Source organism: Brachycentrus maculatus, unplaced genomic scaffold, assembly GCF_059751285.1.
Source record: "Brachycentrus maculatus isolate JH-2025_06_01 unplaced genomic scaffold, ASM5975128v1 h1tg000387l, whole genome shotgun sequence".
Lineage (NCBI taxonomy): Eukaryota > Metazoa > Arthropoda > Insecta > Trichoptera > Brachycentridae > Brachycentrus > Brachycentrus maculatus.
In genome coordinates, this window is record NW_028281136.1 from 723,646 (window position 1) to 790,000 (window position 66,355).

The 66,355-nt window shown below is 40.7% G+C and overlaps 2 protein-coding genes across 4 annotated transcripts; both read right to left on the bottom strand.

Moving 5' to 3' along the window:
* Window positions 1-449: 449 nt before the first annotated feature.
* Window positions 450-37,491, bottom strand: so (SIX homeobox 1 protein sine oculis). Of its 3 annotated transcripts, none has more exons than XM_088270492.1 (7): window positions 37,394-37,491; window positions 35,885-36,252; window positions 23,515-23,725; window positions 22,398-22,525; window positions 21,873-21,977; window positions 16,184-16,242; window positions 450-3,427 (listed from the first exon to the last, which is right to left on the bottom strand). In XM_088270492.1, the coding sequence occupies exons 2-7, from the start codon at window positions 36,035-36,037 to the stop codon at window positions 3,226-3,228; spliced, it is 858 nt and encodes a 285-aa protein (XP_088126618.1). In that variant the 5' UTR covers window positions 36,038-36,252; window positions 37,394-37,491; the 3' UTR covers window positions 450-3,225. The 3 variants fall into 3 exon arrangements, with proteins under 3 accessions (XP_088126618.1, XP_088126619.1, XP_088126620.1); XM_088270493.1 differs by lacking the exon at window positions 37,394-37,491 and adding an exon at window positions 37,271-37,388; XM_088270494.1 differs by lacking the exon at window positions 450-3,427 and having other exon boundaries at window positions 16,180-16,242.
* A 24,607-nt stretch (window positions 37,492-62,098) lies between these two features.
* LOC148303099 (uncharacterized) lies at window positions 62,099-64,974 on the bottom strand. The gene is made up of 2 exons (XM_088270524.1): window positions 64,031-64,974; window positions 62,099-63,752 (listed from the first exon to the last, which is right to left on the bottom strand). The coding sequence occupies exon 2, from the start codon at window positions 62,968-62,970 to the stop codon at window positions 62,419-62,421; it is 552 nt and encodes a 183-aa protein (XP_088126650.1). The 5' UTR covers window positions 62,971-63,752; window positions 64,031-64,974; the 3' UTR covers window positions 62,099-62,418.
* Between the last annotated feature and the right edge of the window lie 1,381 nt (window positions 64,975-66,355).

Below are 66,355 nucleotides of genomic sequence, written 5' to 3' on the forward strand. Positions count from 1 at the left end.
ACATGTGATAAGCGATCGAGTTACACCACGTCGATTGAATGTGGTGCCCTATGCACAATATGGGTGCGGATAAGGGTTAAGGAAATATTATTTTAGTAAGTTAGGGTGATTGGACATATAGTTATTAGGGCAGAAAATGATCAAGAATGATATAAAACTGGTAAAACTGTATACGTAGATATCATGTCTGCAAAGTAGCCACAATTCACAGTGAACACGGAAAATAAAATAATATGAAAATAACTCCTGTAATTGGAGAAAATCCAGATTTTGTGAACAAGTATTTGGACACACTCAAAATGTTGGGAAATAAACATACATTCTTGTATGGCTATTTCGAACACATTTACGTTTTATCTTAATATGTGAATATGCAGATACTTGTACTTCTGTTGTAGATATTACAGATTTAGGGAAACAGTTTGTTCGTAATTAAGAAATAAAGACAGTTTTATTAATAATGATTTATTACATAAGTACTTAATTGAATAGAAATATACACCAGTAGATACAGCAGTATAGAACATGTTAGCTACAATTACGAGTATTAAACCAGAAGCGGTCTCCTTCGTCTTCTACTTCCCCATCTCTCCCCACACCCTTCCTTTCACCATAATATCATATCGCTCACTCCTTTCAAGAACGTCATAAATCAAAAATCGTCGATTTTAAGTTGTGTATGTTTTCGGAATGCCCAGAAAATGAACTATATCCCAGCAAAAGTGGCATATTTTTAACTTAATATTTACCCGCTACAGGGCAGAAAGTGTTGTTTTTGCATTTTGAAGAAAAGGTATTGTTTAATTATTTTTTTAAATATAGTAAATATTTTTCAAATGGAGAAAAAACCTTAAGGTTTTACCTAAAAAGATCTGTTGCGCAGTAAAAAGTTCAATAAGTGGCTTGATATTTTTTTCTAATACATTGTATTATATTTTTAAACTTTAAAAACGTTCTCCTGAAAAATCAAGTATTTTGATTTATGACGTTCTTGAAAGGAGTGAGCGATATGTCATACAGAGAGATCCCACTGAACGTGATTTCTGTTAATCCGAGTTGCCAGTTATTTCGGCAGGACTGCAAGTTCCCAGATCAGAACCGAGCCATATTTTTCGTAACTTTTGTTGCGTGAATTAAGTTTGTCGTTGATCCAAGTAAATATACTAGTTACAAGTTAATCTTACCTTAAATCACAATGAACACAAAAACAAACTTGTTTGTTAAATCACTTCTTACTTATGCAAATCCCTTTCTATTAACCCTCTATTATCTCTCGCCGTGCAAAATCCTGATTTAAAATTTACTATTATGAATTAACATTAATTTGCTCACAAACCCATCTAAATTTTCTTCATTGATCTCCATTTACTCGCATATTATATTTCGACCAAGGGACTGAAATGCGTATAATTTATATGCAGCTAATTCATTGAGTTTTTATTTGATTGATTTTGCCAACATTTTACAATAATAAATCACTCTTTGGATTGCAGAACTGTCCTGCCGAGTCGACCCTGGCTCCGCGAGCACTGAGGAGCCGTCACAACGCCCTTTCGACGCAGGGTGACCGAATGAAAGTAAAAAAGGTACAAACGTAATGTATACAAATTTATTGAATAATATCAAAATATTGTCCTATTAAATAATAAAGTACATTCTTAAATATGTATATCCTCAATATAATATCGATATTTCAATTAACTTAAGTACGCGCCAGTCAAATCCATTTTTTGTAGTTGATAAATCTATTATTCTGTAAATTGAACTGTATTATTGCTATACGAAAGCATTTATTTTACGCTATCTGTGTTTGTCAGATTGTGGGATTTAGCTCATTTTCATTGAAATTTTTATAATCCTATTTTGATGTTCGTCACACCCTGAAATAATCGAGTAACTTTACGAGTATATCGATTTTATCTGTACCATGTGGTCGATTACAACGGAAAGACAACGCGTTAACTACGCAGTGTAGATAAATTTGACTTCATTTTAATTAATTAATTAATTAATACAAGGCATCAGGTTCGCGCCGCCCAGGACGACCACTGCTGACAATTTGTCGGCAGTTCTCGTCAGAACTTCGCGACGCGGATCTGACTTGGGAGGATGCAAGGGAGCTGGCAGCCGACAGAAAAGCCTGGAGACAGTTTGTGGACTCCATATGCTCCACCTAGGGAGCGGATATGGTTATATATAATTTTAATTCGGTAATAAGCCAACATGTCTTTTCATTGTTGTTCTCAACCCGTATGGATCGCGAATCAGTTTTAAAGTGCCAAAGTCGTTAGGAATAAAAGTTCAAAAGGGATGTTGAGGTTATCTACACTATGTAGTGAATGCGTTTTCTCTCTTTTGGAATATACCATTCGATGAGTATCTCTCTTTACCTGGACTAGATCATAAAGCAAATTGTTTTAGAGTTAGAGTATTCATTTCATTGTCTTGTGAAGAAATTTACATATTTACAAGTTTGTACATCGTTTACGAGCATATTCAAAATTCACCATAAAGTCAGGCCACTGTCACAAGCTGCATTAAGTTTATTCGTTCATTAACTTTCCACTAACGTTGCTGACTGCAGCACCTACACTAGGTTATTTGTTTTTTGTTCAATATCACCATAAATGTTCACTTTAGAATAAAATATTAAGTGTCAATTGTTGTTTTTTTCTTCTTAGTGGTTTTTTTTTTCGAGAAAACGAACTGTGGAAACACTTCTCTATACACGATTCAAAGTAATTAGTAACGTGAATTCTTCGAACTGAAGAGGACGTCGACTAGACAGATGGAAGATGAAGAAGTTATGATTGTATCCCGGAGAACAGTTCGCGGCGTTTCATTCTCGGTTTCCCGTTGCGAATGTGGTATTATTGTATTATATCAGTAAACTCTTCTTCGGGTCATAAAACACCTTCGATTTCGTTATTTGTTCCTGAAACATTGGCAAATATACTGCAGGAACGACGAAGAATTCACATTTTTGTTTAACTACACTTCACTAAGTTTCAGTTGTTTATGTTTACTTCACTGTTAATACATTTCGCGAATTTTTAGACACATTTAACGACGTTAGGTTCAGTTTTTAAGCATGATTTAAAAAACGTTATTCCACTTTTTCGTCTACAAACATATCGAATGTCCGTGCAGTTCACGCTGCACGCCTTTTGCGTCTCCATCAGCGACACGGGGGTTCTCCTAGAAGCTGTCTTGGCTCGGCCAGCATCATAAGTGGTGGTAGCCCCTGTCGTCGTACAGGGGCGGCAGCGCGTGGTGCAGCTGGTGGTAGGGCTGCGCCCCCGCGGGCCCGGCGCCCCCCCCGGCCGCGTACACGGGCGGGGGGCCCCGGCCCGCGGGCGCAGCGCCCAGCGAGTCGCCCTCGCTGTCGCTCGACGTGTCCAGGTGGGTCTTGTCGGAACCCGGAACGCTGCAAGAGAGAACGCCAATGAAACAGATTGTTGAATTATTATGTCGAAGAATATATAGTTTATCTACACCCTGTAGCGAGCGGGGAGCGGGGAGCAGGGAGCAGGGAGCAGGGAGCAGGGAGTAGGTACAGCCGTAACGGCCGCAGCGGGTGTAACTCGACACCGCACCAACACCAACTAACAACCCGACCGCTCACTCATTTGTTTACCGTGCCATACTCCATACTCCATACTCCACATATAGACTATATGTACCATCGGCTCCTAAACTTTACAAAAACCACATTACATAGGCCCTTTCCAATCCACGATAATAATCTCTCGGATAATCTTGTGTCGATTTTGATCGCCATTAATGATTATTAATACAGAAATACCTTGACAATAAATTACATGTAAGCGAAGAATCATACGATCAAATGCTTCAGGGTATAAAATATCACAGAAAAAAACACTTTCAATATCAATTTACGCAATTTAACCAGCGAGAATCGAATTCATGAACATGAGCATCACACGGGCTACCCGCTATGTATGCTCTTTTCTCATCCTGGAGTAAAACGGCTAGGGTAAGAAGAAGATAAAAATAAGAATGTTGTCTTTTTCCCAAAGTTTTCATTTTGTGCGCGTACCACATATTGTGGATCAGTTTTACTTGCCACTTCCACACGTGTGTGTGTTACGTCCGTACCGTGTCACACACACATACGGACGTACGTATTATTATATCCACAGTTTCTGTTTTTAGATTATGGATTTCTGGATTGTTCACTCTTCTGTGCACCATGCGCTGACGTTATGTTCGTTGGCCATTTCTGTTTGCCTCAACTAAACGGGTAATAAAGACGATAGCAGCGTGCCAACTTGGCAGGAAAAAACGAATTTTAGCCACGCGGTGGTAATGATGGCGATGACACAGGAAGGAGGATGCGTTTAACATTTCTTTGTATGTAGACTTCATTATATGTACTTACACCATGGTACGCACAGAGGCAATGATCGTGAGGAATTGAAAATATACGAATACAGTTTGGAGTTATGGTAGCGGGTTTCGGGGTACCGCAAGGCACTTGGCTCGAGCCTCTAGTTATCTAATCTGCCAGCGACTGAAGCGACTGAAGCGAGTTGCTGGCAGCCAGTGGCTGGCAGCCAGCAGCCACCGTTGGACAGGAGACACACGACACCGGAGATAGCGCAGCCGCAAGAGACGGAGACGGGAGACGGGAGACCACCCGACGGATCTCGGTTCATTCATCCGGCCGAGGGATTCATTCGTTTGGAAGACTGAATTTATGTGTGCGCTCGTGAGATCGTCGCGGATCAATTGTAACCAGAGAGAGCGATCACTGACAACTGATCAACAGATCAAATCTAAAGATATGTCGTCTCGGAAAATAATAAGTCGCATAATTTGAATATGTAAACGAGACAAAACTTTTAAGGATGTCTGGGGTGACGTTTATTTTGGTGCCACATAAAGCTATAAGTCAAGCCACACATTGCTTACATTTTATGATTTTATTTTCTATAGTCGATATTTATAAATGAAATAATAGTACAAATATCTTTATGGACAGTTGCAAATTCGTGGGTCTAGCCAGTAGAGAGGATAACACTACACGCAGTACGTGTGTGCGCGTAGAAATTATTTAGTAATTAGGTCGCGTCAGCTGATGAGCTAATTTACATACAGGCGTCATAATTCGTACCATCACATCTGGAGAGTGGAATATATCGCATGTCACATGCTTATCACTATCCACTTTGTTAGCAAAATTATAAACGTTCGATAAAAAATGTACCCGAGCTGTCTAGGCCGTTTCGACTATACACAATATTTAATAATGTGTCTTCATTGTCCGCCTCCGTAGTGTAATGGTCAGCACGCTCGGCTACCGTTCTGGAGGTCCCGGGTTCGATTCTCAAGGGGGGTAAAATAAATATAAGTGATTTTTTCGCTGTAATATTCATTCAATACTACCATTGTACCTGAAGCGGAGGGCTGATCGCCTTTCCTTCATTTGTAAACGATCAAGATAACACTGCGTTTATATGACACAGTGCCCTATGCACCATTGGGGTGCGGATAAGGGTTTTATTATTATTATTATATCTTCGTATAAAAAATATATATAAAAGGTTGAGTAAATAAGTAATATAATTTTCGATAACTTTTCAAACGTTCGCTAGCTAAGCCCCAAATATTTATATTTGGTCTTAAAAAGAATTTCTTCCGAGACAATCGCGACACGAGCTATTTTTTAAGACATGAATTTTTTTAGGAGTGCATCGAGAGACGAAAATTATTTTCATTATTTAATACACAGTTTAATTATTCTTAAAGAATATCTCCGATATAGTATGATTTTAAATAAATATCCATATACTGGTTCTTCACCGATTTCCAAACGATGACGGTAACGTTGCGTTAATGTAAGTTTGCGGTTTGCCGTTTCCCCGCATGGAACTATTGAATCCGACTCTATGTAAGCTGTTCTCGTTTATTTAATATTAATTGAAAAAAAAATAGAATCTACGAAGGGTACAATGAAGTGGGTAAAAATGGCGATTATTTTTGGACGATAGGTCGATACCCCATAACCTAACTTAATAAAGCGAGGAAATTACTTGTTTTTTAAGATTTGGGTTGTACAAAATGACACTACTACATTCACAAACTTTCTCTGCTTTACAAATCGAATAAACACAAGGAAAACGCACAAAAGATGACAGAAATTCGTATGAGATCGTTTTTTTCCACATTATACCAGCAAATGTATTAAGTAACGATATCCTTGTTAAAATACAAAGTACCTACACGCATTAAAAAAGTAGAAACAACAACATCAAAAACTGACAAGACGTTCCGGAAGTTGTAGCCCCATTTCATCCCTTGGCGGGATTCCTTCCTGACTTAACCCAAACTGGCGGAGGGAAGCCCCGCGGGCCCCCCCGGCTGGGGGAGGGGGGCTCGGGCCCCCGGGACCGGTAACCGACACCTCGGATCACTTCTAACTACAGCTAACCGCCCCCAGAAGGGAATAGTAATGTACCGTAATTATATTACGACTTTACACACCTAAATCAATTAAACTGGTACTATAAACTGCCTATCTTTGTATTTTGCAGATGGTCTGTTTAGAGGAGTCGGAAGAAGAGGAAGAGCGAGTAGAAATCTTGCGAAGGAGTGAAGACACAAGGTAGACCGAGAACTCGACAGCCTACTCACTACCTGCACGCATCGGTGAGTCTGAAAGCAACTATCTATAATTTGGAGTAGCAACTCATTTCTAGTACCTACTTTGTTGAACCTTTTATATCTTATCTGAACGAGACAAATTTGTGAATGCGATACGCGAAATTTAAAGTGACCATGAGCTCGCGGGTAAGTGCCAAGTTAGGTACAAGTTCGTCACAACCTATTCAATAGAACAATAGTCAAAAACGGATATTCGTGAAAATAATAGGGAATTCCCGGCATCAATTACAATACTTATTTCTTCATTTCATATTTGTAAAAATCTCAACTCAATCCTTAGACTACTTTTCTAATTTTGCGGACACAACATACGGAGCTGAATTTTTACCTATAAAATAAAGTTTTTATTTAAATTTGACGAGCATAAGTGAAAATGCCATAATGATTCAACACCACCCTTATGTATTTCATAGATTTCAATAATAAAAATATCGATCGTCTTACATTAATTTATTTGGTTATAAACAATATTTTAAAGTGACCTCTCCTCACCACCCCTATTCCCTCCACAACATTCCCTCCCACCCCCTACCACTACCCTGAATACCAGAAAAAATGATATTCGATACTCGGTTGTTTTACTGTGAAGTAAAGGGAGGTCTGCTATAGACAATAGTTATGTTAGAGCCTAAACATCATTAATTTGTTAATTCCATAACAACTTCCATCACGATAAGTTTATTGTGGTCAAAATACATCCTTGATTATATCAGTTAACTTAAATAAACCCTCCCCCCCGTCGATATATCAGGTACAGAATGTTCGGCAAAGGAACTGTATGGTATCTAAAATAGGTACACCACTGAAGGAGTAACCATTCGTATATCATATGTCGGACATGTTGCCGTTATAGACAGCGGTGTCCTGACATCCTAGAAAGAGATCCAATATTCGAAGCATTTCAAGGTCCCGAAAGTTTCAGAGAATCAGAAAAGTTCTTGTTATCACCATCTCCTTAAACTCCACACGACCCTGGACCAGCCTGATGAGGGTTGCTGCCTCCGGTATTCCAAGATTTTTGAGCTATGATGTTCTTTTACGTCCAAAGCCCCGTCTGCCCTCTACCTTTCCCTCTACTAAAAGCTGTAGAAGGGCATATTTTCTCCACGGAATGTGTGGCCTAAGTATGTGGCTTTTCGTCTTTTGACAATGGTTAGAAGTTTTCTATCTATTTTAAAAACCCTTTCTTTAGGCGTTAGGAAAACAGAGAAGCGTCAATTCATCCCGTCGCGCGTCTACGAGGATTTAAGGAGGCTAGAAAATTCTAAAAATTGAAAAAAGATTCACATATCCATCCCTCCCAACCCGGGCGACGAGAGAATTGTTGCGAAAGCCTGATAATACAATTTTGGGAGCCGACGACCTTTCCCGACGGGATCTGGGGAACCCCTTGCCCGGGGATTAGATACCTAACGTCTGTTGGAATATCTCACGGCTACAGTTTAGGGACACTTCCCCTCGCGGCGGACGCGAGGGGCGCGGGGAGCGCGGGGGGCGGGGAGGGGGCACGAGGTAACCCGATACCCGCGCCGGGGGCGGAGGGGGGCGGGGGGGGACAGCCCCACAGAAATGGATTTTATTTATTTCATCTCTTTAATACACGGTAAAATACTTGATACCCAAATGTATGTACACGGGTTGAAGGGTAAATAACACAAATTATACAACTTTGATTTGTAATTGTCGATCATTCTAGAATATAGTTTTACAAAAAAGAGAATCATCGTAATTATACCCCACCACGTTTTGACAGAGGCTAAAAACGAATGCGAAAATTTTATACATAAATATAACTTTTTCAAACCTAAAATTAAAAATTAGTTTTATGTCTTTTCGCGTACCGGCAGCGGCGATGAGGATTATACTCGTAATACAGTATCGCATCCATTTAGACAAAAATCACTTTGTACAAATCATTTTCAGAGCACTAAAACACGCGTTTTTATTCTACTTTTGAAATAAGTGATTTAAACAGTTTATTTTAAGATTCGCCCTGTCAGGCTCGGGGTGCTACGCGACCAAGTCAAACCATTAATTATTTATCAATTGAACCTTTAAAAATGTAAAAAAAAATACTTACACTTGTTGTTTTATTATACTTAATATGTGATTAAAATGTAAAACTGATTTAATAATTACGAATATTTTGAATAATTTATGTAGCGATATTACCGCTAAATGTTATTTTCGTAGTTTTTTCCTTGAGTATGTTTTTCCGCAGAAAGATAGATTTCGCTTTTCGGCCCTCATAAAATATTTTTGAATAAAGAGTCGAGAACTTTGGGACTTGGTGGCGCGAGGGTGTGACGTGTGCGCGGCCGCGGGGCACCATCCACCCTGAACAACGCTTCTCCGAGACTTATGTAGCCTTTATACTACAAACTATAAGATAACAATATTAATACTCCAGCATCCTTTAACGCAACTTATATATTACTTGTCACGTTATAAAGTGGAGTTTTTACGGAATTCATTGCGAATATTGTAACGCGATTCTTGTCGGCAAAATGGTGCCCTTTTTATTTAATATTGTCCATTTTTACTTCAATCCTCGGCAAAATATGTACTATTGAACAATAGTACATATTTTGCCGAGTACATATTTATTCTATTATATCAAATAGTACATAGTTATTATATCACGACAAAGAGTAAATTTAGTCAAAGGGCTCTTTTGATTTAATGACGAGATTAACCCGACTACACACAAGCATAATGTTCTGTAATAATAACTTCAATCTGAAACTTCGGCAAATAGTGAATACAGAGTTAAATCGTGGACCCTCGAGATCAGCTCTATGAACCGGCTACAGGCATTCCAAATGTGGTTGCAGCGTAGAATGCTACTCATTCCGTGGACCGATATGGTATATGTGCCCCAAAGAGCAAGAGTAGGAAGAAAGTTGCAGACTGGTATCTAAGTCGGGAAGTTGTCTGCTTAGTATTACGATATATAGCATCTAATCATAAAAGGCAAAGTTGACGAAATGTGGACAACATACTCTCTTGGCTCCTTGGCTTTTGTACAATGCAATTATTTTGCAACTAGCCCAAAATAAATAGTTAATTTATTTAAAGTTTATGTAATACAACAATTAATAATAATAGAAAAATGGACAAGTGGTAAAAAATTACAAAGATACTTCATAAAAATGAAGTGAGTCTGCATTAAATTGAATTTTAAAAAAACACAACGAGCCTTTATTTATTTAAATTGATAAAAAGAAAAAGTGAGGTGTGGGTCTCGCTTGTTAGGACAGGGGACACGGGTCGCCGTTAGTGTCACGGACGACAAAACGGTCTGACGCGGGACTATATTAATGGGCCGTGTATTGAGATTTAGGATCTGTTATCGGTCGTAATAAACGCTCCGGTCCCGGCGGGTATGGCTGTATGGCTGTATGGCTGTATGGCTATATGGCTGTACGGCCACCTCGCGTTTATTATCCACACCATCTCGTCATATGGGATGCGGAGATGATTTAGGTGAAACATCGACGTACCCACTTTCATATCTGATGAAATACCAAAACTATTTGGTGGTTTATGATGGTGAGACAACGGACTAAACAAGGCCAAAATATGTTAATTTGGCTTTACCGGGACCAATACACCAACGTCATCAGCAACACGATATATTTCGCAGTAAAATGATATACATCACGTTTTACGTAGTCAAATTGTATCGAAAACAATATGAAAAATATGCTGCGAAATCAGTTCGGGATTTTGCTCGGTTCGTCAGTTTCTGAATTACGTAAAATCTTTCGTAAACGATTTTTTGTTTGTTAGGTAGAAAAATGAGTAGACAAAGACATTAACCTCGCATGACACATCTATAATAACGAGAATGAGCAGTTTTTTCTTTCATAAAACTCATAAATCGATTCTCTCCGTCGGCAAATAAAAAATAAACAAAAAGCAGTTTGCGTAAGAGAAAAAAAGCGGGAACTATTGTACTTTGGACCCTCGAGGAACGCTAGTGAAGAAGAATCTCGGCTTTGGGTTTGAACCAGAAAACGTAGGTTAACTCTACAGATTTAGTTGAGTGATCGTCAGATTAAATGTAATCGGTAAATGAACTCGAGGATTTTTTTCTGCGGGTTTCGAGATGCAAAAAGTTCTCGACAGGTTTACGGTTGATGAGATTATCCTTAGGTTTGTATAATGCATTAAGTAGGGCTATGAATGGTTCGCTAAATTTTGGACATGCGTCTGAGAGTGTATTATAAATAAATATGTAATTTTTGGACCAGAATAATTCTCTTCTGGTCGGCTGGTCGCAATGTTCTCTTCCATTGTCCGTCTGCCTTCTCGGTCGCCGACAACAATGCCCGCTTGTTTGGAACTCCAAATCAAAAGGGATACGCGTTTATTTTTTGTTGCACGCCCCACATCTCGTACGTAACTTTATCGTTTCAATAATTTGTCTCGGCTGATTATCAGATTTGTGACGGGTATTATTATTAGTCACAATGTAAACACTTCTCGTCTTTACAATGCAGTCGTCAGTTATCTTTATTACTAAACAAGTCTCAACTCTTTATCCACAAATTCTTTCGTCGGGTACATACATATTTTGTGAATCTGCGAAGCGATCATAAAGCAGTCAGAGGTGTTTTATGGGATACAGTATTTCAAACGTTGCAAACTCATGAGGATTTTAGAGTTCAGTTGAAGGTCACTGCTAATTTGAATGCATCTTCTCATCAACGCATGTATTATGACTAGCGGGGAGGACTCGGGGGCTTACTACTTCGCTTACTTTCTTCGGACTCTCCAGCTAAAAATAGTTGACGAATCAAAACATTTGTGTATTTTTACAAATATTTATTTGTGTAAACATATTTGTTTTAGTAAGTAAAGTGCCATCCCCTCTGCAAGAGATAAGTCTCATCGCTTCTCTGTATTCACTCGCCCCTCTCTGGGGAGAGGTAATGACGTAATGACACCGCAGCATCCCCTGCGACTCTCCACTCTCCACTCTCCACTCTCCAAGTGTCCCGCGAGAGTTCCCACATAAGGCTTGCGAAGGGAACAAATCTATTAACTGTTATCATTGTTTTATTTTTATTTTTTAATATATTTATAATCAGTTTAAATCACTGTGCTGGCGTGTCATCGTCAGGGTTATATTTGGTCCGGCCTATACTAACCTGATATTTTACTTACTTTTCGTATGGCTTGTTAAACCCGGACTGGTAATTTGAGTGGATTGTAAATTTCAGTAAATTTCAATGATTTTTCTTCTTCGTAAAAATAATAAAATGTTCATAAATATATGCTTGTAGTTAGAAAAAAAGAGGCGCAATCCACAAGTTGCTGGATTTTTAAAATAACATAATCATCGAAAACTACCATCCGTTTAGTACCCAAAGACCTGTTTAACTACTGTTTATAAATTGTATGTAGAATGTCCCCCTCGAAGGATTTGGTTCGTGAGGGTTACACCCTTTTCCTGAACACAGACGTTATGTATTGTATATAATTTAATGTTTCCGATTACATAATATTAACGCGATTAAGAAATATGCGTTTGAATTCTTAGAAGAAAAGTACGCAAATATTCAGCAGAAATCAGAGTAAGAGCTCGAATAATGACTGCGAAATGAACACACGCTTTGAACGTGCCCCCTCGCCTGCAGCACGCGCCGCCTCCTGCTGCTCCCCGCTCTCCACAGGAACGGGAGGACGGGATTTAATTGATTCTACCGCCACGTTTCTGCTAATGCGATCAAAGAGCGCCACCTCTCTGGATGCTGTACTCCTGGTGAGGTCGGATGTGAGTTGTTCGACGAACGACCGATTTCGCTATGAACCACGTGCCTGATGAGTTGATGCGAATATTGTAGCCTGCTCTCAACCTATTCCTGATATTTTATTTCCTAATCACATCAAAGAATTACGAGGCATCCGGAACTTAACAATTGCATTAAGACATGAATAAAAAAGAAAAGAATAAAGATGTAGTATACCGGATGCAGTATTTGTGCACTTACAAAGATTTGGGCATACGAGTAATAACTCGCTAAGCGTCTATTTTAGATGCTTGTCTGCAGGTATCACAAACACCCGGAACAATTGAAAATCTAATCTAAATATTTCTTGAATTCATTTTTCAATTGGCGGGAATCGATCCCGCGACGCCAGTGTCGCAGTCGAGCGTCTACTCAATTACGGCACGGCGCCTATCAATATGACTTGCAAAGTAATAGTCCTTAAAATGTTTGAATAGTCACATAGGACTTTGATCCATTAGCTATGTCAAAGTAACGATGTGATGATTGGTAGAAGAATTTTGGTATTGTTCGTAAAGTCGTAACGTATAGTCCTTTGCCAATTACGGCACGGCGCCTATCAATATGACTTGCAAAGTAATAGTCCTTAAAATGTTTGAATAGTCACATAGGACTTTGATCCATTAGCTATGTCAAAGTAACGATGTGATGATTGGTAGAAGAATTTTGGTATTGTTCGTAAAGTCGTAACGTATAGTCCTTTGCCAATTACGGCACGGCGCCTATCAATATGACTTGCAAAGTAATAGTCCTTAAAATGTTTGAATAGTCACATAGGACTTTGATCCATTAGCTATGTCAAAGTAACGATGTGATGATTGGTAGAAGAATTTTGGTATTGTTCGTAAAGTCGTAACGTATAGTCCTTTGCCAATTCACGACTACGACTATAATAGTGAATCCGAATTAGTTACGGCAGATGGCTTTGTTGTTTAAATACATATTTTCTCGCTTTACGTTCCTATAACAGGCCATAATTCGTCTAATTTTTGTACACGTACATTAGCGGAGCGAATTTGGTTACGGGGATTGCTATTACCGTAAAACTAAGGCGCCCGACTAACGAACGAGTGTGACCTCGCGTATATGCACGTGGTCCAGATCTCCCCCGAGGAGGGAGGAGTACGTGTAGTTGGTGTGGCGGGCGGAGGAGGGTGTTTCTAATTATAGCACTTCAGGGGGGTCTGCCCAAACAGAGGGCCTACCAAACCTACTCGATTACACCGCGGACGTGGATCAACGTAATTACATGTGTTTTGCATTCATACGGTATTATGTCCATCATCTGTTTCAACGCACTCTATGTGCATTTTAAGTATTTTATTTTAATTAACAAGTTAACCAAAGAAAAAAAAATGGAGGTAAAAAAAAATATGCCATTAATCAAATAATACGATGCAACATTTTGAGATGGTGCAAATCTGGATTATCTGTAATTAGGATTTATTTTTTTAAATGATTTTTGACATCTCAACGTAGATGAAGAAGAATATGTGTCCCTGAGCATTTTCAAACGTTACCTACGACGGTCGTAAGCTCTGTAAATGCCCGTACTTCCATATTCTTTTTCTTCTATGTTAAGAAGTCAAAAATAATAATATGGTTTGAATTTCTTCTAATAATAAATACGTCAGAACGATTTGATGTATAACTAGTGAGCCGACGCGGAAGTGACGATATGGTTCGCTCGCTCGAGTGGAACTTAGGAACAGGTGATCATACGAAGACAGAAAAGTGTCCACGCTTTATCGGTTAGCGCTGTAACCGTTATCTTTCACGAGGGAAACGGTCGTGATCCGCGACCGAGGAGAGATGCGCCTGTCGCTTGTCGCGTCGCGCGTCGCGTCGAGCTGCACTCTGGCACCAGCAGGCGGAGGGAACAGGTTCGTGTGCAGCCAGTCTGACTGACACGGAGATGCAGGAGACGGTCTGGCCTGGTACTGGTACCCGACCGCACCACTGACCGCAGCATTCGGACTGCTCATCATCCAACATCGGTAGGCTAGTGGCTAGGGATCCCGCGGTCTATCAGGATATCAGGAGTAACAGAGATGGATACAATATTGGCATCTATAGCACACGCGGTTTCTCAGTATGTGCATATGTCAGCGCCACTCGTATTCGCACAGTTATATTTACCAATATCTGTGATTTGTGAATTCGTCCGCGGAATAGTGCATTGACGACAAGTGACTTTAAATAGTAAATATATTTAAGTATATTTACTTGCGATGCATTATGGAATTTAATCCAAGAAATATACGATGTTAGCGCTACTAAATGGACAGTACGCCCGCCCACATATCGATGTGATAAGTTAACGCGGCTATCTCGGGCTAAAAATGAGCGGAAATCAAAGTATTGCAGTAAACGTCGATTTAGATGTAAGAGGATATTGAGTGTTTGGGAGATTTTGTTGCTGAAATTGATTCGTCTATAAAGAATCTTCAGAAAGCTACTGTTTTCGAAGGAGAGTCTAAGACAATCTAAAGTGATTTTACATGTTCGTCGGGAGAGATTTTTGTTGTAAAAAGCTGACGCAGAACTATTTTATATAGGCACTGCCATTATTTAAGTCACTGGCTGCCTCTGATCTATATGTATGTTTTCCTCGTTTAATACGGTTAGTATGATATGTTTAGGGGATACTTAATTTGAAACAGAGGTACCTACTTCCGAGGATACACCAGTATTCGCTCACCGAGTTAGCTCGGTAGCTAAATAATAAAACGTTGTAAAGGCGCTTTATCATTGGAGTTATTTATTGATTTTCCTCGAACAAGAATTATTTTTCATTTAAAATTATGGGTTTCTCATTTCTATATTCAGTATTAGGATCGAGAGAGATTATTAAAAACACAATTTGGGATATATAAATCCATTTATGATGAATAACCCACAGAAAACGGTTACGGCACCTTGGTCCATTCCAGCCAATAAAATGGATAAAGAGCGTGGATATTTTCTCACTTATGATGGTAGGAGGGAGGGTAGGGGATGGAGGGCGGAGGGCGGAGGGCGCAGGGCGCGTGCGCGGCGCAGGGCGGGTCCGAGGGCTGGCCCACCGCCCACTGTAGCGTGCTCTACTGTACTGTAGCAGGTTGTACTTCTGTAGTGCTACTGCACTACACGTGGGGATATTCCCTCGGGACTACTGGCATTATGTATGCCTCTCCCTGACTACCTTATATGTGCGCAAGGACGAATCATACTCGGAATGTATGTTACTACATACGAGTACAATATATTGTATATAGTATATTCACTTTGTGGAATAACATAATTTATATATAAAAATAAAGCGCTTATACGAGACCACTTTTTGATTTTATTAATGTTAATTCGGCTAGTTTCGAGAAATACTGATGTTGTCAGGAACAGGTGAAAACACAAAATAGTTTACATTAATAAACTTAAAAATTGGTATTTTACAAATGTTATATAGTATATTTAAACTATCGTGGTATTGACATAGCTATTTTTAAACGCATGAAGATTTCATTCAAATTGTCTATAAAGGGCGACAATTTTATAATAAACAAAACAACTGTTATCTTTTTAAATACAAATTGAAAGTCGATTTTTTTCCGAAACTCGATTTTTACTTCCACAAAGTTAAACACGTGTTTTCTCTATACAAATGAAAATAATTAATGTCAAATGATAGTATAGTGATACGTAGTAAAAAGTAGACTTACCTATCTTTGTGTTCCGCCGCTCGATCTCTCTGTCTCCGGTTCTTGAACCAATTCGATACCTGAAATTAAATCATATTTCTTAATAAATATACAACTCGGTGATATTACACTTGTGGAAAAAGAAGTTACAAATGTGTCGCGAGACGCAACGAAAGTTGACATCGTAACGATAATGGAAGGAATTTTAATCGGGCATTTATCTCGGTACTAATCGGAGGACAGCGATCCTCGTAGGTACGTGTGTGCCGCGTGGATACCTCCGACTCCGGCAGACTTACGGAATGGTGTAGGAATGTTGGAACAAGGGTCCGCGCGATAAAGTATCGGGAGATGCTATCTGCTATCTGGTATCTGCCTACCCAGCCCAGGTGGGAACTCGAGTTGTTCGGGGTGACAAAGCGAGGAACCATCGCGCCGGAGGTGAGAGGAGGGAGAATTAGTCCGGGCTAAACGGGCCCACCCGCGGACTCCACTCGCCGCTATACATGTATGTACGTATGTGATGGACACAGACACTACATACACGAGTAGCGATGTAACTGAGCGCGTTTCCGCATTGTGGGAAGCAATGAGATAAGATGCGAAATTGAATTCTAGACAGATAAAACAACAGTAGTGATCTATTATTATTTACAGAACAGCATCGTTGTGTGCATATGTTTACACCTAGATTGGGTGACCATGTTTGAATACCCGCAAAAAGATGATAACCAGCGAGTATTTCTTTTTTATCCAAAAATGTCGCCTGTAAACTATCGCTTGCTGTAAACGGTATATATACATATTTGTATTTACACTATATACTTATATTTATTTGCTGTATTAGAAATTTTGTTGTTTCCTTATATTATTTTTTTTTTTACAATAAAAGCACTAAAAAAAATGCCGTTCAAAGGCGTGGAGGCATGGTTTTACGAAGATTTTAAAATAAAAGTAGAGCTTTGAAATTGCAGCTCTTTCTTATACAGAACAATGTACAGCATATAATATACTTCTACTACCACCATTACGCCGTTTCCCTGCAGGGGTAGGCAGAGAGGATAGACCGCCACATTCATGTGTCCTGACATACACTCCTCGCTTCCTTCATATCGATACATCTAGTCATACATGCCCTCCGATTACGCAGGCTTTTGACACCACCGGATTTTAGGTTCTGATTGATCTGGTCGTGCCAAATCTTTTACGGGCGTCCTCGTTCTGTTCTGCTCACACTCGCCACATGTACTTTCTAAGTCATTTTCTCGTTATCCATTCGCTCCACGTGTCCATCTTAAAGAACTCTTCTCGATTATCCCTCGTTCAGCCTTACATTCCTTTCAAATATCTTCGTTTTTAATTCTGTCGTACAATGATTTTTCTACACATTCGTCTGAGGGAGCGTATATAATATTCAAACCCTATCAAACCCTAATATCCGCACCCCGATGGTGAATAGGGCACTGCATCATATAAACGCGGTGTTATCTTGATCATTAACACACGAAGGAAAAGTGGGCCTTCGCTTCAGGTACCAGTCCATGGTAATATTGAATAAATATTAGAGTGTAAACATCACTTATATTTATATTCGATTCTATGGGACCTCCAGTACGGTAGCCCAGTGTGATGACCATTACACTGCGCAGGCGGACAATATGGGGATCTGCTTGGCGTATAATATAGAAATGCAATAAACGTGATAATACACACAATACGTAGGTAGAGTTGAGGCCCGTCCTGAGGGAAGTAATTTCTCCGAGCATGCGATAGTTTTGCGTATTAATTAATCTGTAGGAAGCAATGACGCTGGCACTCGGCGTATGTCCAATAACCTCCGGAGGTTGGGTCGGGCACATCTGGAGCGGCTCAGCGAGCTCCCAGTTCCTGGAAGCGGGGACCGGGGCCCGCTGGAACCCGACACCGCGTGTCCTCACCCCTCACCCCTCGCCCCAGGAACCGCCAACACTACACCGCAACGACGTCAATGGATGACGAGACTCTCCCGGTCGGACGTAAGGTGCTAGCGCAGCGGTCGGGGGACCGGGGTAAATTACCCCAAATGGGGTAAAAATGAATTTCTGAGGTAATAAGGAAATATTTCTAGTTTGCTATTTCATAAATTTAAACAATTCAGAAATCGATTAAACGTTGAAGACTTCAAATTGCTCTTACATAAAAAAGTCCCAATTTTTGAGTGATTGTATCAAACCTGAAGCAACATCATTTCTCCAAAAACTGAAAATGAAACCTGAAAACCTGAATTTTCGTTTGATCCAATTTGTTTTATTTTGTTTGTCTATTTTCATGTTTATTACGCTTACTATTTTAATGTATTTTTTGTTACTTTTTCGTGTAAATTAATTCAACAAATAAGTTTTATTTTAATTATACATTGATTGTCTTCTTTTCAAAATGGGAGGTGAGGGTAATATCGACTTACGCAAAAATATTTTGTAGTATTGGTTTAAAAAGTTCCCCGACCGCTGCGCTAGCGTCATGGTGAGTTCCGGGGTTGTTTGTGGAAAAGAGAACATTGCATATTATCAATCGGACCCCAAAAACATATTTCACGTATATTAATTAGCGCGAAACTGAGGAAATAACTAGATATGTTTGTGAATATAAAACGACGCAAACTTTGGAAAGTAGCCTCGAGATGATTTTTCGTAAAAACTAATATTATTACTTTAGAAAGGAGTGTAAGGCTGAACTAGGAATAATTGAAAAATTAAGAAGGTGGTATTGACATTTGGAGCGAATGGACTTGACTGACTATGGAGATTGACTAAGAAAGTATATGTGGCGAATGTGACATTTGTATGACTAGAATCTACATGGATGTGAAGGAAGCGAGGAGCGTATGTCAGGACAGAAGAGTGTGGCGTTCCATCCTCTGCCTACGGCTTGATGGCAGTAGTACCTAGTAGATATAAATATAGCTAAGGTAAAATAAGCTTTTTATTGAGCAGAAATTTCATTAAAATTCTTTCATTTGTATGTGAGGTCTGTATCCTGGATTATAATCACATACATGAGAAACGCCAGAAAATATAATTTTCATTATAATGTATTATTTTAGCTTTTAAAGCTTCTTTCATCTCACCAATACATGTCTCTAGTGAAACTGTAGTGATTCAAGCACTATGTTTTATAAATATAGGTAGCTGATTGATGATATTATTCCGACAGAAATATAGATATAGGTAGGTGATTGATGATATTATTTTGACAGAAAGTGTGGCGTAACATCCTCACTGCCTACCCCTGCGGGGAAACGGCGTGATGGTAGTAGGAGTAATGCTAATGTTATTTTTGTTTTTTCACATTTCTTGTGACATTTTGGGCCTCTACCTGCTCCCCGTATGGTCCCCACTAGCTGATACTAATCCCAAACTCCGCCGATTAGATCGATAACATCTCCCCGCGGAGAGCGGACACCATTCACTCGACAGAGATGGACAAAACTGACAAGAATCTGTACACATCCAAGTACAGTATAACGTTTCCGCCTAATTTATATATCAATTCCTCGAAACACAAGTATACTCTACTCTCTACTCTAATCGTTCCACTCTACACGTACGGTACGAGAGTACTTCACATCGGAATGTACAAATAAATTGAAGTTTTACGGCGGTTCTGTCGATCATGTAATGTAGCCAATGGCATTAACGAGAGACTGAAATAAATACGTTGCAGCGGCGTTTGTATATTTTAAGAATTTCTAAATTTAGTCGCGCCGCCACATGCCGTATTGAGCGTTATTTACATTCTAAGTAATCGGGTCACTGATTAATTTCCATTCTGTAATTCAACCGTCACGCCGCTTCCCCCGTTGGGTTAGGCAGAGAAGAAAGGTTGCCAAACTATTCCGTTTGCACAGACTGTTCTACCTCTTCCTCATGCATGCGCGCTGATCGTTCCGACATTCGATGTATCGATTTTAACGATTCGGTAAAGTGATCACATCACGTTTTGTTAAGACTCGTTTGGCTTCTTCTCCTTCTATCTACATTCTCGTGGAAATCCGTTTCATAGTTCGTTCATCATTCATTTACCCCACTCGCCTAAACCACTAGAATACTCCTTTCTTTAACTTGTCAATAATGCTTAATCTCGGCCTCGCGTTCTTTCCGCATTTCGCCAAGCGGACATCTATCGTACAAAGCTTTGCTGAACATATCGTGTACTGCGAGAAATAATATTTTGATTTGGCAGGCGCCGCGGCGCGCCGTGGCGTAGTTGGGTAGACGCTCGACTGCGAAACTAGCATTGCGGGTTCGATTCCTCCCAATTGCAAAATAAATTCAAGATATGCGGAGACAAGCTTCTAAAATAGAAGCTTTGCGGGTTATTCCTTTTTTAAAAAAATTGCTTTCGTAACTTTTTGTTTAAGTACACCATAAATCCTTAAACTTTTGTTTTTTTTTTTACCTATTTTTTGGTAAAAATTATTCCGCAATGAACATCAAATTGTATTACTTTATTTTTACATTTCCGAGTAGTTAAAGCTGATAAAGCTGAAAATAGCTAATTACAAACGTCAGTTGCCTCTTATATTTAGTTTAGTGCGGGAGAAGGTATGAATACATAGTCATTTGGTGTTCCGCGAGGAACTCGACAAAACCCCGTGTCACCATCTGCGACGTTATTCCGTGTCGCCGTGCACTGTCGGCAGTGGGCACCGAGGCTGCTCGGCGAGGTGCGGTGGGGTGGGCAGGACGGGGAGCGGTGTCGGGTTACCCGGCCGAGGGACGACCACCCTGACCAGAACCATTACAGCGTGTCTCCCGTCCTCCATCCTCCATCTCCCGCGGTGCAAGTGGTCCCGCGGTGGTAGCCACCAGTGACTTGTAAAGTCTATTCGTCTATTTTCGTGATTATAATAGTGTACTATGCGTAATTAATTGCGGGTCCTCCGAAACCTGTTACTCAATGTTACCAAATGATTGAAAGAACAATGGGTGCTGCCAAATTTAGTATGGTTCAAAACTGTCCAAATTTCATTAACGTTCGATCCAACACGATGCGATATACGGTAGAAGGAAAATAATTTTGACATGCGTTAGAATTTGGCAACCTTTGGGTAGGCCTTTCAATATTGATGACAAGTACCCACAGAGAGGCTATGTATTCAATCTCTGATGCGAGTAGATCGATAGTTTTAATTCGCTAATCTTCTCATTTTCGAAAGTTCAGGTAGGCGTCTTTACTCATTCAATTGACCGTTATTTCAATTCCTAGAATAAACTATCGTCTTTAAAGGACTAGGGTGGTATTACTTCAGGCCACTGCTCTACTTGACGTTGTTCGGTCCGTTATCTATCTAGAATAACACTCTTGTTCTGGGGTGGTTCATCTCGGAGAAGAAAATTAAATTTGGACTGATCGAAGCAGGACTAAGCGGGGTATTTGTGTATTTTATTATTCTGCCGTTTGTGTGTGCGCGAGGCGATAATGAAGTGACGGAGATGCACTGCTCCGTACAGTGTACGGAGGTACCTCCCGGAGTAACCCGACACCGGCCCGTGGGGGGCGGACAGGCCGAGTCACGAGCGCACGCACAGCACACCACAGCACAGACTTGCACTCGTTGTTGTAATGGAAGGGGACCCCTTGTAGATGATAAAACTGTGGTAAAGAGGCATTTGATGTTATTACATATCGACTATCTGGCACAAATGGTGGAATGATAGAATGGACTAACTTGAACCGTGGTGAGGCCCGTAGCCTCCGCCAGCTCTCTCTTCTCTCTCGGGGACGGGTAGGGGTTGTGTGTGTACCAGTCCCTCAACACGGATCGGGACTTCTCCTGAAATCAAATATGATAGTATAATTGGTGAATCAACTGAGAAATGATACAAACGAAAAGTAAAAATTGACGCGGTTATCGTTATTTTACATTCGCATTACTCGAAAATCTGACTCATTTTCTCATCGTCGATGATGTTGTTGCATTGGTGAAAAGCACAGATAATTCAAACACCGCAAGGCGGGAAATGATGCGGAATGCATTGAAATAACATAACGGTTTTAACTAAGTAAAATTTACATTAAAAATTGATAGATATTGTCGCAAAATGACTGCCGAATCAATTGATTGAAATGATTTTAGTTATCATGTCGCGTGGCTTCCAGACTTCTGGCGAGTATCGGCTAGTCGAGTGAAGGTAGTCAGAGGGCAGAGGGTAGGCAGTAGGCAGTAGGCAGCAGGCAGTAGGCAGGACCGTACCTTGAAGCAGTAGGAGGTCTCCTCGCCGTCCCAGATGGTGCGCGGGAGGGGGAACTTGCGGCGCACGCGGTACTTGCCCACGGCGCCGAGCGGCCGCCCGCGCAGCTTCTCGGCCTCCACGTAGTGAGCTGGGGACAACGGGAACAACGGGTGAGGACGCGAGTGTTACCTCGATTACACGAAACCACGCTCATCAGTCTTACGTTTCGGGAGTCACCATTCATACGCGCCCATATACGAACACCCGCAATGTCCAGAACTTGACAGATTATAGTTAGCATAGTGAAAATATCACAGCCGGGACTTCACGCATTATCGTCTACCGCAAGTTTAGAATGTTTGGCCATCACCGATCCCTCGTGTGACTCGATGACTGAAATCTACGATACATTCTCTTACCTAATTATAAATAAAATACAAACATTACACCTTTTACCGCAGGGTGAGGCGGGTAGGACAGAACCCCACACTACTCTGTATCAGCAAACATTTTTCGCATTTCTACAAACATGCATCTCTTCATACACAATGACTCTTCGTACAGACCTATCCACAGTTTTTATTACTGGAAATGTCAACCTTGATGGAAACGCTTGTACACCACATACATTACTAATGTATCGTACAAAGAAACTTAAATCATTTTAATGATCATAATATTTTTATTTAAAAAATCACAATACTTGTGATAAGAAAGGCTTATTGTTTAGTCTACCTATAAGTATGTGCATTCTGCAAAATCATCAAATTCCATTTATGAATATTTGAGCCATTGTTTAGTAAAGCCTGCAGTATAGTATGATGCAGTGTTCGTGACGTATGGACGCATTTTGCGATTGTTTTCCACCGCCCGAGTGACTACTCGGGGAGGACTAAGAAGAAGTTCCTAGACAGCGGAGAGATGCTTGACTGTAGGGAAGTCAGTTCAGTCGGGTAGGGCAGGCTGGCGGCTGGCGGCTGGCGGCTGGGGGCTCCCGCAGGGGTGGTGTCGAGTTACCCATTACGATATTATTATTTTAGGATAAAACAAAGCATCCCCCGAGCGGAAGGGGTTCTCTCCTCTGACGTTGCGTCCCTCCCTCTCACCAGGGGGAGTAAAGGGGTGAGGAAGTGTTACCTTTGAGCCAGAGCGCCTGCAGCTTGGCGTGGTTGTGCGGACTGAAGGAGTGCGTCTCGAGCAGGCGGTAGAGCTCCTTGTAGTTGCCGCGGTGGAAGGCCACCGTGGCCTTGGCCTTGAGCACGGACTCGTTGCTGTGCAGCTTCTCGCAGGCGGGCAGCGACCACAGGAAGCGGCCCAGCCGCTCCACGTTCCCGGCCTGCTGCAGGACCTACGGACAGTGGGAACATTATGTCTATCCTATTTCCGGGAAGAGTCGATCCCCGCAGGGGTAGACAGAGAGAATGGAACGCCACACTCTTCTGTCCTGACGTACACTCCTCGCTTCCTTCACATCCATACATCTAGTCATACATGCCCTCCGATTACGCATACTTTCGACACCACCAGATTTTTTTTCGATTGATCTGATCGTGCCAAGCCTTTTTTTTCTGGCCGTCCTCGTTCTGTTCTCCGGCTCATATAAAGGGTCCGCCAAATAACTTTTTTTTTTTGAAAACAGGGCGCAAAACATCGAGTGTAGCTTCGGCTGCGTGGCACGTAGCGCCGTCCTGTTGAAACCAAATGTTGCCAATATCCTCCTCTTCAATTTTTGTGAACAAAAATCCGTTCAACATGGCCCGATAACGATCGCCATTGACTGTAACGGCCACTCCTTGCTCATTTTCAAAGAAAAATGGCCCAATTATGCCTCTGGACCAAAATCCGCACCAAACAGTGACTCGTTTTGGGTGTACCGGCTTTTCAATGTATGCGTGCGGGTTTTCTGTGCCCCAAATACGACAATTTTGCTTGTTTACATACCCGCCAAGATCAAAATGAGCTTCATCCGAAAAGATGATTTTTTTGGCAAAATCGGCATCTTCTGTAAGTCGATCGCAGGCCCACTCAGCGAAGCGAAAACGCATTGGATGGTCAGTTGGCTTCAACTCCTGAACCAATTGGACTTTGTATGGCGTCATACCAAGGTCTTTATGCAAAATTCGTCTCAATGATGTCTCCGAAATGTTCAATTGTTGAGAACGACGGTGAATTGATGTTGATGGCGCTTCACGCACACTTTCTGCCACAACATCGATATTCTCGGGTGTACGCACTGTTTTTGGCTTTTCACGCTTTGGTTTATCGATGAGGATGCCAGTTTCTTTCACTTTTTTCACAAGATAACGAACATACGGAGCTGACGGTGCTTCTCTTCTTCCAAAAACCGTACGCAATTTTCGCACACATTCTGCAACATTACCATGATTTTCAAAGTAATGTCGCAATATTTCCCAGCGTTGTTCAAGCGTATACACAACCATATTCGCTCAGCGGAAGGATAAAACTAATTATCTGTCAAATCAGACATGAGCTAAGTGTTACCATTCACGAAATAAGCACTAGTTGAAAAAAAAAACTTTAGATGGCGGACCCTATAGTTTCTTAGTCATTCTATCGTTATCCATTCGCTCCAAATGGTCATACCACCATAAAGAACTCTTCTTAATCTTTTCAATTATCCCTAGTTGAGCCTTACATTCCTTTCTAATATATTCGTTTTTAATTCTGTCATACATTTTTTATCCACACCCATTCGTCTGAGGGAGCACATTTCAACGTATGTAGTAAAATAGCATTGATATTGTATTGTAAACAAACAATCTCAGCCAAATGCAATAGGCCATATATTATACATAATTCTAAAATGAAGTAAGGTAAGACAAATAGGAAAACATGAAGGTAGAGGAATGCCCCAGTTTATGGCGTGTAGTTAGGGTGTGTGGTGTGTGGTGGTGCGGAGAGCGGAGAGGCGGAAGGAGAGAACAGAAGTGGAACAGAAGATGTAACAAGAGCCAGGATTATTTTCAGCTGTTGCTGCTGTGTGCGTGCGCGTGTTGTGTCCGAATAGTGGCGCCTGCAATAGTGGTGCGGTGCATGGATTCTCAAAGTTTACGGATAACAAATCGGTATAGAACAGTGGGCAGCGTCAACAACCCTCGGATCCTGTTATATTTACCACGAGACAATATTCTAAAAAATTCGTTCGTTAATGTTGATAATACGGATCGGATATGGCCTTTTTTTGAATATTGCGAACCTCTTGTAAGTGTAGTAGTTGTTTTAGTGTGGTGATACACAATACACAGTCGCGTGGTGGTGCGTTCGCTGTGGTCGGAACACAGCGGAGCCGTGTCAGGTTACAGTTACCTCCGGGCCGGGCGTGAAGCGAAGGGCGGAGGTAACTGTAGGACTGATACTGCCACTCCTGCCTACGTAGCTTCCTAGTACCCTTCACTGTGGAAGCCTGCTCTTGATAGCTTTCGGTCAGTGTCTTGTTGCATTCATGTTGCGAGAGTTGTAGTACATCCATCGCTCGCAAACCCGGTATGGGAGCTTGCCAAGGTAAACATGTGTATCTACTGTTTCTCCAATCGGCCTCTCGTGGGTCATGGCAGAGGACCGTGTCCTCCTCTCTCGAGAGCCACCGTCGAAGAGCTCGCTGCGTTCGTAACTCGGTTACCTTCCGGTCATCCGGCCGTTCATATCCCGTTAGTTTATGTCTAGTCACTAGACTCTAGAGTCCGGCATAGCCGTAGATTCGGTAAAGTATTATTAAGTGATGTCAAGGGTGAGGATTAGTAATAAGTTAGTAGGTCACAGAGGACAGCGGGAAGATGGCTACCGATGGGCTCGCCGCCCAGCAGGCCGCAGGAGGATGACGCAACTGGAATTGTCCTAAATTAAACGCACTGCCAAGAATATGCCGAATGCACTAACAGAACTTTGTCCAAACATTCGATGTAAAACTCAATATTCATAGAAACATAAAAAGATCTTTATGATTCAGATCTGGAATTTTGTTGTAATTTAAAATGATGAACAAAGAAAAAATCATTGAATGTAAGATAGGTCTTTTAACGTCATATCTATATTTTATTAAAACAAGGACATCTCGTATCTTAATATAGACTAGACGGGGTGAGCGAGTGATTCAACACACCTTAATATTACTATACAAACACGTGACAGGTGGGCGCTGACGGAGACGGTGCACATCGCCCGAGGATGGAGCTCAGCTAGAAGGAAGCGAGTGCGAGAGATCGCGGTACAATGCGAACAACAGAGATGACACTATGTGCTCGCAAAAGGTGCAAAATACGAGATGTCATAACGCGCCGCGACGAGCGAGATATCTATAGTAACTTAACCCGTCTCGGATATCGCGATGTACCGAACATCGCTGTCGAGGTGTCCGTGCGAGCGGGACAGACGGGGTAACTCTAGCCATCTCTGATATCACGGCGAGTGGGAGCGAGACAAACACATTAAAGACAGGACGGTGAGGTGTCAGTTGGAGCGGGATAGATAGAGTAACCATACCCGTCTCGGGTGTCGCGCGTAGTGACGAGCGGGAGAGCGAGACAAGTAGCGGGCGGTGGTCACGTTGGTGCGAGCGGGACGGACGGAGTAACTGTAGCCGTCTCGAGTATCCTGCGCGCGCTATAGAATTTCCCGCTATTTTTGTCCGCAGTTTATATTTAAATTGGGAACATGGTAGGAAAATGTTGCCAACTTGGCTTTTGGGAACAAAAATGAAACATTTCAAGATGTGGAAAATATTCATTTACAATATATTAGATTATATCATTTTCCACTTATGTATAATTCACTAATTCGCAATGTAGTGAAATATCCATATAAATTTTAAGTTTTCATAGGAGAAATTCAGATTTATTAAAATGTTGCAAAATTGATGAATATTAAATTTATGTAAAGATTTCAGATTTCTCTCTCGATTACACTAATAATTTATATACGAGTACATATTATGAACATGCAAAAAGTTACACACTTCGCAAATATTATTATTACACATTATAGGTACTATTATAATTTCATCAATAATAATAGAATGACAGCTCAGCAACATAGATATTTATAGGAAATACTGTAATTAGTACGAGCGGTAAATGATTACTGCGTTAAAAAACATCTAGTCTCGAGAGTTCTTTCCATCTGCCGCCCATTTCGATCTTGCATTTTCCAAGACGAAATCTGCATTCGATAATGCCGTTCACCGCTACAGTGTAACCTCTCATAACGACCATAATTCGTTCCAGAATCTTACTCGTTAAGCGAAAAATTCGTAAAGCGAAAATTTTTCCCATTCAATGTAAAATACGATAATGCGTTCCATGCCGAAAGAATAATCAATTTTCAATATTTTTTACTAACGTTTATTCAAATACAATTACTTGTGGATTGTTAAGATGTAACAACTTGGAACATAATTCAGATTTGAAAGGAAAAACGTAAATAAAAATATGAATTTATGACAAATAATTAATGGTTCTTAACTAGAAAACTGTATAAAGATATTGTACTAGAATATTGTTTTGCTCCGCTACTTCCTCCTCGTCCATTAAAAAGCTCTCCTCTACAATTTCTTGCTGTGAAACACGATGCAATTCCATAAACTCCTCGGTGGTCAGCTACTGACTGAGCTCCTTCACAAGCTCTTCAATATCGTTGTTATTTAGCTCGAGTCCCGGCGCGGAAGTCCCGACTTGAGTGAATGTTGTGAAAAATAGACATGTTTTTTCTCTGTAAAATTTCACTAGTTAATGGAGCAACTTTTTAATTTTTTTTGCTCGTTATGCGAATTACTCATCATGAGAGGTTTCACCGTATATTCAAATACAGCGTCGAACAGATTAATTGAAACAAAACTTTTTTTTCGTATTTTCAACACCCTCTCAAAAATGTTTCGGGGGTGTTCCTCGTATTATGGACCAGGGCAGCTTCTTTCAGTGACCGAGATGATGATGAATAGCGAGAAGTGTCATCCAATTCTACTGGAAAAGATACTACCAGAGATACAAAAACGAAGGTCAAATGGTAATGGAATATTTCAGCAAGATTTAACCCCCTGCCACAAATCCAAAAAAAAATATGAAAATTTTCACTAAAAAACAATGAACTGTGTTGGACTGGTCAAGAATTTTTCCATTCATAAACCTTATCGGAAATCTATCGGCTCTCCAAAATTGATTGCCCTGCGGTGGAAAAGCTTATTTTGTCCATAATCCAGGTATGGTTTCGATACGAAAAGATGGCATCCACGTGCCAAAACCTTATATATTAGATGCCAAGAAGAATAACATCTGTGATTGAGCCCAAATGAGATAAAAAAGTGAAACAAAAAAGTTTTGTTTCAATTAATCTGTTCGATACTGTGGATTAAAAAACACCTTCTGTTTTTCGAATTACTCAAGAGTGGTTACAATCGTATTTGTTAGAACTAGCGCATGTGCTAGTACACCCCGTGTAAGTCAATAATATACACATTTAAACCCCTCATATCTAAGCAAGTATTTTATAAGGCCTCGTTTTTGATTTTCCCATTTTCCTATTATTTACTACTTACTACAGGCGGATACTTTAACCCGACTATGATGGTGTCTGTTAAGTGAAGCAGTTATATATATTTTTTAAACGAATAACACGCAAAGCCACTATTTTAGAGGCTTATCTGCAGGTAGGATAGTAAGGATAAGGGGGGGGGGTAGATAAGAAAAATACATTACAAACACCCAGACCTATTTGAAAGATATTTCTCAAATAATTTTTCCATTGGCGGGAACCGGACCCGTGTCACCAGTTTCACAGTAGAGCGTCTACCCTAACTACGCCATGGCGCCTGTCGAGTGATCGAAATTGTATTAGATTTTTTGCATCGCAAACTAATAATCTCGCTATCGCGTTTTATACTGCAGATATAATGCCGAATCGATCGACATACTATGGAGATATGTATGTAATCAATCAAACAAAAATACTCGTAGAAACAAACATTTAAGGTCAACGTTCTCGTCCAGAAAAAAAATACAATAAATTAGCTCTTTTCGACTGTTCAACTTCCAACATTTGGGATAAATCTGCTCTTAACTATAGTATAGTAAACGTATATAGGTACTTATTGATATAAACATCGTCGGATTAATTTGTTAGCATCTGGAACTAAAAATGGCTAATTCTATTTTGCCGACGTTGAGGATCGGGGAGAAATCACAGAGCGGGCTCTCTCGGTTCTGTTTGTTTGGTATCGACAGATATCTACGCTTTCCGTTCTGTGACATGTATGATGATATTTCTATACATAGTTCAACTGGTGCGTGCTTTTTTTGACGATTTCACGAATCAATTTATTTACTAGTTGCCGGTGAATCGGTATCAGCTTTATATCGTTCATTTTCCGGTAATTTTGCATGGCCTACTTGTGACGCTCACCACAGGGATCGGGGAAACTGATTCCTTGAAAAGAACACAGCTTCACCGAGGTTCATATGTTACACGCGGAGTATGTGGTTCAGCCAACTGAATCTAATCCCTTGGCAATGATAGATAATACAGGCATTTGACGCCGAGCATAACTCCAATCTCCACGCAGCCTTCATACTGCCGATTGCGGTGGCCGCCAGCCCCCAAACATATTCCCCGTTTTTCAGTAAGCTGTCATCTTTTGTGACATGTGCTCTCGAGTATCTGGAACTCTCGACTCTTTCGACGAACTGGTTATCCGACGAAAAGGGTTGTTTAGCTTGTAGACACGAGTTGTTGCAAATGACGCGGATTTTACGGGTTAAGGTCGAGTTTGGATCACCTAATTGACCGGTAATAATAATTGGCTTATTTTTTAAGGGCCATTTTTGTGCAGTAACATCTCGGGAGCACTGGCAAGGATTTGAAGGTCCTCATGGGATGCGCTGATTGTGGGAGGAATATACGGTTATTCCTCGGTCTCGTACTGCAATCGGTATTTGGTTGACGGTGAAAGAGGGCGAGAATTAATATAATCCATAATAATAACGAGTTGCGTCATACAAAACTGCGTCGTTAAAACGCAAGAGCACGAGGTATCTAACTTTATAGTCGACTAAATAAACAAACCCAACATGAATGGTAATGGTAGTGGTGCGCACAACACGTAGGTAACACGAGTGATTTGGAATGACTCATGTTTGTATATAAGAACGACTCATTGAATTAGATTGTAATTACAGACGCGTGGGGAAAATTCTTGGTGACATCTATTTTTATTTTATTATTTACGTAAAATTAGTAACGACGATAATGTCAAACGATTTTTCCGAATCCATAAACACGTGCTTCAAAATAAAGTTGAATGTAAAAAAACGCATTGTTTTTTCTGGGTTGGCTAAAAAGTTAGTTCGGAAACAAAAGTTTTAAACAGAAAGGATTAGTTAAATCAATGTAATAATTTCCGTTTCCATTAATTAAATATTTTCCCTCATCTCATGGGAAAATTCTTAGTATTTTAAAAGCACTATTTCCTTTGTGGTATGATAATAAAGGTGATTTTTTAGTAACTATCGGAAATTTAAAAAAAAATAACACATAAAATTCAGAGAAATGCATGAAATCTTTATTTGAATCGATAGTAAATGAAATGTTGGAAAGTGTATGCCAAAATTGGACTAAGCGGATGGACCATTTGAGGCGCAGCAGCGGCCAACATTTGAATGAAATAATCTTCGAACATTAAATTATATGGACCGTAGTATCGATTTAAATAAAGGTTTCATGCATTTCTCTGAATTGTATGTGTTTTTTTTTCAAATTCCGATAGCTACTAAAAAATCACCCTTTACAACACTCTCCTTATCATTCATCGTTTACTTTGCGTAATACCATTCAACAACAACTGCCAGATTCGGTCACGACTGTTAGTTAAGTGGTATTATACACAGGACGATGAATGATAAGATCTTTCTACGTTTTCTGACCCTTATTAGATGTATGCGGTGTTAGCGTGAACGATAATTATATTATACATCCCGGTCTCCAGGTTATATATTTTTTGTGTGTGATGTTCTTTTTAAATGCACATATAAAATATTCTTATTTTTCCATAATGTTGACACTGTGGACGATGAAAACTTTTTACAAACTTCCGACATTTTTCACGCCACGTTCTGTTTCACGAATAATTTCCACCTTTTCATACGTTGAGATACACTCTCTTATATTAGTAAACATAATTCGAGGGTAAGTTTTAACTGACCTGCTTTAGAAATGTTTATTATGCATTGTCCATAGTAACCGTAGAACATAAAAAAATATGGAAGCTCTTAAAAATCCCGGAAACAAGCGTGACATTCAACTACAAAATGAGCCGTTTATTGTATTGAAGTACTGGTAGGTACCTCCTGACTTCACTAAGCTCGGATGTTTCACGTGCATTTCAACCATATGCGCGGATACTTTTTCAATGTTGTCGGTAAAAACACGAATTAGGTACGTTTATGGTAGTATCTTTACTATTGTCATAAACGTAACCCGATCTCGGCGGCAATGGCCTAGTAACTAGACTCTAGTTACTGCCGGTCGGATTTTATTGCTTAGGGTCGAAAACGTTAATATTTAACGATCGACACCTTAACAGTTTTAAGGTTTTTTGACGATATTTTTATTCGGTAAATATACCCGTGACGTAATTCGTTATAAAAATGAATAAATATATGGAGAAAATCATAAATAACGAATGTTTCCTGGTTATCGCAAATATTCGTTGTTTCTCCATTTTCAATATGATACGTAACGCGCGCAATACGATCTACCATTTGTCAAAATTGTGTATGAGCGGAACGGAGTAAAGTTGGTACCGACTGGACTTGAGATTATTTACGACTTGCGACAAAAGCGGAACTAATACAATGTGGCCGGAGATCGTGTGCCGCCAAATACAGCAGGACCTCTTTAATCCGAACGCCCGCTAATCCGAACGCCCACTCATCCCTTGAATACACGCCTAGAATGGGCTGACCGAGTGGATATTCTGTGCCAGAGAAGATGCTTTTATGTGAATTGAGAGACAAAGCTTTTTACTTGTCATTAAATAAATCTCGACCAACGAAAATGTAAGATTTTTTAAAAATTAAATAATACATTTAAGGTTTCACAATACATGTGTTGTTTTATTTGGTAAAATACGCTAGACTCTCCTTACTGTAATCCGAACGCTCCACTATGTAGTCCGAACGGATGGTAATTTTTCGGCGTTCGGATTATGGAGGTCCTGCTGTAGTGATTTCTAGGTAGGTCCGTGTGACATCGAGTTGCGCTTACTTAGCATTACTTAGTTTATATACCACTAAAAATAGATTTGTTCGGATTGATAAATCTATAAACATCGTTGACGAGACGAATTACTGCGTTCGTAATAAGCGGAGTCAGTTCGCACAGTTCTGGCACATTCATCTCCCGGAGATCGGGCGAGCAGATAGCAGCATGTGCGAGTGGCAGGAGTGTTGCGGCACAACGAGAACAAAGGAAATGTTTATAAATACTTCCAAGTATACGTGTGATCGCATAACTCTCTACCGGGAGGTATCACTCGCGTAGATAGTCACACGCGGAGGTCCTCGCCACTCTGGTCGGCGAGTCAGCTATCTGATCGTTTTTAAAGTTTAAAAGTAAAATAAAATGTATTAAAAATAAATATCAAGCCACTTATTCAACTTTTTACTGTGCAACAGATCTTTTTAGGTAAAACCTGAATGTTTTTTCTCCATTTGAAAAATATTTTGTTTTTTAAAAAAATAATTAAACAATACCTTTTCTTCAAAATGCAAAAACAACACTTTCTGCCCTGTAGCTGATAAATATTAAGTTTAAAATATAGTACATTTTCTGAGCATTCCGAAAACAATGCACGATTGTTAAATTGAATTGATTGTTGATTGAAAAATTGACGATTTTTGATATATGACTTTGTTGAAAGGAGTGAGCAATGTGTTCAAACAAAATAGCCGTCCCACCCATCACGACGTTTTTTTTCGCACAAATAGGAAAGTGATGGTGGAAATAGATTAATTGGAGTAGGTACTTCATTGTTGGAAAACACGGTATAATTAGTGACGATGTCGATTCCATAGGCAAGTTGACGATCTATCTACGCAGTATAGATGACACTAACGTTAATTTTACTACTTCTATTCAATAAAAAAACACACAGTACATTCGGCTTACATTCACAAAATTCACATGATTCACAAAACCGGCTTATTTCAAAGTTATTAAAAATAAAAGTTCAAAGTAATGAATGAGTTATGTCCTTACTTCTTCTTCTAACCCTTATGCTCACCCGGTGGTGTATAATGCACTGCATTGTATTGACGAAGTGTTATCTTGACCGTTATTTGATTAAGTTAAGTTGATCAATCCTGCGCTCAGGCCGGAGTAATATTTCATATAGTGAGAAATTACCGATATTTATATTGACCCCCCCTCTGAGAATCGAACCCCGGGCAGCCAGGACGGTAGCAAATATTAGTTAGATCGTTTTTATTTCGCTCAATGAAAAACAGCATTTTAGTAATTTGGCAAGCGTTCTGACGGACATTGGTAGCGTCTTGGAGAGATGGCGGGTTACTGCTCCGGACTATATGCCGAGACCTTAACAGCAGGAAGTCCTTTCATTGAGAGTCAAACCATGGAACCCGACATTTTGGAAGAAGAGATTCGAGATGCACTGAAAAAACTAAAATGCAACAAGTCCCCCGGCAATGACTGCATACAGGCCGAGTTTCCAAAGGAACTAGGGGATAAGGGCATAAAAACAGTGCTGGATCTCGGCAACCTAATATGGAGAACGAGAACATGGCCTCAGGAACGGGCAGAATCTGTTTTCATTCCTGTTCACAAAAAAGGCTCATCCAAAAAGTGTCAAAACTATAGGACAATAGCACTTACCTCTCACACCAGCAAGATATTGCTATTTGTTCTAAAAGCACGTTTACACAGTTACATTGGATGGCAAATACCAAAGGAACAAGCTGGTTTTGTGAAAGGAAAAGGAACAAGAGAGCAGATCCTCAACATCCGCCAAGTGGTCGAAAAAAAACCGAGAGTTCCTGACGCCAACAGTTTTATGCTTTACGATTACAAGAAAGCTTTCGATTACGTGAAGTGGGAACATCTGTGGAAAGTACTCATGGAGATGGGAGTCCCGTCCCATTTGATAAAACTCATCCATGGACTTTATGCCCAAATTAAGGCAATCTTAAGAATCAATGGCATAAACACTGCAAGTTTCTCTTCTGAGAAAGGTGAAAGACAAGGATGCATACTCTCCCCTGACCTGTTTAACATCTATGGGGAATATACAATGCGCAGGGCTCTCTACGAACGGAATGGAGGAGTGTCCGTTGGTGGTGTAAAGCTATCCAATATTCGATATGCGGATGACACAACACTTTTGGCCAAAGACCCAAAGAGAGGTAGATCTCCTTAAACGAGTAGAGATTGAGAGCAAGGCACTGGGACTAGAGATTAACCAGAGCAAGACCAAGATCATGATCATAGATCGATCTAAGAAGTTTGGTGATCTCGGGAACTCGCTCGAAGGTTTAGAGATAATAAACGAGTTCCAGTTCCATGGATCTCAAATCAGCAATGAAGGAACTTGTGAAGGAGAGATTGGACGTCGTATCGCCATCGCCAAAAGTGCCATATCTAAGCTAGACAAAATCTGGAAAGACCGGGGTGTGAGTTACAACACCAAGACGAAGCTTGTCAGGAGCTTGGTCCACTCCATTTTTCTCTATGCTGCTGAAACATGGACCATAAAAGCAGCAGAAAGGAGAAAAAATGATGCCTTCGAAATGTGGTGTTGGAGGCGCATGCTCCGAATTCCATGGACAGCTAGACGCACCAATGAGTCCATTCGCCAGGAACTACGCTTGGATGGCTTGACTCTGGCCAGTGTCTGTACCCGACGGATTCTCCAGTTCTTTGGACACGTTGCGCGTGGCAACGAGGATAGCCTGGAACGACTAGGTGTGTTCGGTAGCCTGGAGGGAAAGAGAGGGAGAGGAAGATCACCACACGATGGACCGATCAAATTAAGGCAGCAGCAGGCATCTAAGTGGTTGGAGCGCTACGTGCAGCTCAGTCAAGGGATAACTGGAGAAGAGTCATTGCTTCTGAAAGGGTCACAAACTTCAGCAATGAGGAATAAGACGGAGAAGAATAAGTAATTTGGCAGCATGATGCTTTATTAATAGTACGGTAGAGAAAAGGCAAAAGGGATGGTATGAGCACATAGGATGTAAAGCACCGGAACATATTGTTAACCAGGCTATTGGTATGGATCTTCTTCGAAAGACATCTAGAAAAAATCCAAAAAAATCATGAATGCCACAGAAAGATAACATGATTCCAAGGCGGGGCGACCTGAGGACGAGGAGAGTCTACGAAGACGAGAAGTTGGGATGGAGCCAGGAGGAAGAAGGCGACATGATGCTTCGTTAGATTGGTACTAGTGTAGTGTAGTGCGGGGGAGTAGTGCGTGTTGTATAGTCACCTCGCAGACGCAGGCGACCTGCTCCTGCGTGAAGCCGAAGGAGGGCAGGCCGGCCCCCCCCGCGCCCCCCTGCGCGCCGCCCTGCGCGCCCCCGCCCGCCAGGCCCGACATGGCGCCGTACTCCCCTACGCCCGGCGGCTGGTGCTGCAGCATCACGCCGCGCGACCTCTCATGCCCTCCTGCGCTCCGGACACCCGGCCCCTCCGCCGTCACACCTCACACCTCACACCGTCACCCGTCTCTAGCGCACTTCCGGGAGAGTTCTCACCGACACGCACTGTTCACTTAAACTTCAACGGGCAAGTCGGGCCTCGTTGCAGCTACCGATAGTTCTTATCACTCCCCACCTTCTTTATCGACTTTTCGGTCTGAAAGAAATCAATCGGTAATATGATAATTGCATTAAAATTTGCGCATTTTTCTAGATTTAATCGAAATAAGTACTAATTGTTTTTTAGTAACATATTTTCGTGTAAAGCGAAAATGTAATTGTCATCATTACAGAATATCGTCAATATACTGAGTTGCTGAGGGTTGCATTATGGACATATTCGTAATGCGTAGAATTTACACGTTCCGATATGTCGTGGTGACACAACACCTCGGAGGATTTACTACAAGAGTTAGTCCACTACGGACAAGTCGACTGATGATACTGTATATAAGGAATACCGGAGTAATGGAATTATTTAAATAATCCTGGACCGGTACCTGAAGCGAAAGGCTGATCACTTTGCCTTCATGTAATAAAATATCAAATTAACATCGAATCAATCTGATGCAGCGCAGCGCCCTATGCACCACGAGGTGCGAAAACGAGTACAAAAAAGGTTAGCGTTTAGCTATAAAATAACCCTTAACCAAAACTTCTCTTAACCCTTATCCGCACCCAATGGTGCATAGGGCACTGCGTCGTATTGACGCGGTGTTATCTTAATCGTTACATACACGAAGGCAAGGTGATCACTCCTGCACTTCAGGGACCAGTTCAGGGTAATATAAAATAAATATGTAATAAAAAATTTATAATATTTATTTTAACCCACTCACCCGGGAATCGAACCCGGGACTTTCATTATACCACGGAGGCGGACTAACTGAAACTACGAAGAGTCGAATGATAACGGCTTGGATTGATCCGGCGCTCACGGAACGGGTAATAAAATAATGCTAGTGTTTTGAATATTGAAAAGATTTTAAAATTGAAGTCATATTAAGTTTTCAGGAAAACTCGATACGATTTTATTGAATGTGTCAAAAACGTAACATTCGTATATTCCGTCATTATATTTGACGATCAGACTAGCGATCCATTTCCATTTTTATTTTATAATTATAGAAAATCGAGCAGCGGAGAATTTGGACAGAATGTTTCGGGCTGCTGACCACTCCCGCCGGACAGTTGCCATCTCTCGAGAACCCAACTTTATCCTAAAACAACACTTCACTGGCTCGCGAGACTATCGGCGCCACATTTCCTCATTCGACTAACACACAAACACAACTTACGTTCTATACTAATTTTTCACAATTTGAACATTCGCAAAAAAAAGTTGACACTTTCGTAACGAAGTATGGCACGCGACGCCACGACCACCACATCCGAGCGCTCTCCGCAGACTGAGGAGTCGGGCGCGGAGGGAGGAGGGAAGCGAGTCACGGGATAGTAGAGGGGGGGGGACAAGACAAAGACAGAGAAAGACTATAAATAAATATAAAAATACGTTACCTGCAACCCACAAGAAGGTTTTATCAATTACACTTATGTGGCGCGTTTCATAGCAAGTTGAGATAGATTTGATTTTCATGATTATGAGTGCTAGGCGGACTCGGGTGTTACGTAATCTGCAGAACGTCCCTATATTGCAGTTTGGGCACTTCACACATGCTTTGTATTATTTGTTGATTAATAAAGCTATATTCTAGTCAGCATATCTGGTCATTTCATCACTCGATGTAACGACAAGATACGCTGATACGCGTACTCGCACGTGGACCGGCATGACACGTGACACGTGGTACTACTTGTACCGTACAATGAATTATATTCAGTCATACGTAGAAGCCCAATAGATGTCCGACCCCGTAGTTTAGTCGTTAGCGTGTTGTACTACCGTATTGGAGTCCCGGGCTCGATTCCGATGGGAGGGAAATTGACACAGAGCGATATTTTTTTTAAATTTAAAAATAGCCAACCCGTGCGTGAACACACGTTGTTTCGAGGTTTTTACATAAAAATGCAACCAAGGCACGATCTAGCTCCCGACCCAGAGCTCGATCCTGCATCCCGCCAGTTGCTAAGTGTACACGATATCAGCGTGTTATTTATTTACCCCACCGCCATGCGCCAGCCAGCCCGTGCGCCTGTCCCAGTGAACCTACGCGGGTCTTATTATAACGTACAGAGCCCTTGGCCGTTTGTATTAGGCACCCCCTACAGAATTGGTTTATGTCTTTAAATACTGCTATTCTAAGATTGTACATATTGTATTTTATGGATTTTAACGACTATGTACTTACTACCCTATCCATCCTGACCTACGACAATTAGGGACGTGGTTTATTTAAAAATACTATTTACTGAGTTCAAGGGTCAGTTTTATATTTGAATCGTTACTCTCCAGTTATTATAATCAGTGAATAAGTGTGATTAAAACAGTGCAAAGTCCATTAAAATACAATACAATCAGAAAGGATTGCAAGAATTCCAAGAATTGCAGCATTTAAAGACAAATCAATTCTCTAGGGTGTGCCTAATATATATGGCCAGGGCTGTACATTTATGGTTCAGTCTCAATACGTGTTTGTGAATAATAATAGCGATATATTTATATTCCTTTAAATGTCGTCTCAGGTGAGCATATCGCTCATTCCTTTCAAGAACGTCATAAATCAAAAAACTTAAACTTTAAAAATATAATGCTATGTATTAAAAATGAATATCAAGCCAATTATTGAACTTTTTACTGTGCAACAGATCTTTTTAGTATAACCTGAAGGCATCGCATTAACAAAAAGATAAAAACATTCCAACATAAATTGGACATTTATCGTTACGGAACAAATACAAATTATTCACAATAATAGCGCCAGGAAAATAATAAAACTCCGGGGAAATGTTGGACACTTTTACAAACCACTTTTCAAAGTCTTCGTGTGTTTCATTCATTGGGTGCAACAGAAAAAAGAAAATTATACAGGAGGAATAAGGGTTAATTATATTTTCTAGTACATCGAACAGACCTGCACATCGCAACTAGCAGTTACCTGTGGGGGGAGGAGCCTGTGCCCCGCCCACCGGCCACTCCCCTCGGTCAGGTGAGAGGCCGCCGTGCCTCCGTCCCGCTCGCCCACCCCGTGCTGCAGATCCTAATGTCGAGTAGTCCACCCTGCGCTTTCTGCATTACATTTGTACGTATAACATAAATTGAAAGAAGGCAGTAACTGTTTGACAATTCATGTGAACTGTTGTCGACGGGTTATGCCATTTACCGCAGAATTCATCACACCCGTGGATGCCGCTTCCTTATTATATTCCCATATCGCTCACTCCTTTCAAGAACGTCATAAATCAAAATTCGTCAATTTTCAGTTGGGCATGTTTTCGGAATGTCCAGAAAATTTACTATATCCCAGCAGAAGCGGCATATTTTTAACTTAATATTTACCCGCCACAAGGCAGAAAGTGTTGTTTTTGCATTTTGAAGAAAAGGTATCGTTTAATTATTTTTTAAAATAAACTAAATATTTTTCAAATGGAGAAAAAACCTTCAGGTTTTACTTTAAAAGATCTGTTGCATAATAAAAAGTTCAGTAAGTGGCTTGATATTTATTTTTAATATATTGTATTATATTTTTAAACTTTAAAAACGTTCTCCTGAAAAATCGAGTTTTTTGATTTATGACGTTCTTGAAAGGAGTGAGCGATATGTTAGAGAGCCGTATCGGTGGTTTGCACTGCAGTCTGTTGAAACATTGTTGCCAGTTAAAAACTAAAGTTAACATCAATTGAACACTCTCCTTATCATTCATCCGGTTACTTTGTGTAATACCACTTTAATAAACACTCATTCGTGACTACCGATTTCGGAAAATCATTCCAACATCGGGTCATTAAAATAAAATTATTACGATTTGAGAATTGTATAAAAATAATAAATTTCAAAGAGAGAAAGAAGACGAGTGAATCACTATGAGAATACATATTTTTTAAAGTAGGCTCGAAGTTAAATTTAGTCGGTTATTTATTATGGGTATGTACGTCTTTCTCGATTGACTTATTTCTGATTTTTCTAGATTATCTAAACAAAGAACAGTTTTATTCACAATATTAAATTGATACAGAATATTTTGAATAGAAAACTTAAAATTGATTTCAATAAAAAATATTTTTATAATTATAGAATTTAGTATGTAAATTGATTTCTTCTTCCTGCCGGAACAAGCCTCCATCCTCTCATCCCGGTCCAGTCGCCCATGTTGCCGAGCCACCGTGTTCACTTTCTTGGCAGAAAGCAGGATCCTCGCAGTCCTATTTTCCTCTACATTATCGTTTGCAGAATGTAGTAAATATGTGACCCAGATACGAAATCTTCCGAACCTTGATAAATTCATTTACTAATAACATTTATAATAATTGACCAAAAAACATTCGTCCAGCTTTTTATACAAACAATTATATGGGGAAAATTGAACAATAGTTCAATTGTAAATATAAAGAAGATATATCGAACCATTCTGGTGTTCGTAAATTAAATCGTTCCGATTGCCCAGCCTTTTACAGGAATAACGTTATCAACGCGTAAATTAAATCGTTCCGATTGCCCAGCCTTTTACAGGAATAACGTTATCAACGCGTAAATTAAATCGTTCCGATTGCCCAGCCTTTTACAGGAATAACGTTATCAACGCGTAAATTAAATCGTTCCGATTGTCCAGCCTTTTACAGGAATAACGTTATCAACGCGTAAATTAAATCGTTCCGATTGCCCAGCCTTTTACAGGAATAACGTTATCAACGCGTAAATTAAATCGTTCCGATTGTCCAGCCTTTTACAGGAATAACGTTATCAACGCGTAAATTAAATCGTTCCGATTGCCCAGCCTTTTACAGGAATAACGTTATCAACGCGTAAATTAAATCGTTCCGATTGCCCAGCCTTTTACAGGAATAACGTTATCAACGCGTAAATTAAATCGTTCCGATTGTCCAGCCTTTTACAGGAATAACGTTATCAACGCGTAAATTAAATCGTTCCGATTGCCCAGCCTTTTACAGGAATAACGTTATCAACGCGTAAATTAAATCGTTCCGATTGCCCAGCCTTTTACAGGAATAACGTTATCAACGCGTAAATTAAATCGTTCCGATTGTCCAGCCTTTTACAGGAATAACGTTATCAACGCGTAAATTAAATCGTTCCGATTGCCCAGCCTTTTACAGGAATAACGTTATCAACGCGTAAATTAAATCGTTCCGATTGCCCAGCCTTTTACAGGAATAACGTTATCAACGCGTAAATTAAATCGTTCCGATTGCCCAGCCTTTTACAGGAATAACGTTATCAACGCGTAAATTAAATCGTTCCGATTGTCCAGCCTTTTACAGGAATAACGTTATCAACGCGTAAATTAAATCGTTCCGATTGCCCAGCCTTTTACAGGAATAACGTTATCAACGCGTAAATTAAATCGTTCCGATTGCCCAGCCTTTTACAGGAATAACGTTATCAACGCGTAAATTCAATATCAGGTGCCTTAATAATAATAATATTTCGGAATTTGCTAATCAATCACCTTATATTTGAAGACCGGAATTTTAATAAATCAACGGGTATAGAAATTTTACACGTAAATAAAACTGGTCTTTGAGTCTACTTTTAAAAATATGTATTCCCACTTGTCTTCTTTTATCTTTCAAAATTTTTATTTTTAAACATATTTGACATAATATGTCAAATCGTAATAATTTTATTTTAATGACCCGATAATGGAATGATTTTCCGAAACCGGCAGTCACGAATAAGTGTTTATAAAAGTGGTATTTCACAATGTGAACGATTTTTCGAGGATGCCGTAAAACGGTACGAACGAAAGTCGAATTCAAACTGACATACACCAGCCCATGCTTGGTATTTAATGACAAAAGGGCCGTTCATTGTTTGGCGTCTATTCCACATTCCCAAAAACTAATTATTCCTTATCAGGGACTAATTTGACGAAATCGATTAATGGCCGGCTAATTCCAATGCTTACAATTAATTCATCACGGCCGCCCGGGCAGACTCGATCGCAGATTACGTAGGGACTAATACCGCTGTAGGTATCCGATTGCGCGTCATATCGCCCCGCCAGGTTGGCAGTGAAATCTCTCGTCTTTCCAAAATTCATACCTGAACGTTATTAAATTAAGCCAGAGAAAATGTAAGAAAATATGAACATTCCGCCCTCGAAGAATCTTAATACTGGATTTATTTTTTACCTTAATATAGCGTCAGATCGCATCAGAATTGTGGAATGGTTTTGATTATACGAAAACCTTCCCAGACGCGCATCCGACATATTTACAAAATTTTATCGTGATCGGATAAGCGGTAAAGGCATGCATAAGTCACAAACAAACATACATTCATTTTTATGTACATATATACTAGCTGTACCCGGCCTCGCGTTGTTATGGCTTGACTTGGTAAAAAGAAAAACAATTAAGCGCACATTTCTTTTATTAGTCATTTTACAATGCTGTGAAGCAATGAAAATAGAAATAACCTATAAAATAAGAATGCATTTCAAAACATAGAAAATGCTAAGCGTCAATATCTGTCAAGAAGCACGCTGTCGGCCGTGAGTAACATATAGTATAAATGTGTTGCTCTTACGTCCCACACATGACGTTTTACCCGTGGCAGGATTTACAATTTTGCACGAACGAACTGTTTTTAATATACATAGGTGCTGGCATGTTTTTATGTATACGCTGATACGCATGAAGAGGTAAAGAGGCAAAGAATATTTGCAAAAACAGAATGGCGTTCTATTCTCTCTGCCTATACCCGAGGCGAAACGGCGTGATAGTTTGTTAGTCAATATTTCTCTTTTTATTTTCAGATCCCTAAAATTACCTCGCTAGTGTCCTTAATGTGATATATTTTACAAACATCGTTTGATGGCTTGATGACATCTTCTTCTTCCGCGTCTTATTCCTCGTTACTGAAGGTTGTGACCCTTGTGGAAGGAATGACGCTCCACAGTGGGCCGGTAATAGAGCATAGGCTTCAAATATCGATGTCTGAATTATGAGCTCATACTACCCCCAAGTAATAATCATTAGCCATACTACTCCAGGGTGTAAAAGAAATCCAGGATTTTAAAATTATTTATTCACTTTTTGGCATCCAAAGAGAGCATATCGCATTAGCTCTCATTAGCGTTATCCGAGCGGCAATTACTCACTCTGCGTTCATTTGATCGTTTCCTAGAAAAAGTTTTATTGTAACTTTTGTTTAAAAATTTAATTTCAAGAAGAAGGTTAGTACAATATTTGATTTACTTTTTTTTCTTTTATTTCATAGGTTGACTCAATTATATGGGTGCTACGCAGTACGTAAAATTGTGAAATGATTTCGTCTTTCTTTTTATTTATATAAACTTTTAACCTTTAGCTACTGAGGTGGATTTAATTTCACGTAACCACTGACGTGGGGGCCGCAGAGGCCCGTATATATATTTGCTTATACTTAAAAACCCTTACTTTTTTAAGGTTTAGTATTTAATAATTAGGTTTAGTGAATATATTTAAACAAAATAAAATATTTAAAAAAATATATTTATTTGAAATTAACTATTATATCAAAGTTAAGAAAACACTGAGCATTTTTTGGCAAAAATCACATGAGATCATAAATAACAAAGTTTTAAAAAATCAGCAAATTAACTTAGAATCTTAATTTTGATTAGATTTTCTAGCAAATGGCACATCAGTTGTTATTATACTATAATGGGAGCAAAAAAATTACAAGCATCCATTATTGCGAATTACGCACAATCTGGGCAAACCTATTTTGCGCATTGAAGGCATACATGTTTTTTTGCATGCGTGTGTAGATTTCCTTTGAAGTTTCGAAGGACATATGTGGCACCTTTTTCTTGTTTTAGAATTTTCTTCGTCAACTTCTCGACGGTCAGGTACAGGCATATCCTTATCCAGCACAACGTGCCAAATTCAAACGCAGCTCACGTGGCAACCTTTCGTTCAACGCTCGTTAGCTTTAGGATTAAAAGGTTAGTTCGTCTAAATATATTGTGTTAAAGAACTCAAACGGCTCTAGATAGTGGTTGACGCACCTATTTTTAGCGATTTTTCCCAAAAAGGGTTGAATTGATGACAGAGGAACGGCGTCATCGGAAAACGTCTGTTCTTCGAGAACATTCTCAAAATTGTCAACCTGTTCTTAGGGTTTCGACTCACTATGTATATCTGAGTTATGCTTGTGAAGCTCCGATGTACAGGTGTCATCAATATCTTCAGCCTCCGAACCACTAGTCTTCACGATCTATCCACGACATCACCGCTGTCTCTAAATCATTGTTTCCCGGCATTACGGTTCTTATATTTTTCGCAACATGTAGATTATATTTATTACCGATAGACCATTTTCTCCCGGATATAGTACTGGGTTTCATATTGTAAAAGTTTTCAAACTGAAGCAACAACAAAAAAAAGAAAACCATATTAAAACTTTTTTTTACAAAAAGTTACGTAACTACTGAGGTGGGGTCATTTAGGCCCACGAACATTTTCAAAATTAATTTACTTACTGAAATTGCCTGCGCAAACACGTGCACTGCTGTTGACAGCCTCAGTGTAACTAAACTCGAAGGTACTAGAAGGTACGAGGGTGTCGTGCGTGAGGAAAGAGAATAATTAAAAAATTTTACTTTCTCAGGGCCTTAGCGGCCCCCACCTCAGCAGTTAAAGGTTTTAACTTACCTTTTATTATCCTACGTAAACGATTTCTATCTCAAAATGTAGGCATATGTCTGTAGTTTGAGAATCATGAAAATTTGTCCATCTGACCATCGTTTTAGCCATCGTCATGTTAGCGACGGTCGATTTAGCGACGGTAATTTTAGCGACGGTCATTTCAGCGACGGGTGATTATACGGCAGTCGATTTATCGTCGTCGATATAGCGACGGTCGATTTAGCGACCATCGTTTTAGCCATCGTCATGTTAGCGACCGTCGATTTAGCGACGGTCGATTTAGCGACAGTCGATTAAGCGACGGTCGATTAAGCGACGGTCGAATAAGCGACGGTCGAATAAGCGACGGTCGAATAAGCGACCGTCGCTTAATCGACCATAATTATGGCCATGGTCACTTAGTGACCGTCTATTTAGCGACGGTAATTTTAGCGACGGTCGATTATGCGACCATAATTTTAGCCATCGTCACTTAGCAAGTCGATTTAGCGACCGTCGATTAACGACCTTCGTTTGAACGACCGTCTATAAATCGATTTTTTTGCACAACCCTAAAGCTGTGTACCGCAAAGTGTGTGCCGCGGCACACTGGTGTAATGTGCTGATTACACCAGTGGCGCCCGTATAATAATAATAATTTTGGATGATTTATATAGCGCCATTTACGTAAAATACTACCTCAAGGGCGCGCATACAGAATGGATTACGATATGGAAATGATAATGATAAAAAAATATATATTAATGAAAAACGTCGTCAATCCGCTGAGTCTGAAGGGGGGAAGTGGAGCCGCCGTATTATTGCGCCTTCTTCTCGGTCTTCTCGGTCTTCTCGGTATGGTGGAGCTGTTCGGTGGGAGCGCGAGCGGCCGTCAACCAGCATTTCGTACTAGTAGAATACGTTATTTAAAAATAAAAAAAGGTATTTTTTACAAAAAAATGTGTTATTTTTTATGTAAATTTACTTAAGTATACATAAAAAATATTTGTAGGTACAGTAACACACGCCATGATTAGTAATTATTACGATAACCCCCTACGACCGCTCTTCTTAGGCCGCCGGCCGTCTGTGGCGCTCCTCCAGCTACCCCTTGACTGCGCTGCACGTAGCGCTCCAACCACCGAGGTGCCTGCTGCTGCCTTAACTTGATCGATGTGTCGTGTGGGCGATCTTCCTCTCCATCTCTTCCCCTCCAGGCTACCGATCAAAACCAGTCGTTCCAGGCTATCCTCATTGCCACGCGCAAAGTGTCCAAAGAACTGAGGAATCCATCGTGTACAGATATTGGCCAGAGTCAAGCCATCCAAATGTAGTTCATTATCATACATAGATGGAATCCACGTACTATGAGGAATCCAATTCCAAAATCAAATTCAGTGTTAAAATAACGGACAATCTTTTATTATATAATATAAGAAAATTTAAACTCCCACTTTTGTGGTTTAAATACTCTTCCCGTATTGTCATGTTATTGTTTGAATACAGTGACCTCCCCGAGAATGTAATGAAGATATAATTTATTATTAGATTAAAACCAATATTTTTAGCTTTTCCACTTTTTTATTTGACCAGCGACCGGGTTTCGTCGTTACCGACATCATCAGACTGGTCTGATGATGTCGGTAACGACGAAACCCGGTCGCTGGTCAAATAAAAAAGTGGAAAAGCTAAAAATATTGGTTTTAATCTAATAATAAATTAAAAATGCAATTCCATCACGAAGTGTCAGTGGATAATATAAATCTATTAATGAAGATATTGTGTAAGTTTCAAACATTTCCTATGCTTAATATAGCAATATATTAAGTACAAACAGACGAACAAACAAACAGACGTTTTTTTTTTTTTTTTGAATTACCTAACGTCCAAGTGACTCTGAAATCTAGCTACGGCTTATGCAACACCGTTTATCATGTCCCTACTCAGGCTTCAACTTTAAAAGTTTCATAGCCTATGCCTACTTGTGAGTGGATTTACTCTTTATGTTTAAAGTTACTATAATTTCATGTAATTCATGAGTGAAAATTCTAGGCAAAAACACTCGCTATCTCGCTAGAGGCATGAGTTTATACATTTCATTGATTCTAAGTTAGCAGTGAAGTTACTTAGGTGTATGATTTTATTCTTGATTTTACTCAGGTAGTGAATTTTAAACAAACAGACGGGACATTTTATATACTTATATAGATTGCTTTTTTTATTTAGCAGGCCACATACCATGTCCGTGTGCGAAGCGTGGCTTTTTCAATCCACACATTTGTAGCGATTGTCTTTTGTGCTTTTTTGTCAATGCGAATACAAGTCCAATATTTTTACGTTTGGGTGGCATTTTACGATTTGATAACGACTTTGCGATAACGTATTTGCCAAAACTGAAATTAGTTGCGATGCCACGAATCGGAGTGGTTGTTTACTTTTAAAATTGCGTAACCAACTCAGTGCTGGATTCTTAGTAGATTCATATAATTCTTAGTAGATTATAAGGATTCTTCGACTCCCGCTGGATTTATTTTTTACCTTAAAATAGCGTCAGATCGAATTGTGGGATGGTTTTAATGATACAAAAACCTTCCCGGATGCGCATCCGACATATTTACAAAATTTCATCGTGATCGGATAAGTGGTAAAGGCATGCATAAGTAACCAACAAACATACATTCATTTTGATATATATCGCTCACTCCTTTCAAGAACATCATAAATCAAAAGACTTGATTTTTCAGGAGAACGTTATTAAAGTTTAAAAATAAAATACAACGTATTAAAAATAAATATCAAGCCACTTATTGAACTTTATACTAACCAACAGATCTTTTTACGTAAAACCTGAAGGTTTTTTCTCCATTAGCAAAATATTTAGTATGTTTAAAAAAATAATTAAACAATGCTTTTTCTTCAAAATGCAAAAACAACACTTTCTGCCCTGTAGCAGGTAAATATTAAGCAAAAAATATGCCGCTTTTGCTGTGATATACTACATTTTCTGGGCATTCCGAAAACACGTACAACTGAAAATTGACGATTTTTGATTTATGACGTTCTTGAAAGGAGTGAGCGATATAGATAAACGTTTCATACAAATAAGCCTTACTAAAACCGGATGGTAAAACATATGTCAAAAGGTAGTAAAAGTCGATGCTGTGCTGTGCTGTGTGTATTTTAAATTTTGATGGAGGCAATCATTTATCTTTCTTTTGTGGTCTCACCCAGCTTAATTTTATTTTGTTTCCAAATGTTGCGAAAGTTTTAATTTCCAAATGTTCAAAATCCTTAATGTGTGTCATACGAAATTCAACCTAATAACCTCAGAAATGTTTGCCTATGTGATCTATATTCGCACGCATTTTGAATACGCGTTAGTGCTTGTTTTTCTGCATTTTGGTCATTATTACCCTTCAGAAGCGTACACGGATCATGCACGGATGCCGGATGTCGTGTTTTGTAAACAATATTTGTTTTGACAAATTTATATTACGCAATCATCAGCTTCCTTATTCAATCGTGAAAGGGACTTTCACGTAAAATTATTTTTTCATCTGATATATTATATTCGCAAAACTTATATTAAAAAAGAATGTGCATTGTATTTTTATTATGGTAATATTATTAGTTTTTCTAATGTTGAATGTGAATATTAAAATAATGAATTATTTGGCGATTTTTTTTCATTTGTTATTTATTATATTCAAATTGGACAGTATAAACATTTTAAGGAATTGATTACAAATAATTATTTTTAAAATACCCATGTGTGTCTATTATTGTGTGATTATAATAATTTAATTTATAAAAAATGTATATGTATTGTATATTCCTATTATTATTATTGTGTTTTGTGTTGATCTAAAAATTTATTTAAACATGTTTTTTTGTAAAATTGTCGGTGTGAAACAAAGATTTTCCATGTGTGAAATTTCAGTCGCATGTCGCACGCGGCATGCGGACACTAGCTGAGCTCTGACTTCGTTATTCGGCGTTTGATCCAATATACATATATATGGTATCAACTTATTCATCTAAAACTGAATAAAATACCACGCACGTTTGTTCCTATAGAACTTCACATTAAGTGCTAATCTTACATTTATCCGCAGATTTTAAATTTCATCAGCTCGTGTTACGTGACATGCGAGTCATTCTAGTATATTCAGTTGCAACTCCAGCAGTAACGAGAAAATAATCCTCACTGCTCCTACATAATTTCGTAGTGTGCTCATAAAATTTAAATCATTCATGTTTGATGATTATCTTTATTGTGTAGCCTTTAATTCATAAGTACAATGCCTACAGTCAATAATATTAACGAATATTGAGTTTTTTCTCACAGTTCAAATCATATGCACCTATTATAACCGATTTTGACAGTTCTCCGTATGTCCCATATAAATTTTCAATTTTCTCGATCACCGGCTAAATTCGAGTAAAAACGATTTCAATTCGCTAGTAAATTATGCGGCAAATCGAACTAGGTATCTAGAAGAAGAGGAACATCAAACTAACAAAAAAGTAGTAAAAATATGTAAACAAATAAATATCTTCATTGCAATTCAGAAATTAACTCTGGAGGTGATGTTTGTCCGTGCTTGTTCCGAATCGGATTCTCGGTTATAGGGAGCAAAAAGAGATCGTATTTTTTTTAATGTAGAAAATGTTTGAATGCTTTAAACATTTTCGACCTTAAGCAATAAAATCTGATCGGGCAATTAGACTGTTGCAGCCGGGATCGGATTGCATTTATGAATCTTAAGTACTAATTTGGTGTTGTCACCGACAGTAAAAAGGTTTCACGCATATGGGTTTTGAATTGCATGTTGCAAATTGCAAGCTTTGTCACATCTGTAAGGACCTACTTTGTTACAATAACTTATTATATAGTTGTTGAACGTCATGCTTGTTTCGGGGATTTTTATGATAGTTTCCATATTTTGTACGTTCTATGCTTACTATGGACATTGCATAGTGAACATTACGAGGTGGGGTATAACAGATCAATTCTAGAGCAGGTCAGTTAAAAACAAACACTCGAATTATCAACAAATGTACTGTGAATAGGCAGTTAAAATTGAAGTGTAAAAAATGTTTTCGTCATTCTCAGTGTCAATATTGTATTTTTATCTGCATTAAAAAAAAACTTGTGGGAACTGTGATCGTACGAATTTTAATCAAACTGCTACAATGGTTTTGTACTCAAGCAGCACAAGATTTTCCGTTTTTTATAGGAAAACTGGATTGACAGAAAAATATGACAAGTGCTTAATGGGTGAATTGTATGAATTATGTTTCGATTATGACATATTGTGTTTTGTGACCGTTTCAAATAAAAAAAAACTTCATATGACAGGTATTTAAAAAAATTATACATATTTTCGGACATAACGAGGAACGGTTATAACGAGCAAAATCAGTCGGTCCCTTCATCCTCGTTATAACCGAGTTCGACTGTATTTATATTATGAATTTAGAAGTATAAAGTACCTACCACAAGAGCAACTAGCTAACCTACCTTTATGCACTGCATCTTGATCAATACTTACATGAAGGTAAGATGATCACTCCTGCGCTTCAGGGACCAGCCCAGGGTAGTATTAAATAAATACTAAAAATATTAATAATATTGAATATAGTGAAAATATTTGTGTAATATCAAATAAAGATGACTCTTTAAGTGATCACAATGTTCTAGTACTTGACTATCTCATCTCACTCACTACTTCTTCTCCGTCTCCATCTCCGTCTACATCATCGTCTTCGTCTCCGTCTTCATATTCAATTCATCTTATTGTTCATTTCATCTTCCATCTCCATCTTCATCTATGGAGATGAAAACGGATATGAAAACGGAGATGAACACGGAGATGAACACGGAGATAAACACCAAGATGAACACGGAGATGAAAACAGAGATGAACACCGAGTTGAAAACGGAGATGAACACGGAGATGAACACGGAGATGAAAACGGAGATGAACACGGAGATGAACACGGAGATGAACACGGATATGAACACGGAGATGAACACGGAGATGAAGATAGCTCCGTCTTCATCTCCGTCTTCATCTCCATCTTCATCTCCGTCTTCATTTCCGTCTTCATTTCGTCATCATCTCCATCTTCATCTCCGTGTTCATATCCGTGTTCATCTCCGTGTTCATCTCCGTTTTCAACTCCGTGTTCATCTCTGTCTTCATCTCCGTGTTCATCTTGGTGTTCATCTCCGTGTTCATCTCCGTGTTCATCTCCGTTTTCATATCCGTTTTCATCTCCGTGTTCATCTCCGTGTTCATCTTCGTTTTCATCTCCGTGTTCATCTCCGTTATCATCTCAGAGTTCATCTTCGTGTTCATCTCCGTGTTCATCTCCGTCTTCATCTCAGTGTTCATCTCCGTCTTCATCTCAGTGTTCATCTCCGTGTTCATCTCCGTCCTCATCTCCGTCCTCATCTCCGTCTTCATCTCAGTGTTCATCTCCGTGTTCATCTCCGTCTTCATCTCCGTGTTCATCTCAGAGTTCATCTCCGTGTTCATCTCCGTTATCATCTCAGAGTTCATCTCCGTTATCATCTCCGTGTTCATCTCCGTCTTCATCTCAGTGTTCATCTCCGTGTTCATCTCCGTCCTCATCTCCGTCTTCATCTCAGTGTTCATCTCCGTGTTCATCTCCGTCTTCATCTCCGTCTTCATCTCAGTGTTCATCTCCGTGTTCATCTCCGTTATCATCTCCGTGTTCATCTCAGTGTTCATCTCCGTCTTCATCTCCATCTTCATCTCCGTCTTCATTTCCGTCTTCATTTCGTCATCATCTCCATCTTCATCTCCGTGTTCATATCCGTGTTCATCTCCGTGTTCATCTCCGTTTTCAACTCCGTGTTCATCTCTGTCTTCATCTCCGTGTTCATCTTGGTGTTCATATCCGTGTTCATCTCCGTGTTCATCTCCGTTTTCATATCCGTTTTCATCTCCGTGTTCATCTCCGTGTTCATCTTCGTTTTCATCTCCGTGTTCATCTCCGTTATCATCTCAGAGTTCATCTTCGTGTTCATCTCCGTGTTCATCTCCGTCTTCATCTCAGTGTTCATCTCCGTCTTCATCTCAGTGTTCATCTCCGTGTTCATCTCCGTCCTCATCTCCGTCCTCATCTCCGTCTTCATCTCAGTGTTCATCTCCTTCTTCATCTCAGTGTTCATCTCCGTGTTCATCTCCGTGTTCATCTCAGTGTATCTCCGTGTTCATCTCCATGTTCATCTCCGAGTTCATCGCAGTGTTCATCTCCGTCTTCATCTCAGTGTTCATCTCCGTCCTCATCTCCGTCTTCATCTCCGTCTTCATCTCAGTGTTCATCTCCGTCCTCATCTCCGTTATCATCTCCGTGTTCATCTCCGTCTTCATCTCCGTGTTCATCTCCGTCTTCATCTCCGTGTTCATCTCCGTTATCATCTCAGAGTTCATCTCCGTGTTCATCTCCGTCTTCATCTCAGTGTTCATCTCCGTGTTCATCTCCGTCTTCATCTCAGTGTTCATCTCCGTGTTCATCTCCGTGTTCATCTCCGTCCTCATCTCAGTGTTCATCTCCGTGTTCATCTCCGTGTTCATCTCCGTCTTCATCTCAGTGTTCATCTCCGTGTTCATCTCAGTGTTCATCTCCGTGTTCATCTCCGTGTTCATCTCCGTGTTCATCTCCGTTATCATCTCAGAGTTCATCTCCGTGTTCATCTCCTTCTTCATCTCAGTGTTCATCTCCGTGTTCATCTCCGTGTTCATCTCAGTGTATCTCCGTGTTCATCTCCATGTTCATCTCCGTGTTCATCTCAGTGTTCATCTCCGTCTTCATCTCAGTGTTCATCACCGTCCTCATCTCCGTCTTCATCTCCGTCTTCATCTCAGTGTTCATCTCCGTCTTCATCTCCGTGTTCATCTCCGTTATCATCTCCGTGTTCATCTCCGTCTTCATCTCCGTGTTCATCTCCGTCTTCATCTCCGTGTTCATCTCCGTTATCATCTCAGAGTTCATCTCCGTGTTCATCTCCGCGTTCATCTCCGTCTTCATCTCAGTGTTTATCTCCGTGTTCATCTCCTTGTTCATCTCCGTTATCATCTCAGAGTTCACCTCCGTGTTCATCTCCGTCTTCATCTCAGTGTTCATCTCCGTGTTCATCTCCGTTATCATCTCAGTGTTCATCTCCGTGTTCATCTCAGTGTTCATCTCCGTCTTCATCTCAGTGTTCATCTCCGTGTTCATCTCCGTCCTCATCTCCGTCTTCATCTCCGTGTTCATCTCTGTTATCATCTCTCATCTCCGTCTTCATCTCAGTGTTCATCTCCGTGTTCATCTCCGTGTTCATCTCCGTCTTCATCTCAGTGTTCATCTCCGTGTTCATCTCCGTCTTCATCTCAGTGTTTATCTCCGTGTTCATCTCCGTCCTCATCTTCGTCTTCATCTCCGTGTTCATCTCCGTTATCATCTCCGTGTTCATCTCCGTCTTCATCTCAGTGTTCATCTCCGTGTTCATTTTGGTGTTCATCTCCGTGTTCATCTCCGTGTTCATCTCCGTTTTCATATCCATGTTCATCTCCGTTATCATCTCAGTGTTCATCTCCGTGTTCATCTCAGTGTTCATCTCCGTCTTCATCTCAGTGTTCATCTCCGTGTTCATCTCCGTCTTCATCTCCGCGTTCATCTCCGTGTTCATCTCCATGTTCATCTCCGTCTTCATCTCCGCGTTCATCTCCGTCTTCATCTCCGCGTTAATCTCCGTGTTCATCTCTGTCTTCATCTCAGTTTCATCTCCGTGTTCATCTCCGTGTTCATATCAGCGTTCATCTCCGTGTTCATGTCAGTTTTCATCTCCGTCTTCATCTCCGTCTCCATTTTCATCTCCGTCGTCATCTTCGTCTTCATCTCTGTGTTCATCTCCGTGTTCATCTCCGTGCTCATCTACGTGTTCATCTTTAACTCCGTCTTCATCTCCGTCTTCATCTCCATCTTCATCAACGTGTTCATCTCCTTGTTCATCTCTGTCTTCATCTCAGCGTTCATCTCCGTGTACATCTCAGTTTTCATCTCCGTCTTCATCTCCGTCTTCATCTACATCTTCATCTCCGTGTTCATCTCCATGTTCATCTTCATCTCCGTCTTCATCTCCGTCTCCATTTTCATCTCCGTCGTCATCTTCGTCTTCATCTCTGTGTTCATCTCCGTGTTCATCTCCGTGCTCATCTACGTGTTCATCTCCGTGTTCATCTCCGTCTTCATCTCCGTGCTCATCTACGTGTTCATCTTTAACTCCGTCTTCATCTCCGTCTTCATCTCAGAGTTCATCTCCGTGTTCATCTCCGTGTTCATCTCCGTCTTCATCTCCGTGTTCATCTCCGTGTTCATCTCAGTGTTCATCTCCGTCATCATCTCAGTGTTCATCTCCGTGTTCATCTCAGTGTTCATCTCCGTCATCATCTCAGTGTTCATCTCCGTATTCATCTCCGTCCTCATCTCCGTCTTCATCTCAGTGTTCATCTCCTTCTTCATCTCAGTGTTCATCTCCGTGTTCATCTCCGTGTTCATCTCAGTGTATCTCCGTGTTCATCTCCATGTTCATCTCCGAGTTCATCGCAGTGTTCATCTCCGTCTTCATCTCAGTGTTCATCTCCGTCCTCATCTCCGTCTTCATCTCCGTCTTCATCTCAGTGTTCATCTCCGTCCTCATCTCCGTTATCATCTCCGTGTTCATCTCCGTCTTCATCTCCGTGTTCATCTCCGTCTTCATCTCCGTGTTCATCTCCGTTATCATCTCAGAGTTCATCTCCGTGTTCATCTCCGTCTTCATCTCAGTGTTCATCTCCGTGTTCATCTCCGTCTTCATCTCAGTGTTCATCTCCGTGTTCATCTCCGTGTTCATCTCCGTGTTCATCTCCGTTATCATCTCAGAGTTCATCTCCGTGTTCATCTCCTTCTTCATCTCAGTGTTCATCTCCGTCTTCATCTCAGTGTTCATCTCCGTGTTCATCTCCGTGTTCATCTCCGTCCTCATCTCAGTGTTCATCTCCGTGTTCATCTCCGTGTTCATCTCCGTCTTCATCTCAGTGTTCATCTCCGTGTTCATCTCAGTGTTCATCTCCGTGTTCATCTCCGTGTTCATCTCCGTGTTCATCTCCGTTATCATCTCAGAGTTCATCTCCGTGTTCATCTCCTTCTTCATCTCAGTGTTCATCTCCGTGTTCATCTCCGTGTTCATCTCAGTGTATCTCCGTGTTCATCTCCATGTTCATCTCCGTGTTCATCTCAGTGTTCATCTCCGTCTTCATCTCAGTGTTCATCACCGTCCTCATCTCCGTCTTCATCTCCGTCTTCATCTCAGTGTTCATCTCCGTCTTCATCTCCGTGTTCATCTCCGTTATCATCTCCGTGTTCATCTCCGTCTTCATCTCCGTGTTCATCTCCGTCTTCATCTCCGTGTTCATCTCCGTTATCATCTCAGAGTTCATCTCCGTGTTCATCTCCGCGTTCATCTCCGTCTTCATCTCAGTGTTTATCTCCGTGTTCATCTCCTTGTTCATCTCCGTTATCATCTCAGAGTTCACCTCCGTGTTCATCTCCGTCTTCATCTCAGTGTTCATCTCCGTGTTCATCTCCGTTATCATCTCAGTGTTCATCTCCGTGTTCATCTCAGTGTTCATCTCCGTCTTCATCTCAGTGTTCATCTCCGTGTTCATCTCCGTCCTCATCTCCGTCTTCATCTCCGTGTTCATCTCTGTTATCATCTCTCATCTCCGTCTTCATCTCAGTGTTCATCTCCGTGTTCATCTCCGTGTTCATCTCCGTCTTCATCTCAGTGTTCATCTCCGTGTTCATCTCCGTCTTCATCTCAGTGTTTATCTCCGTGTTCATCTCCGTCCTCATCTTCGTCTTCATCTCCGTGTTCATCTCCGTTATCATCTCCGTGTTCATCTCCGTCTTCATCTCAGTGTTCATCTCCGTGTTCATCTCCGTCTTCATCTCAGTGTTCATCTCCGTGTTCATCTCCGTGTTCATCTCCGTCCTCATCTCAGTGTTCATCTCCGTGTTCATCTCCGTGTTCATCTCCGTCTTCATCTCAGTGTTCATCTCCGTGTTCATCTCAGTGTTCATCTCCGTGTTCATCTCCGTGTTCATCTCCGTGTTCATCTCCGTTATCATCTCAGAGTTCATCTCCGTGTTCATCTCCTTCTTCATCTCAGTGTTCATCTCCGTCTTCATCTCAGTGTTCATCTCCGTGTTCATCTCCGTGTTCATCTCCGTCCTCATCTCAGTGTTCATCTCCGTGTTCATCTCCGTGTTCATCTCCGTCTTCATCTCAGTGTTCATCTCCGTGTTCATCTCAGTGTTCATCTCCGTGTTCATCTCCGTGTTCATCTCCGTGTTCATCTCCGTTATCATCTCAGAGTTCATCTCCGTGTTCATCTCCTTCTTCATCTCAGTGTACATCTCCGTGTTCATCTCCGTGTTCATCTCAGTGTATCTCCGTGTTCATCTCCATGTTCATCTCCGTGTTCATCTCAGTGTTCATCTCCGTCTTCATCTCAGTGTTCATCACCGTCCTCATCTCCGTCTTCATCTCCGTCTTCATCTCAGTGTTCATCTCCGTCTTCATCTCCGTGTTCATCTCCGTTATCATCTCCGTGTTCATCTCCGTCTTCATCTCCGTGTTCATCTCCGTCTTCATCTCCGTGTTCATCTCCGTTATCATCTCAGAGTTCATCTCCGTGTTCATCTCCGCGTTCATCTCCGTCTTCATCTCAGTGTTTATCTCCGTGTTCATCTCCTTGTTCATCTCCGTTATCATCTCAGAGTTCACCTCCGTGTTCATCTCCGTCTTCATCTCAGTGTTCATCTCCGTGTTCATCTCCGTTATCATCTCAGTGTTCATCTCCGTGTTCATCTCAGTGTTCATCTCCGTCTTCATCTCAGTGTTCATCTCCGTGTTCATCTCCGTCCTCATCTCCGTCTTCATCTCCGTGTTCATCTCTGTTATCATCTCTCATCTCCGTCTTCATCTCAGTGTTCATCTCCGTGTTCATCTCCGTGTTCATCTCCGTCTTCATCTCAGTGTTCATCTCCGTGTTCATCTCCGTCTTCATCTCAGTGTTTATCTCCGTGTTCATCTCCGTCCTCATCTTCGTCTTCATCTCCGTGTTCATCTCCGTTATCATCTCCGTGTTCATCTCCGTCTTCATCTCAGTGTTCATCTCCGTGTTCATTTTGGTGTTCATCTCCGTGTTCATCTCCGTGTTCATCTCCGTTTTCATATCCATGTTCATCTCCGTTATCATCTCAGTGTTCATCTCCGTGTTCATCTCAGTGTTCATCTCCGTCTTCATCTCAGTGTTCATCTCCGTGTTCATCTCCGTCTTCATCTCCGCGTTCATCTCCGTGTTCATCTCCATGTTCATCTCCGTCTTCATCTCCGCGTTCATCTCCGTCTTCATCTCCGCGTTAATCTCCGTGTTCATCTCTGTCTTCATCTCAGTTTCATCTCCGTGTTCATCTCCGTGTTCATATCAGCGTTCATCTCCGTGTTCATGTCAGTTTTCATCTCCGTCTTCATCTCCGTCTCCATTTTCATCTCCGTCGTCATCTTCGTCTTCATCTCTGTGTTCATCTCCGTGTTCATCTCCGTGCTCATCTACGTGTTCATCTTTAACTCCGTCTTCATCTCCGTCTTCATCTCCATCTTCATCAACGTGTTCATCTCCTTGTTCATCTCTGTCTTCATCTCAGCGTTCATCTCCGTGTACATCTCAGTTTTCATCTCCGTCTTCATCTCCGTCTTCATCTACATCTTCATCTCCGTGTTCATCTCCATGTTCATCTTCATCTCCGTCTTCATCTCCGTCTCCATTTTCATCTCCGTCGTCATCTTCGTCTTCATCTCTGTGTTCATCTCCGTGTTCATCTCCGTGCTCATCTACGTGTTCATCTCCGTGTTCATCTCCGTCTTCATCTCCGTGCTCATCTACGTGTTCATCTTTAACTCCGTCTTCATCTCCGTCTTCATCTCAGTGTTCATCTCCGTGTTCATCTCCTTGTTCATCTCTGTCTTCATCTCAGCGTTCATCTCCGTGTACATCTCAGTTTTCATCTCCGTCTTCAACTCCGTCTTCATCTACATCTTCATCTCCGTGTTCATCTCCATGTTCATCTCCGTGTTCATCTCCGTGTTCGTCTCCGTGTTCATCTCCGTGTTCATCTCCGTGCTCATCTACGTGTTCATCTTCATCTCCGTCTTCATCTCCGTCTTCATCTCCGTGTTCATCTCCATGTTCATCTCTGTGCTCATCTACGTGTTCATCTTCATCTCCGTGTTCTATCCTTGTTCATCTCTGTCTTCATCTCTGTGTTCATCTCCGTGCTCATCTCCGTGTTCATCTCCTTGTTCATCTCAGTCTTCATCTCAGCGTTCATCTCCGTGTACATCTCAGTTTTCATCTCCGTCTTCATCTCCGTCTTCATCTACATCTTCATCTCCGTGTTCATCTCCGTTATCATCTCAGTGTTCATCTCCGTGTTCATCTCAGTGTTCATCTCCGTCTTCATCTCAGTGTTCATCTCCGTGTTCATCTCCGTCCTCATCTCCGTCTTCATCTCCGTGTTCATCTCTGTTATCATCTCTCATCTCCGTCTTCATCTCAGTGTTCATCTCCGTGTTCATCTCCGTGTTCATCTCCGTCTTCATCTCAGTGTTCATCTCCGTGTTCATCTCCGTCTTCATCTCAGTGTTTATCTCCGTGTTCATCTCCGTCCTCATCTTCGTCTTCATCTCCGTGTTCATCTCCGTTATCATCTCCGTGTTCATCTCCGTCTTCATCTCAGTGTTCATCTCCGTGTTCATCTCCGTCTTCATCTCAGTGTTCATCTCCGTGTTCATCTCCGTGTTCATCTCCGTCCTCATCTCAGTGTTCATCTCCGTGTTCATCTCCGTGTTCATCTCCGTCTTCATCTCAGTGTTCATCTCCGTGTTCATCTCAGTGTTCATCTCCGTGTTCATCTCCGTGTTCATCTCCGTGTTCATCTCCGTTATCATCTCAGAGTTCATCTCCGTGTTCATCTCCTTCTTCATCTCAGTGTTCATCTCCGTCTTCATCTCAGTGTTCATCTCCGTGTTCATCTCCGTGTTCATCTCCGTCCTCATCTCAGTGTTCATCTCCGTGTTCATCTCCGTGTTCATCTCCGTCTTCATCTCAGTGTTCATCTCCGTGTTCATCTCAGTGTTCATCTCCGTGTTCATCTCCGTGTTCATCTCCGTGTTCATCTCCGTTATCATCTCAGAGTTCATCTCCGTGTTCATCTCCTTCTTCATCTCAGTGTACATCTCCGTGTTCATCTCCGTGTTCATCTCAGTGTATCTCCGTGTTCATCTCCATGTTCATCTCCGTGTTCATCTCAGTGTTCATCTCCGTCTTCATCTCAGTGTTCATCACCGTCCTCATCTCCGTCTTCATCTCCGTCTTCATCTCAGTGTTCATCTCCGTCTTCATCTCCGTGTTCATCTCCGTTATCATCTCCGTGTTCATCTCCGTCTTCATCTCCGTGTTCATCTCCGTCTTCATCTCCGTGTTCATCTCCGTTATCATCTCAGAGTTCATCTCCGTGTTCATCTCCGCGTTCATCTCCGTCTTCATCTCAGTGTTTATCTCCGTGTTCATCTCCTTGTTCATCTCCGTTATCATCTCAGAGTTCACCTCCGTGTTCATCTCCGTCTTCATCTCAGTGTTCATCTCCGTGTTCATCTCCGTTATCATCTCAGTGTTCATCTCCGTGTTCATCTCAGTGTTCATCTCCGTCTTCATCTCAGTGTTCATCTCCGTGTTCATCTCCGTCCTCATCTCCGTCTTCATCTCCGTGTTCATCTCTGTTATCATCTCTCATCTCCGTCTTCATCTCAGTGTTCATCTCCGTGTTCATCTCCGTGTTCATCTCCGTCTTCATCTCAGTGTTCATCTCCGTGTTCATCTCCGTCTTCATCTCAGTGTTTATCTCCGTGTTCATCTCCGTCCTCATCTTCGTCTTCATCTCCGTGTTCATCTCCGTTATCATCTCCGTGTTCATCTCCGTCTTCATCTCAGTGTTCATCTCCGTGTTCATTTTGGTGTTCATCTCCGTGTTCATCTCCGTGTTCATCTCCGTTTTCATATCCATGTTCATCTCCGTTATCATCTCAGTGTTCATCTCCGTGTTCATCTCAGTGTTCATCTCCGTCTTCATCTCAGTGTTCATCTCCGTGTTCATCTCCGTCTTCATCTCCGCGTTCATCTCCGTGTTCATCTCCATGTTCATCTCCGTCTTCATCTCCGCGTTCATCTCCGTCTTCATCTCCGCGTTAATCTCCGTGTTCATCTCTGTCTTCATCTCAGTTTCATCTCCGTGTTCATCTCCGTGTTCATATCAGCGTTCATCTCCGTGTTCATGTCAGTTTTCATCTCCGTCTTCATCTCCGTCTCCATTTTCATCTCCGTCGTCATCTTCGTCTTCATCTCTGTGTTCATCTCCGTGTTCATCTCCGTGCTCATCTACGTGTTCATCTTTAACTCCGTCTTCATCTCCGTCTTCATCTCCATCTTCATCAACGTGTTCATCTCCTTGTTCATCTCTGTCTTCATCTCAGCGTTCATCTCCGTGTACATCTCAGTTTTCATCTCCGTCTTCATCTCCGTCTTCATCTACATCTTCATCTCCGTGTTCATCTCCATGTTCATCTTCATCTCCGTCTTCATCTCCGTCTCCATTTTCATCTCCGTCGTCATCTTCGTCTTCATCTCTGTGTTCATCTCCGTGTTCATCTCCGTGCTCATCTACGTGTTCATCTCCGTGTTCATCTCCGTCTTCATCTCCGTGCTCATCTACGTGTTCATCTTTAACTCCGTCTTCATCTCCGTCTTCATCTCAGTGTTCATCTCCGTGTTCATCTCCTTGTTCATCTCTGTCTTCATCTCAGCGTTCATCTCCGTGTACATCTCAGTTTTCATCTCCGTCTTCAACTCCGTCTTCATCTACATCTTCATCTCCGTGTTCATCTCCATGTTCATCTCCGTGTTCATCTCCGTGTTCGTCTCCGTGTTCATCTCCGTGTTCATCTCCGTGCTCATCTACGTGTTCATCTTCATCTCCGTCTTCATCTCCGTCTTCATCTCCGTGTTCATCTCCATGTTCATCTCTGTGCTCATCTACGTGTTCATCTTCATCTCCGTGTTCTATCCTTGTTCATCTCTGTCTTCATCTCTGTGTTCATCTCCGTGCTCATCTCCGTGTTCATCTCCTTGTTCATCTCAGTCTTCATCTCAGCGTTCATCTCCGTGTACATCTCAGTTTTCATCTCCGTCTTCATCTCCGTCTTCATCTACATCTTCATCTCCGTGTTCATCTCCATGTTCATCTCCGTGTTCATCTCCGTGTTCGTCTCCGTGTTCATCTCCGTGTTCATCTCCGTGCTCCGCGTTCATCTCCGTCTTCATCTCCGCGTTCATCTCCGTGTTCATCTCTGTCTTTATCTCAGTTTCATCTCCGTGTTCATCTCTATGTTCATCTCCGTGTTCATCTCGGTGTTCATCTCCGTGTTCATCTTCATCTCCGTCTTCATCTCCTTGTTCATCTCCGTTTTCAACTCCGTTTTCAACTCCATCTTCATCTCTGTCTTCATCTCCGTGCTCATCTCCGTATTCATCTTCATCTCTGTCTTAATCTCCGTCTCCATTTTCATCTCCGTCTTCATCTCCGTGTTCATCTCCGTCTTCATCTCCGTTTTCATCTCCTTGATCATCTCTGTCTTCATCTCCGTGTTCATCTCCGTCTTCATCTCCGTTTTCATCTCCGTCTTCATCTCGGCGTTCATCTCCGTGTTCATCTCCGTCTTCATCTCCGTGTTCATCTCCGTGTTCATCTTCGTGTTCATCTCCATGTTCATCTCCGTGTTTATCTACATGTTCATCTCCATCTTCATCTCCGCGTTCATCTCCGTCTTCATCTCCGCGTTCATCTCCGTGTTCATCTCCGTCTTCATTTTCATCTCCGTGTTCATCTCCGTGTTCATTTTCATCTCCGTGTTCATCTCCGTGTTCATCTCCGTGTTCATTTTCATCTCCGTCTTCATCTCCTTGTTCATCTCCGTTTTCAACTCCATCTTCATGTCTGTCTTCATCTCCGTGCTCATCTCCGTAATCATCTTCTTCTCTGTCTTTATCTCCGTCTCCATTTTCATCTCCGTCTTCATCTTCGTCTTCATCTCCGTGTTTATCTCCGTCTTCATCTCCTTGATCATCTCTGTCTTCATCTCCGTGTTCATCTCCGTGTTCATCTCCGTCTTCATCTCCGTCTTCATCTCAGCGTTCATCTCCGTGTTCATCTCCGTTTTCATCTCCGTCTTCATCTCCGTCTTCATCTACGTCTTCATCTCCGTGTTCATCTCCGTGTTCATCTCCGTGTTCATCTTCGTGTTCATCTCCGTGTTCATCTCCGTGTTCATCTCGGTGTTCATCTCCGTGTTCATCTCCGTGTTCATTTTCATCTCCGTCTTCATCTCCGTCTTCATCTACATCTTCATCTCCGTTTTCAACTCCATCTTCATGTCTGTCTTCATCTCCGTGTTCTTCTCCGTCTTCATCTCCTTGATCATCTCTGTCTTCATCTCCGTGTTCATCTCCGTGTTCATCTCCGTGTTCATCTCCGTCTTCATCTCCGTCTTCATCTCAGCGTTCATCTCCGTGTTCATCTCCGTTTTCATCTCCGTCTTCATCTCCGTCTTCATCTCCGTGTTCATCTCCGTGTTCATCTCCGTGTTCATCTCCGTGTTCATCTCCGTGTTCATCTCCGTCTTCATCTTCGTGTTCATCTCCGCGTTCATCTCCGTTTTCAACTCCATCTTCATCTCTGTCTTCATCTCCGTGCTCATCTCCGTGCTCATCTCCGTGCTCATCTCCGTGCTCATCTCCGTGCTCATCTCCGTGCTCATCTCCGTGCTCATCTCCGTATTCATCTTCATCTCTGTCTTCATCTTTGTCTCCATTTTCATCTCCGTCTTCATCTTCGTCTTCATCTCCGTGTTCATCTCCGTGTTCATCTCCGTGTTCATCTCCGTGCTCATCTACGTGTTCATCTCCGTGTTCATCTCCGTGTTCATCTCCGTCTTCATATCCGTCTTCATCTCCGTGTTCATCTCCGTGTTCATCTCCGTCTTATCTCTGTGCTCATCTCCGTGTTCATCTCCGTGCTTATATCCGTGTTCGTCCTTATCTCCGTCTTCATCTCCGTGTTCATCTCAGCGTTCATCTCCGTGTTCATCTCAGTTTTCATCTCCGTCTTCATCTCCGTCTTCATCTACATCTTCATCTCCGTGTTCATCTCCGTGTTCATCTCCGTGTTCATCTCCGTGTTCGTCTCCGTGTTCATCTCCGTGTTCATCTCCGTGCTCATCTACGTGTTCATCTTCATCTCCGTCATCATATCCGTGTTTATCTCCGTGTTCATATCCGTGTTCATCTCCGTGTTCATCTCCGTGTTCATCTCCGTGTTCATCTCCGTGTTCATCTTCGTCTTCATCTCTCTGTTCATCTCCATCTTTATCTCCGTGTTCATATCCATCTTCGTCTTCATCTCCGTCCTTATTTCCGTGTTCATCTCCGTGTTCATCTCAGTCATTATCTCCGTTTTCATCTCCGTGTTCTTCTCCATCTCCGTCTTTATCTCCGTCTCCGTCTTCATCTTCATTTCATCTTATTCATCATATCATCTTCCATCTCTATCTTCATCTTCATCTCCGTCTTCATCTTCATTTCTTCTTATTCTTTATATCAAAGGTCAAAGGTGAAAGTTCAAAGGTCAAAGTTAAAAATGTCTTACTTGAAGGCAAGCGGGCAAGAGGACGGTCTCCAACAAGATGGACAGACCAAATAAAGGAATTAACCGGATCCTCGCTAAACGCAGCCATCAAGTTGGCCCAGGACCGGGAAGAATGGAGAGAACTTGTGCACCAAGTGCCTGACATTCCAGAAGACCACGACGCTCAGCATTGAGCAAGAAGATGAAGAGAGACTTCAAAGATCAAAGGTCAAAGGTCAAAGTCAAAATTACACGTGTCATTACTCGTAGATTTACACGTGCGATTATACGTGCAATTACACGTGTGATTACACGTGCAATTACACGTACAATTACACGTGTCATTACTCGTAGATTTACACGTGCGATTATACGTGCAATTACACGTGCGATTACACGTGCAATTACACGTACAATTACACGTGTCATTACTCGTAGATTTACACGTGCGATTACACGTGCTATTACGTGCAATTACACGTGAAATTACACGTGCAATTATACGTGTAATTACTTGTGGTTTTACACGTGAAATTACACGTGTAATCAATCGTGTAATTACTCGTGCTTTTACCCGTGAAATTACATGTTCAATTACACGTGTCATTACTTGTTGATTTGCACGTGCGATTACACGTGTATTCACACGTGCAATTACAGTGCAATTACACGTACAATTACACGTGCAATTACACGTGCAAGTACACGTGCAATTACAACTGCGATTACACGTGCAATTACACGTGAATGTTAATTACACGTGCATGTACGTGCAAATCCACGAAATAAAAAATGAACACACACTTGCACACGTAGACGTGGACATGTCACGTTATGGTTATCCCAGCAGAACTCATGTTGGGTTTATAAACGATGGGGATCGGTGGATTGTTCAGAGAGATTTGACGAATAGAAAAATCTCGAAGCATGACTGTAATAAATCTGGAAATGACTCCAAAAGGAAACGTAAGAGAATTCACAGTTTTCACGGGCACAACAGAACATTTTTGCTAGGATAATATAATCGAGAAAGGTATTCTTCTGTGGTAACAATTTTTCTTTGGGAGTTTTGAGGTTATCGTTTTCTGAAACGTCAAAGTTGATTGGAAACGAATATCGAGCCGACGGATCAATAATGTATTATTGTTCGAAACCGTTTCTTTTTTATACAATATATAATATATATTAACAAAACTTTTAATCTTTTAGAAACTTTTACACTGAGAAAACAACGCGTCAAAAGGAGCTGTCAGTGACATTCGATAAACACAAATGAAGTCAGCAGCAAAACGATCCTGAGTAAAACAAGTATTACTAAAAATGGCAAGTAAATTTTGCATGTCTTCGCATGTTGATTTGACCTTTTTGCACGTTCGTTCTTATAACAATCAATTATTATTGTTATAAGGACGAACTTGCAAAAAGGGTCAAAGCAACATGCAATTTATAAGTTCATTCATTCATTTCGATTTATGTACCTAACATATGGGATGTAACGTACACATGTATTAACGTATATACATCCATTTTCGGGTGCTTGATAAACTGAATCATCATATTTACCTCTTCATTCGCTAACGACGAATGTAACGTAAAAATATCGTCAAGCCTACACGCATAAATAAAATATCATAAATACAAATCAATTAAACAATAATCACAGCAACAGCAACAGCTACATCACAAAGCAATATCAATATCAATATTTTTTTTTTTTTTTTTTTTTTTTTTTTTTTTTTTTTTAAGTCCCTGACGTTTCCCCTTACAGGACAAGTCTTCTACTTTCCTCCTCCCTCGCCTCTTCGAGTCCTCCAATCACACACGCATATTCTTCCATAGACTATAAAATCATATGTTTTTCGATCAACGACAATAGTAAAAAATAATGAATTCTTCTCACTTGTTCATTTCAGGCACACTACCGCCACCTGTCTACCGGTAGAAAGCAGAAAGCAGATTACTTCTACCATTCATCGATACGTAGTTTGCGACTATTCGTCTACAGGTGACAAAATATCTTCATAAAATGGTATGTTTAATTCATTTAATTATTTTTTTGTTCTTCGTTCATTTTTCGCTACTTAATTTAGTTTATTTAGTTTATTCTTTGCGTACAAGATAAGAGTTTTGTTGTGTTTCTTCTTGCTGTTTATTTATTGATATTTTCTGTTTGATTTTTGACAAATTTCGTGTTTACGTTCTTATGTAAATAATTTAATTTAACCTTTTTTGGCATTCGCAAAGGCGAAACTTAAACATTTTAACTTCAAAAATCTGAACTTCTTCCTTTTGATCTTTGTACATTGATTTTTGCTCTTTGCCCTTTGACCTTCGACATTTTCCTTTTACCTTTGACATTTTCCGTTGACCTTTGACAATATTCTTTGACCTTTGACATTTTCCTTTGACCCTTGACATTTTTCTTTGACCTTTGACGTTTTCCTTTGACCCTTGACATTTTTCTTTGACCCTTGACATTTTTCTTTGACCCTTGACATTTTTCTATGAACCTTGACATTTTTCTTTGACCCTTGACATTTTTCTTTGACCCTTGACATTTTTTTTTTTTTTTTTTTTGACCCTTGACATTTTTCTTTGACCCTTGACATTTTTCATTGACCCTTGACATTTTTTTTTCTTTGACCCTTGAC

Bases quoted from the DNA above. Each gene is read 5' to 3' on its own strand.
- so (XM_088270492.1), bottom strand. From the start codon at position 36,037: ATGCTGCAGCACCAGCCGCCGGGCGTAGGGGAGTACGGCGCCATGTCG. The intron at 23,726-35,884 runs GTGACTATACAA...CACTGTCCGTAG, and splicing joins AGGTCGCCTGCGTCTGCGAG to GTCCTGCAGCAGGCCGGGAA. The intron at 16,243-21,872 runs GTTAGTCCATTC...ATTTAATTTCAG, and splicing joins CGGGCCTCACCACGGTTCAA to GTATCGAATTGGTTCAAGAA.
- LOC148303099 (XM_088270524.1), bottom strand. From the start codon at position 62,970: ATGAGCACGGAGATGAACACGGAGATGAACACGGAGATGAACACGGAG.